The 61316-nt window shown below is 36.2% G+C and overlaps 1 protein-coding gene, 1 long non-coding RNA gene and 3 other non-coding genes across 7 annotated transcripts; 2 read left to right on the forward strand and 3 right to left on the reverse strand.

Annotated features, from left to right (window-relative positions):
* The first annotated feature begins 19631 nt into the window (after window positions 1–19631).
* On the forward strand, window positions 19632–30623 carry LOC127160671 (gastrula zinc finger protein XlCGF57.1-like). Of its 3 annotated transcripts, XM_051103326.1 has the most exons (3): window positions 19632–19660; window positions 20315–20449; window positions 28692–30622. In XM_051103326.1, the coding sequence occupies exons 2-3, from the start codon at window positions 20365–20367 to the stop codon at window positions 30188–30190; spliced, it is 1584 nt and encodes a 527-aa protein (XP_050959283.1). In that variant the 5' UTR covers window positions 19632–19660; window positions 20315–20364; the 3' UTR covers window positions 30191–30622. The 3 variants fall into 3 exon arrangements, with proteins under 3 accessions (XP_050959283.1, XP_050959284.1, XP_050959286.1); XM_051103327.1 differs by lacking the exons at window positions 19632–19660; window positions 20315–20449 and adding an exon at window positions 24679–24859 and having other exon boundaries at window positions 28692–30623; XM_051103329.1 differs by lacking the exons at window positions 19632–19660; window positions 20315–20449 and adding an exon at window positions 24838–25251 and having other exon boundaries at window positions 28692–30623.
* Window positions 30624–33457: 2834 nt separating this feature from the next.
* On the forward strand, window positions 33458–38786 carry LOC127160672 (uncharacterized). Its single transcript, XR_007826816.1, has 4 exons — window positions 33458–33734; window positions 34910–35127; window positions 36371–37429; window positions 38416–38786. It is a non-coding gene; the product is annotated as an uncharacterized LOC127160672 (long non-coding RNA).
* A 12572-nt stretch (window positions 38787–51358) lies between these two features.
* LOC127160674 (5S ribosomal RNA) lies at window positions 51359–51477 on the reverse strand. Its single transcript, XR_007826818.1, has one exon. It is a non-coding gene; the product is annotated as a 5S ribosomal RNA (ribosomal RNA).
* Window positions 51478–58332: 6855 nt separating this feature from the next.
* LOC127160675 (5S ribosomal RNA) lies at window positions 58333–58451 on the reverse strand. Its single transcript, XR_007826819.1, has one exon. It is a non-coding gene; the product is annotated as a 5S ribosomal RNA (ribosomal RNA).
* A 1343-nt stretch (window positions 58452–59794) lies between these two features.
* Window positions 59795–59913, reverse strand: LOC127160673 (5S ribosomal RNA). The gene has a single exon (XR_007826817.1). It is a non-coding gene; the product is annotated as a 5S ribosomal RNA (ribosomal RNA).
* Window positions 59914–61316: the final 1403 nt, after the last annotated feature.

The following is a 61316-nucleotide window of genomic DNA, read 5'->3' on the forward strand; positions in this document are numbered from 1 at the left end:
ATGCACTATTTCCTATTCTGTATTGTTAAAAGCGCTATATAAATAAAGGTGACTTGACTTGACTTGACATTTGTTTTGGCCTGCAGGGGAGTGAACTTTCCTAGCAGGCCGATTTTCTCCAGAATAGTGCTAAAACAAGAGAATTTAATTAAAATATATTGCACATTAAAATGCCCAACAGTAGCTTATATAAAGTATTTATAATATAACAACCTTCAATATATTCAGAAGTAAAATGCAACATACAGTACAGAGTAGTGCAGCAGTAATATTACTCCAAGACCAAGATATATAAGGCTATTTTCCGCAGGATACATACCTTTACTTTTTACTCTTCATTCCTTAAGTACTTTATAGTATGAAAGATAATACTTTTAATTAAGGTTTTAGATGTATGCAGTTTTGCCTCAATGTGCTATTAGTAGTTACTGAAAGTCCAAGTGCTTGACAGTAGAAATATGCACTTAAACACTCTGGAGACCATCGAGATGATGTATCACTGGCAGATGCCATGCCAGGCCCTCTATTGTGGCAGTCCATCCAGGTCCAGCAGCTTCACCAGGGTCTCCCCTGCTCAGCTGAATTAAATATTACATAATGTTTTTTTTTTTTTTCGTTTTATGTATTGTTAATTAAATGTTTATTGTTTTTCTGATGTTGAATTGAAGTTATTTTGTAGTTGTAAAAACGAAAAATAGGTACTTTTAGTATAGCACATTTCATTTTCAAATGTTTTTTAGAGCCCAAAATATGTATAGAACAATTTTTGTCATTTCCAAATTATAACTTGCTTTGCAAAAATAAACAATTTCCAAAACGACTTTTATTGACAGGTTTCAACTTATAATACACCAATAAAACAATGCACAGACAATACTTTGCTTTATTTACAAATAACTTAAATTACAAAAGTAATGTACAGAACAACCTCATTTATTTCATTTTTAAGTTTCCCAGCAGCCCCATTTTCTCCAGAACTGACCTAGAAAAATAATAATAATTATAACTATAATAATAATCTATAAATAAATAAATAAATAAATAAAATAACAAATAAAATACAATAAAAAAACAAACAAAAATACAAGCGAAAGACTTGCCAAGATTTACTTAAACAGCTTACTTATGTACTTTCTAGTCTTATTGTTGTGGGCTTTAATAGGGTGAGGGCTAATTGTTGTGTACACAAGAGGTCCTAGTGGAAATATTACAAATGAATAATAGCTTACCTCCAAGGCACACTGACAGAGTTTTGTCCCCAGTAAAGGAATTATCATATTCAGCCCTCAATTTAATAAATCCCAGAACTTTTTCCTCAGACCACCTAAAAAATTAATCTGTGCAGTGGAATTGTTAAAGTTCACATTTTTAAAGAACTCTGACTTTTAACATTTGTTTCGCTAGTTATCAAACAAATTAAAACACAATACTTACATTTATAAGTGTATTCGTAGGTCACCAAAGTCCCGTCATCACTGGTGCGGTGTGAATTCTGGGATAGGGTAGGATGCGAAGGATACTTCTGTTGTATCCTTCATTTGCCGGCAAAATGGAGGCTGCATTTTAAGTCGCTTTCGAATTACAGTAGCCTTCATCGTGCTGCAGTGGTGCAGTCAGCCTTAAAATGCATTTTTGTGGGCAAAGCTTAGGTGGAGGCAGAACAGGTCCCCTGACCACTTTAATAAAGCTAGCTATAAAGTTTAGTTAGCTTGTTTTCTAACAATGACTTGAGGAAATCCAATTTTATCTGAAGATGTAAGATCACTCACTGGACCCTCCAGGACAGCAATTTTTTTTTTTAAAAGTTAACTTTGTGGATGGACGATCTGACAGGATTGCATCTGCTGAAAAGAGAAACAGAAATTGGGGGCGTACAGGAATTAAAATACAAAGATTTAACAGATGAGTTCATACAATCTGAAGTTCTGCCTAGCCAGCGCCAAGCCCAGAAGATGATCATAAACCAGGCTTAGGTTGTAATATTTTTTAAAATAAAATATTCCAGACATTAGGGCTGCACAATTCTTGCTTAAATTTTTCTCCATGGGAATTTAGATCAGGAATCACTGAAACAACCAAAACATTTATTGCAGTCAAGTTAATTAAATAAATAAATAAATACATTCTGTCTATATAGGGCTTTCCGTTATAATAAAGTGCTGGACCTAAAAGTGACAAAAAAAATATATAAAAATAACTAATAAACAGCACCCATGCTTTTTTTTGGCACTCCAATTTACCAAGAACCTGAAAGGGTCTTGGCTAAGAATACTAACCTATTAACATTTTGAGAATTCAGAGAGGAACGCAGGCATGTTACAATGTTCCCTTCTGTGCTGAAAACCCTTTCTGATGGGAAACTTGTGGCAGTGATACAGAGGTATTTTCTGCCAGCACAGACAGTCTTGGATATTGCCCCTTGTCTTCCTTCCACTTGACTGCTTGACTGAAGAGATGGTGACATACTGCTCTCCTGAGAAAGCATCAGTGTAGTCTGACAGCGGGGTTAGCATCTTGTTGATCACTGAGGACTTCGACATTCTGCCAGGTTGTTGTCAGGTGTCTGGCCTGGCCTCCTCCATAGTTTGGCTTGACCATAGGTCTGCCGTTGACGTGAAGCTCTGTGCATGTTGCAGTTCTTTCTCCACTGTCATTCAACTCTGGGCATATAGACCTGCCAATACATCGAAGGAGAAGACCTGCAAGATGGCAGAGAATTGCCCTTGTTCATAGTCTTTATCATTGCCATAAACCCCCTTTTTCAACAGTGTTGACTGGAGCCATGTCTTTAGCTAAATGATGAGTGATGGCATTTGTTATCTCTTGGTGCCGTAGGGAAATTACAGGGTATGGTGATGCACCATGTAACATCTGAGTTAAGGAAGTTTGTGCATTCAAGCGGCTGGTATTTTTAGGTGTGGCTCCCTTGTCTTTCATGGATAACTCGTACTGTATTTTGTGGTGATTTTTGAGGTGGATGTAGATAGGGGTGGTGTTACCTTGTGCTGCTGTGATAATGCCAAAGCACTGCTTGTAGAGTATGACTTCTTGTGCATCGTCATTTGGTGAAAACCTGAAAGTACCACATGGTACTTCTTTCAGTACCAATATTGTTACATTGTCGCTCTGACGCTCATCACCAGGATTGTCCACACTGGCGTTCATTTATTTTTCTTTTGTATGAAAATTGACGCTCTAAATCCACCAAGCAAACGGACTAATCCTTATTACACCTCACATTAAATTATTTATTCTGAACTATTAAAAAAGCCATGATAAACCATTTTGAATAATACAAAAATACTACTCCACTTTATTCAGATTTGCCAACTTTGAAGTTCAGCTTGGAGTGAGATCTTGATTTCATGTCTATTTATTTTTGGATAAAAATGCAGCTGAATGCCTTTTTTTGCACCATTTTAAACTTGGTTTAAATTCAGTATTTGCTTGCATTCATTGTGTGTACTTATACAAGTATCATTAAATAAATTAAGTAAATTATTAACTTTTTAAATTTCACATTTAAAAATATAGTAAGCAGGCATGATCTGCTATCTTCTAGATACATGTATATTTAGTGAAGAGCCATACAGGTCGTGACCGTGTGACGGTGACGCCGGTGAGATCAAAGCTTGTCGCAGCTCTGTTTCTCAATGGCTCTGGCATTAACAGAAGCGCTACATTTTACGATTTACGCCACATGGTATTTATCGTTTGAATGTAGTATTAAAACTTACAACATTTGCAAGCAGGGTTGCCAATTTGGCGTGAGATTTACATAGGCAGAATGACAGCGTGAGACAGAGCCTGAAAACATGTGTCTCGTGCCGAATGTGTGAGGGTTGGCAATCCTGCTTTACTTTCTACTTCATCTATTAAGATAAGGAAGACAAACAGAAACAAAATCAAACAGCATTAATAATGCCTTAAATGAGGAAGAGAAAGGAGAGAAATGATAAAGATTTCTGACAGAATCATTTACGCCTACAGATAGGGATGTTGCACTTTAGGCGTCTTGAGTTTGAGTCATAGCTCATGGGCCTTTCGCTCTCACTCACACACACAAGTGAACTGGCAAGACTGCAAATTTAGAGAATATGTGAAATAAAATTAACTCATAAATCAAAATACCCAAAAGAGACTTTAATTCCCTCTATTACACTGACATACACGCACACATTAATGCTTGCTTGGGTTTAGAGTCCGCTCCCAGTTTAAGCAATATGTGCCAAGCAAACCAGAAAAATATGGTCTCAAAATCTGGGCAGCCTGTGATGCAGCAGCTACAGCTGGAATATGCAGGTGTACTCCAGAAAACCTGCAGGAGCACAGCATGAGCAAAACCTGGGGAAACATTTGGTGTTCGAAATGTTATTGATCTTGAGGGGCACATTGTCACGTGTGATGATTATTTTATTTACCACTTACCACTTGTCAGCATTGATAGCCTTGTGGTTAGTTACGCCAACATATAGTACAACTGTGCTCACGGCGACCCGAGTTCAATTCCTGTCTCGAGGTCCACCCCACTCTCTCCACCCAATACTTTCCTGTCTGCTCTCTACTGTCCTATCTAAAAAAAAAGCCATAAAAGCCCCAAAAAATATAATAAAGAGAAAAATAATAATGACAGGAAAAACAAGCTGGAGCTCCCAAGTGCATTGGTGAGTTCATGAAACAGGGCTAATTTTGCATCTCTCTTTGTGTTCACTGAGACACACCATTGTGTCCTGCTGTCCTAAAAAGAATAAGAATGGGATTCTTATGAGCACCGCACACAAGGATGCAGTAATCAGTGAATGTGAGGACAAAAAAAAAATTTATACTACAGTACCACCAAAGGTGGAGTGGACCGTCTAGACAAGGTATGTGCTATCTTCTATTTGTTTACTGCAAATAATTAGATAGCTCTCTTCTTCAACATCACTGAAATTTTGTAGTTCCCTCCTGGGCACTGGGGAAAAGGCATTTTTCCTGAGGACCTGGGGAAAGTGCTGGTGGACCTTTACATAAAAGAAGACAGAAAATTCCTCATGCACCAGCCTCTCTGAGCTTCATGAGAAAAGTGCAGGTTCCAGGGATGAGGAAGCTGATCTCTTCACAGCTTGTTTTCCCCACATCTCATCCCTGTCACTCAGAAAAAAAGAAAACGTTTTGTTAAAACCAGCAGCTTTTGCAAAAGTGCAAACTTACCATGTGCAAAGGACACTGTGTTACTATCTGTTGCATTTGCATCAATGTATAAAATAATAACAGTTTATACATGTATAGTAAATTATATTTACTATTGTTGTTTACATTTTTATTCCTCTTTTTTCAATCTACTGATTGATAATGATTGTTTGCTGTTAGGTTCATTTATTGTTTGCTGCTAGTTAATTATTTGCCATTTTGTTACCATTTATTGAATTAAATTGAATAAAATGCCAATTAATTGCAAAATATTTGTATGATGTGTTTTAAATCATATTGCACAACCTGATACTTCTCTAACATAAAATATCTGAACATGGACGGAAAGTTTTTTTTTTTTTTTTAGAATGTCTAAATATATATCTAAATGTGACACCTAAATAAAGTAAGAAATTTTGACCCAAAAGCTTTTATATATATTTATATAGGGAGATAAACTAGTGGTTACACAATGACATTACATTTATTTTCTTAATCCCCCCAGATAGCACGATTCTCACTTGAAAAAATAATTTTTTTTTAAAGGCTTTCACTCTATATCTCAAATATTGTTTTTTTTTGTTTGTTTTTTGATTTTTGTTTTTTTATTAAAATATATTAATTTCAATGGAAAAACAGCTTAGTGTCAGGATTCTGAACTTTGTGTTCCATGTTTTCCCTCCAGCCTTAGTTCCTGTTTTCCAAATATTGTTTTGTTTCCTGGTCTTGTTTAGTTGATTTGTTAATTAGTCACACACCTGTTTCAGTTCTCCCTAATTACTTTGTTAGTATTTATAGTCCAGTGTTCTACCTTTTGGTTTGTTTGCTATTGTTAAGTGTCACATCCGTTTGTCTTTCTTTCATGTATCTTGTGGATCATCTTTGCCTTCCTTGGAATCCCCTTCCTTGGAAAGCCAATGTACAATGTTGTGTCGGAAAAAAGACATTTAGTGTAACAGATTTTTATTAGATTTTTAATGAAATTTAAATTAAATTTTGCATGAAATGAATGTCACATTTGCAGTCCTGCTGATATTCAGAAAAAAATAGTACTATTGCTATTTTGATTTTGCTTAAAGGTGCAATAGGTGATTGTCACAAACATTTTTTGTTATGCTGGTTGAAAGTGTCTGCACATCCCAATAACAATCACTAAGTTAAGTGGTCTAAATCAGTGGTTCTCAAACTAAAGTATCACCTTAGAAACTATTTGGCTCTTCCAGTACCACCATAATAACCAGCATTTAAATACAGTAGAGTAGTAGACCTAAACTATTTAGCTACAGCTCTGCACAGTTCAAAAGTGAGGTAATTGTATTTCTACAACTTTACTGTTGTCAGCCATTTTAACATTGTAAATACAGTTTGAACATCAACACTGCACAGTGCTTACAAACAGGTAAATAAAATACGTAAATAATGATTAAATTAAAATGTGTTGTACCTGAAAGTTAAATAAAAATTGTACTGTACATGTAAATGTAAAAATAATACATAATAATTAAAAAAAAAATACTCATATAAAGATTAGAGTAAATTATATTGTGTTTTAACATTCATTTATATTTAATTTGGTGATTCCTCTGCATACCACTAGAGAGAGCTTGAGTCCAACTAGTGGAACTCGTACCACACTTTGAGAACCACTGTTTTAAATATATTTGAAAGCAGTTATATTGTCTGTAGAAGGCATAGGGCCATAAAATGTTTGTCCAATCAAAATGTTCAGTCCGAACATTATGATAGGCTGTCCTGCTTGCCTTCAAATATGTATTTGCATACCTCTGCGCATCCTGTTTGTGCAGACATGATGCAGACATACGTCATCAGCGTGTTCCAGTGAGAATAAAAGACGCTAATATTGTAATATTATGTGCTTTTTACTGTAATGTTTTCTTACCGGTGAATGAGACATAAGGTAATCTGACAGCGCTGCATTCAATCAGTCTCTCATCGTGTTGCAGGATAGTCTCTTATCTGCTTGTGTGTGTTCAAGTGTTTTGAAGGAACAATCCTAGGTTATATCCTGATTATCTTATCAGATTTTCCTGTGGTGTGAGGTGTGTTAAGAGTGACTGAATCTGCTCGGAAGAATGTCAGAGGCACCCGATCATGAGCCGTAAATATTCAATGTTGAATATTTATGATCAGAAATCCTGATGTGTGGGAGAACCTCGAGGACAAGCGCAAATACGATCTGGAGATAATCACGTAAAACGAAACTATTCTCTAATCAGAAAGCAAGCTGACAGAAGACGAAAACATAACAAATGCAGTCATCCCATCACTTTTTCTTCCTGCCTATCATCTGCCATGTTTATTCTCAAGTCACGAGAGATTTTGCGAGATTTCCTGTGTTCACAATTGGGACTCTGGTTGAAAACCTGTTGGTGAGTGGTGTGCTGTCTTTGTCACGTCGTGGCACACCATACACTATACTATTAAGTACAACATTAACAGCATGTAAATAAAAAATAAAGAATATATAAACATATATACAATGTGTGCGTGTATGATAAAACAAAAAAAAATTATGCCTATATATGACGTCTTAAAATAGACCCTCCACTTAAAAGTGCTCTTTTATTTCCTTCTTGCACAACCAACCAATCACAGTCTTCAAGAGGCTGTCATAGCTACCTACCTAGCTACCTGTCATAGTCAGCCCACTTCCTCACTAAGATAAAAGTTTTTGTTTCTTTCTCATTGCTCACCGACAGAGGCCGCTCCCATGATAGTTGATTGACATGAGGTCTTACCTCAGACCTGCCTTACATCAGCTGTAACAGTCGACCTCCATTGTTTCGATGCCGGCTGAAGATGCAGTGGATTACGTTTGTTTGTGAAGGGAATGCACCTCCTGATCTACATCATCATGATCCAGCTTCACTTACAGCAGAAGTGAGTAAAAGGGTTTTTTATGAATCTTTGTGATCGCCTTTCCTGATAACCTGTTAGTTAGCAAGTTTAGTGGCTACAAGTGGCTAAAGTAAACAGGCTCGTCACTCCACAGAGTGAAGAGAGGGGCGGGGTGAGCAGAGCTCATTAACATTTAAAGCAACCTCGACCAGAACAGGATGATTTTTGCAGAGCTAATTTTGGCAAGATAAAAAAGGTGTTTTTTACACTACCATTGAGAGTTTTTAACAAAAGTATATTATAGACTTTTCATTAAGACCATAAAGAATCATATCAACTTGTGGAAAACTGGCATCCGATGACCCCTTTGAGTTATGACTCCTATGTAGAAATTTTTAAGATAAATTTGGAGCTTTTTGAGAGAACTCTTTAAGAATATGGGCCCAGATCCAACCCTGATTAAACACACCTGTCAGTAATTATCAAGTGCCCCTGGAGATCTTAATTGGCTGATTTAGTCGTGTTTGATCATGGTTGGAGCAGAATTTTGCAGAAAGGCATTCCACATGTCTCTAGTGTGAAAAATAGTTTCACATATCAACCTGACATGTTCTTTACAAACTTATTCTGGAAAGAAATTAAGTGTTATGTTTTTTATTTGTTTGTGATGTTTTGTGATGTCATGTCAAAAAATACGCACTCTTAATTAAAAATCTAAAATGGAATTTTCACTAATTGAGAAACAGTTGCAACTTAATTTTTTTGTATTTTATTTTTAATAAATTTGCAAAGATTCCAAAGAAACTACTTTCTTGTTGTCATTATGGGATATTTTTGTAGAATTTTGAGAAAATAATGAATTTAATACATTTTGGAATAAGGCTTTAACAACAAAATGTGGGAAAAGTGAAGTGCTTTCCAGAATCTGCACTTTTTTCTGACCATGGTGGATTTTCTGCTTTCTTCTCCAGGTCACCTAAGTGAATCACTGTGCTTGACTAAGACTTCCTAGAGCCTCTACAACACAGCAGAACTTTCACAGTTGGGCTGTAAACACTGTGTATGACCTTTTAAAGTGTAAATATTTCAAATCATCAGACACTCAGGGAATGTTGATTGTCAGAGAGGCAAGGAGTTTTCTGAGGATGATTACAGATGGCTTTTTTTTTGGCCTTGTCAAATGTGCCAAATGTGACCCTGGACCACAAAACCAGTCATATACATCATATGAAAGCTGAATAAATAAGCATTCCATTGGTGTATGGTTTGTTAGTATAGGACAATATTTGGCTGAGATACAACTATTGATAATCTGGAATCTGACGGTGCAAAAAAAAAAATATATATCAATATTGAAAAAAACGCCTTTAAAGTTGTCCAAGTTGACTTCTTAGCAGTGCATATCACTAATCAAAGTTTTGATTATTTATGGTAGGAAATTTACAAAATGTCTTATTGGAACATGATCTTTACTTAATATCCTAATGATTTTTGGCATAAAAGACAAATCAATAATTTTGACCCATACAATATATTTTTGGCTATTGCTAAAAGTATACCAGTGCTACTTAAGACCGGTTTTGTGGTCCAGGCTTACAAATGTAGACATGCTATTCAACCAGCCAAAGAAGAGGAACATCAACCCTGACAACATTAAAACACTTTCCAGGATTTCACAAACAACATGTTAGCAATCAGGTAAATAACCTTATTTACTATTACAGGAATAGGCAACGTCGGTCCTGGAGTGCCGCTGTCTTGCAGAGTTTAGCTCCAACCCTAATCAAACACACCTGAACAAGCTGATCAAGGTCTTCAGGATTACTAGGGCTACAGGCAGGCGAGTTTTTTTTTGTTTTGTTTTTTTTTTGTTTTTTTAAGGGTTGAGCTAAACTCTGTAGAACATCGGCACTCTATGCCGCCTGCAGCACTTTAATATCTGTTCCTTCCTTACTTCGCTTAGTGTTTTCATTTGTCCATTTGACAAACATATGAGCACTTATGAAATCACTGGCAATGCTATTGAGGCTCCCACATGTGGCAATTACCATTCGATGGGCAGAGAGAATGTCCATCCTTTCTGTCTGGAGGTAAGACTAAAAATCCAAAGCAGTTTTTTTCATCCATTATGTAGGCCTTTGGTTTTTCTTCTTTCTTTAAAAATATGTAATGTAGATCACTTCAATAGTAAGTGTAATAAAAGAGTTTAAATGTATTATCACTGGAATTATCAGTGTTATTTTCTGGGAAATATTTAGGATTGATCCTTTTAGCAATTTTATACAGAAAAGATTGACATCAAAATTTTACATACCAATTAAATTGTACAATTCTCAATTCCAATTTTGATATGACAGCAAAACCTACTAGCCTAACAAATATATAGTTCAAACAATGTTTGTTAAAAAATGATTTTATTACAAATGAAAAGATGGACTGAATGAACGCAAATTTAGTCCCTGCCAGCAGGTGGCACTTACGGACTCATGATAGAGCGGATCCCTGATGACCATTGTAAACAAAGCAGTGCTGTGCTTATGAACGCAACTTTAAATGCATTGTACTGAGACAAACGAAAAAAAAATGGCATGTAAACTTTTCTTAAAACAGTCAGTTACAGAGATATATTTTTATAAACCCTGTTTCAATATTTAGGATAATATTATCAATAATTTGCACATTGTGAACTGTGATTGTCGTGTGCTTTGTCTGTCTTTAGACTCTTATGTTGAAGTGTTTTTCTGCCCTGTTGTTTCTGTCTTCACTTCCTGAGTTTAGTCCCTGTTTCCGTAGTCTGCTTGTTTGTTTCTACTGTAGGTGTTTCTATGACAATTACCCACGCCTCCTTGTTATCTCGTTTAGCTTGTCTGTCTATGTATTTAAACAGCTTGGTTTTGCTGGTCGTTGTTTTGTGGTTCCCTGTATTGTTATCTAGATGCTCCTGCCCGTTATGTGAAGTTTATGATAGTCTTTTTGAGTTTTTGTCTTTTCTGAATTAAAGTTGTGCATGCAAGTGGATTCTCAGTCTGCCTGCTGCAGTATTTTTTCCTCTTCAGTTCGTCTTCAGCGTCTCTGGCCTCTGTTAACGGATATTTAAAGAGTTCTTAATATTTCCACACACATGACATTTTAAAAAAATGATTATATGCAGTTTGTGTGCAAGCCAGGAACAGAGATAGTTTGAAATATGTCCTGTTGATCGGTGCATCTGTGCTACACTGTATAAATTAGATTTATCATAGCTAAAGCTACAAAGTTACTGGTCAAGACATATTTTGACATACTTTTGTAGTATGTCTGTCAGAGACACGTCTCTCTGTGATCGCTTGAAATTTTAAATGAACAAGGCTTAAAAACGTATGCAACTATTATTTAGTTGCACATGTTTTTAAGTGCACTCCTAATTGTCAAGCCCTGCAGGTAAAACAATTTTAAAAAATAATTTCCTAATCTAGATTCTAGACTTTCTATGCGGCCCCCATCGCCATCTGGTGGCCCCCAGTTTGAGAACCACTGGTAGGGAACACTACTTCTGCTGTTTATTCAGCTTCATCGACCTCTTCTTCTACTGACTCAGTACTCTTGCCTATTGCTTGCTTCTCAGTTTCAGCACCATCCTCAAGTCACAAATTCTCTGTAATTTCAGGAAAGTTCATTTAACAATTTTATGTATATCTCATATTATATATATATATATATATATATATGTAGTAAAAATCACACATTCCAACAATAAAACAATTATAAAATTCATAGCATCAAAAAAAGAAATAAGTACAAAGCATCTTTACACATCATCTTTTGGTAAATTCAGAGCTGCCTTTATTACTTCTAGCTCTCCTTCCAACTTCTCCAACTTCCTGCACACTTAAACCAACTCTTTCTGTAGATATTTTTTTCAGCATCCAGCCCAGCTAATTTCTTCATGACCTTCACTCCCAGCTCTGTTAGCTCCTAATGTGCTCCTTGTCTGCTGACACCCTCATCCAACGCTGAATAGTACACAAAACAGAAGATTTCTTGTACCACCATTAAAAACTGAAGCAATTTGTTTAACACAATATAAAATACTTACCGCTACTAAGCAAAACTGGTCTTGTATTAACAAATTCTTCACCTTCCACATGGTATAATTTTTTTAAGGACTTCTAAAAGCCATTCTTTCTGAAACAACATAAGACATAATTTCAATTACAAGCATCTCACTATAATATCACTATATCAACAAATACCCTTACTTGCAAAATACAGAGTATTTTTACCTTGTACGCTGTTGCTGTGCACACTTCATTCCGATCAGGTAAAATGGACCACATCACCACCAATTCAGCTTTGACTAACTAATCAAATCACTCAAAGCCCATTACCTTAATTCTTACACACCTGAAACACACTTCTACTCAGAAAGTCACACCCCTTTTATTTTAACTAACTGCATGCAGCACAATAACTTTGTAATACTTGTATAACTGAAACAACAGTTACAAATTACATAGTCTCAAATATCACTAATCATTGTTTAACATCAGTCTTTGGGCAAGTGCAGCTTCTATCTATTTGAATGGGGAAACATCAAATTCTCCAAAATTGTTCACCAAGCATACGATTAAATTTCATATTTGAAAATTAATGAAATTTGACCATAAACTGCCTCATAAATATTGTTCCTTATGTTACAATAGCGTTAAAAAAAGCTTCTTTTTCAGGCGCATGCACAGCACTATGCAGACATCTCAGATTGCTGACTGTTAGCAACCGGGACTTCTAACGGCAGCTGCAGTGATGCGCTGACTTTACTAGTCAACGATTGGCTCTTTAACAAGGCGGGGCTTCGTGGCCATAATGAGCGTTGCATCTTTCCCCATTCAAAACTATACAAGTGACAAGTCTTGGTTATATTCTATAGTCTTTGTTTAACATTCAGCAACTTAATTTTTTTACTGCACTAAAACTAATGTAGCGTCTGGACCAATCAGACATACATTAATTGTTACATTTAACAAATAGTCTTTAAACACAACAAGCCAGCTATATGCTGGAGCTTTGGAGAATATATGCTGGAGAATTTCCCTTATGTCTGACATGAAAAGCAGTCCATTTTCTTCTGTGTACACACAAGTTACATTCAGTTTGTGGCATCGAGTGGTGTCTATTTTATCACTAAGCTGACATGCTCTCACGTATGAACAGGCAGCATCTGGGGTGGGGGGGACGGCGCCGGCGCAACCATCAAACATACATTTCAAAGGAATCCAGCCTCATGTTCCTGACCGCATCACTGTCTTTACTGGGTGCTTTTAGGGAATATTTGCATTGATCCACACTTGTCATTACGCTGTATACCTGCACTACACCACTGAATAGCATTGATATCCCAAAACAACATGTGGAAATAACGTTAGGTACTTAAAAAAAGAGAGAAAATAAGCACAAACTAAAAAATCGCTTGCTTACCTTTATGAAAATGTTGAGGGCAAATATGATGATTTTGCGTATCGTTGCTGATATCCAGGCCATCTGACGCTTCTTGGTTATTTCCGCTGCATGTTGTCTACTGTTTCTTTCAAGTGGGAGGCCTAAAATATCTTTCCTCGTGGTCAGTTTTTAACCTTTTCTATCGTGCAGTTGTGTAATTTCCATCGCTGACTTTAACACAACAAAAACGTACCATTTTGAAGCAAATCAAAAGGATAATTCTGCAACTACAGAACACCTCGGCTTTGATACCTTACAAATGGCGGCGATACCCAAAATGCAATTCGATTCTCGTGAGTGTGACGTCACCTGACAAAGACCGATTGCCCAGAGGAATGCACATCTGCCCATGCTACATTTGCCATAGGAGAGACACAATGCCTATAGAAATAGACTCTTTCCTGTTCATTCACAGACAAACCTTTCTTTGACCTTCCTATCACACATAGCCCAGGTCATTGTGTACAGTATTACTGCATTGTATTTTAATTTTGTCTGTTGTATTTGTATTTGTTTTTCTACTGTTTTATGCATGCGTTATGATAGCGTTATGATGAGTTGTATAACCCACCTATGTCATGTTTGGTTTCTTTGAATTCGTATTTTGATGATCTAAAAGATGGTGTAAATTAGATGTTGATACCTATGCAACATATTAGTGTTTTAAGAAACCTTAGTAGTTTTTGCATCAACACCCAATCGAATTACATATGCAAAATACCATGCTCACAGACAAAGAGTCGTAAACTTTCCCTCCGAAGGCGAAAGTTACCATTGGTTCATGGACCTCCTGGAGGCGCAGCCTCCAGAGAGTTTAAAGGCATCAAACGATTGATCGCCACTCTCTCTCTTCACTTGTCTGCAACATCTTCCGATTACTGCCCGTGTGGAGGAACCCACGGGGAGCCTGAGCCGGCACAGGGCGTGCCCGGCGGGCCCGACAGGCCCAACATACAGAGCTGTGGCTCTCAACCACAAAGAGCCAGACAGTTCCACTTAACCCTGGAATTCATCTTCATGACTCGCCTCAGTCAGTCAGTGGTTCTTGGAGAACCTAAGAAGATGAGCTAGAACTCTTCAGGACTTCCCTAAGTGTGCGCCAGGGCTTGTGGCCTGGTCTTGCCATTCCCCAAAGATCACAGGACTTCAGCTGGGTCCCTCTCAGCTCTTGGTTCTTCTTCACTTTTCACTTGGGAAGAAACTCCCAGTCACCATCGAGTCAGAACATCTTTGGACTTCATCACTTTTCAGACCCGGAAGAACGTGATTGCAATTCCAAAACCACCACTGCTCCAAACCATCAAGACTTTCACCTGAGACTGCATTTGGACACTTGTTCAACGACCAAGGCAATGCAAGTATTGTACATTTAACTAAACAAACAAAGGGTTTAGTATAAGCTGTAGACAGCACTGATGGTTTCACAGCAGGTGGTTAACTGACTCTTTTCATAGCTTCATTCTCTTTTCTCTCTAACTGCTTCTCACTGACCATTCCCCCATGTATGAGTGACTTCATGTTTGTTTGTTTAGATTAGTTATGTGTTGGTCCTTCGTTAATAAAACCCTTGTGCACAAATTACATGAGTGTAGATTCTGATTCTGCCTTGTAAATTAATGTCCCTTTACGATTCCGATTCGAGCTACATGCTCTAATGCAATGGTACTTTAAGAAAGTTATTTACTGTGGCCAAAAACATAAAATTTCTTAGAGCTGATATGAAATTATACTAAATGTTTGCTAGACGAACAGATTAGTTCATTCTGCTACAGTTACTACTGGCAGCTGATATAAATAATTGTAATTAATCATAATTAATTGTAATTATTTATATACATTTTCCCTTTTGAGCTAAATTGCTACAATATATATAGCTAACTAACACAACACAAAAAAAAATGAGATCATGATACCATGATAAAAAACAAAATTTTTGTAAACTGTAAGCACACGGTCCCGAGGTGGGGCATATTCTAGGCAAATGACTGAACAGAGTCTGACAGTACAGCTGACAGACATCCACCCCGGAGTCTGTTGCTAATCAGGGCAAGCAAGAACTTGTGAAATTACCATTGTACCATTACCAACTTTTTGTTTCTTTTTGCGTGTCAGTTTCAAGCATTTAGTCCATCTTCAGTTGATCTCTTATGACTGGGTTTGAAAATTCCACCTGATGTTTTTCTTTTTTCCATTTCAGCTTTTCAAAGAGTGGTGCTCCCCCCAGTGAGAAAAAGTTGAAGAGTTAATTTGCAAAAAACAGACAACGCAGAAATCATGTTATTTCATTGTGCATTCCAAGTAATCTCAATCAAACTGCAGCTGGATTATTTTGATTAAGTAAAAATAACAAAACAAAACAAACAAAAAAAAATACAGCTAACTAACACTATAAAACACGATAACATGATAAGATAAAACATGATAACATGATAAAATATGATAAAAAACACTACTTTTAAAAACTGTCAGTGTGCAGGGCATATTCTAGGCAAATGGCTGAACAGAGTCTGACAATACAGCTGACAGGCATCCGGGTCCGTGTAACGGTTTGCAGTTCTTTGTTCAATTTGCACCATCAAAATTAACCAGATAAAAATTGGCTTCAAACTTTCATTTTCCGTTTTTTTCAAATACCTCACAAAAGAATAATTGTCTCTCTGTTTAATTTTCTAGTCTACAAGTTTAGGTTGTGGCATCCGAATACGATTTTTGAACAAAACATGATTCGTTATTCTGATTTTCCTTTGTTTTTGTTTTTTTGTTTTGTTTTTGTGTGTGTGTGTGTGTGTTTTGCTTAAGGTTGGTCCGTACCATTACCGCCGGGGGAGGGGATGGGGGATTCGTTTACAGCCTGCAGCGGATCCAGAGCGCTGCAGCTTTATGTATAAGCAGGGCGCGATCCCTGCAGCATCCCTGCCCTGGTGGGGATAAAAACATCCTGCGAACCTGCTTCTAAGTCCCGATCTAAAACAAATTATTCGCAATACGCGCTTTAAAGTCCCGTTTAAATCAAATGATTCGCGATACGCGCTTTAAAGTCCAGTTTTGAATCAAATGATTCGCGATACGCGCTTTAAAGTCCTGTTTGAATCAAATGATTCGCGATACGCGCTTTAAAATCCCGTTTGAATCAAATGATTCACGATGCAACTCATCCATCTTCTTGCCTTCTTGTATGAAGTGTGTCTACGCCCAGTCGTTTGAATCAACGCAGATTGCTAGCTTCTTCTTTCATAAAATGTATCATGACATAAAAATGAGAAGTGAATTAATAGAACATAAGGCACTTGCATTGGCAATTACACACACAAAATATCGGATAAGAAGTAGAGATCACAGTCCTCTAATGGTTTAACAAAGGGGAACAAATGTGAGCACAGGTGTCATTTATAAGGCCTGTGAAGGTATTCTATTCGGCATGAAATTGCGTGGGTGGAGGGACTAAAAGGGCTTAGCACTTGCTCTGAGGATGCAGCACAGAAACAAAGTAAAATTTCAAATAACACCTGATTCAGTTATGAATCAGAATATTATTTGAAAACTACAGTGTGTTGGAGCAGGGGTGTAACTAAACTCTGAAAGGCTGTGGCCTGGATTAGACGGCTGTGTATACATGACTGTATATTCTGTCCCCTTACCTTAACCATACCCCTAAACATAAAAAAACCCCGTTATGTTTAAAATTTTTTTTTTTTTTTTTTTTTTTACAAATATATGAAGAAAATAAACAAGTAAACCATCATTCTGTATAACGTATAAGCTAATTTAGGTTCCCATGGAGACCCATGAGTCCCTATGAGCCAGTGCGCATTCAATATATATATATATATATATATATATATATATATATATATATATATATATATATATATATATGGTGCGATTTGTGGAAAAAGGGAGAGGGGGGATGCTTTTGAAAACTTTTTTCTCTCTCCATAGGCGGAGGTTGACCAAACTGTTAGTGTAATCTGTTAACAACGCACATTGTATACCCGTCTTTTTAGGCAAGTATCAGGTAATGAGGTAACGTGATCACAATTTAATAAAAACATTGCATTGTAAGTTAGGCCTATTAATTGTAATGATTTCATTTCAAACAACGAATAAATTGTATAGATAAAGCGAGCAAACAACACAGTATCAAGGGAGCTTTTTGAAACTCCGAATCAGTAAACCACGCGCGTCGCAAAATGATTTACTGTTTCGAAGTGCTTCAAACGGATCGCGAATCAGTTGATTCAGAACGGGACTTAGAAGCAGGTTCGCAGAATGTTTTTATCCCCACCAGGGATAAAAATAATACAGCAGAGGCAGGGATGCCTACATAAACATATACATAAAGCGGCAGTGCTCTGGATCCGCTGCAGGCTGTAAACGAATCCCCCATCCCCTCCCCCGGCGGTAATGGTACGGAACAACCGTACGCAAAACACACACACAAAAAAAAAATGGAAAATCAGAATAACGAGTCATGTTTTATGTTTTGTTCAAAAATCGTATTCGGATGCCACAACATAAACTTGTAGACTAGAAAATTAAACAGAGAGACAATTATTCATTTGTAAGATATTTGAAAAAAACGGAAAATGAAAGTTTGAAGCCAATTTTTATCTGGTCAATTTTGATGGTGCAAATTGAACAAAGAACTGCAAACCGTTACACGGACCCATCCGCCCTGGAGTCTGTTGCTATCAGAGCAAGCAAGAACTTGTGAAATTACCATTGTACTCCAGCTCGTGCTTCACTGTGAGACTATATCTACAATCCTGTTCATTGTTGAAAAAACATTTCTTTTCATTTCTTTTCACTGTCAGGATGAGGGAGTATTGTATAGGTTTTAAAGAAAATGTTCTTTATTTCTCGCGTCAATTTCAAGCGCAACGCCCATTTCAGTTTATCTCTTATGTTTGGGTTTGAAAATTCCACCCGATGTTTTTCTTTTCTTGGTCTGCCCATTTCAGCTTTTCAAAGCAAGAAATAGTTAAAGAGATAACTGAGGGTCTTATCTAGCAAAACGTTTAGTCGTTTTCTAAACAAATTGACAATTTCTATATTTTTTTAACCTCAAATGCTCATGTTGTCAATAGAGGGTATGCACGTGATGTCACCATCAGCTGGAGTGAGTGCGGCTCTGCCCACAAAGTGGCAAAAAGACTGAGTGGCAGCATTGGTGCAGCAACAGAACACACAGAACACCTCTAAAACCATAACGAGCTTTGCGATTGACTGTACAGAGAGATTTGACAAGAAACCTAAGATATATTTTTACAGACTGCTGAAAGCTACTGATATGAGAAGCAAATTAATCGCTGCAATTCAAAGAAACAAATGATCTCCAGGCAGCGAAACACGGATTTGCAGTTATCATTTCATGTTAATATGCTGAATTGTGCAGTAAAATCATATTCTACATATTGTGATATATCGTATTGACAACTCATCAACTAAATAGTAACCATCTTAAATTCTGCAGATCGGGATGTTTTTTAATAAACAATATATACATTATAAATATATAAATTTTTTAGCTGGATGATATGATATGTTGATATAAGGGATCACAGAGAGCATTTAATCTTCTTTGCATGTTCACTTTATAAACACTGGGTCAGTACTTCTGCAGCGGTGTAAGACGATTTTGAAGTTGGAGGAGAAAATGAGGAGTTTTTCGACCTACCCTAACTGTATTGACCCGGATTACACAGAGTTTGTAAGCCCATCGCAGAGAACAGACAAGATAAGCATTTGAGGTTAAAAACTATATAAATTGTCAATTTGTTGATGACCAATCGTTTTGCTAGATAAGACCTTTTATATATATATATATGTGTGTGTGTGTGTGTGTGTGTGTAATTAAATCAATGTTAAATTATTTAATGCTAAGGCTTCTGGATTCTTAACATGGTTCCTGCACTCAAACATGACATCTCACATATTATTCTTTCATTGAAATTAATTTTCATCACTTCACTGGACAACATGTATTTTAAATTCATTTAACCACAAATTAATCTACCGTTGACATATGTTTGTTATTTATGTGTGTTTTCTGCATATACATATCTGTGGCCAAAACAGGACTTTTATTTTGGTTTGGCATGTGACGTCATAAGACTGCGCTGCGCTCCGTGTCTGGAGATTCGGCTGAAGAGAGGTTGGTGTTTTGAAGAGTTTAAAGTATTTAAATCTCTTAAATCTTTTAGGTAGTGTTATAGTTTTTACAAACTATGTTAAATGAATTATTAATCATTCATTATAACGTTGCAGTGTTTCATTAAACATTTTGATTTTTTTTTTATTTGTGAGTAAAGCGTATTTGCACATTAACAAACACGGTGCTTTTCAACTGGCTCCCTAAATCGTGAATCAGTTTATAGTAAACACGAATTCTGGTTAGTAGTGATGAGAACGGAGCTTTTTGAAACTTCGAGTCAATTGAATCATTTGCTTTGCAAAACGATTCAGTGATTCGAAGCGCTCAAAACAGCGTCAATGCACCGAAAACAACAAACACAAATGTGTCAAAACAGATTTTACAAACTAACTGTAAATGTTCTCATGAAAGTGTAATGTATTAAATGTAATCTACAAGTTGTTTAATATCAAATATACATCTTAAATACTTGCATACCCTTAGGGATAGTGTGTGTTTTTATTTTTGTCTATTTGGGTAATTTAAGATAAATGTTACTTTGATTCACTCCCTTACCAGTGCACTGACTAGGGAGCAGATTGAGAAGCACACAGAGGTTTCGTTTGTATTTATTTTCCTTTTTTGTTAATTAGCTTCTCATCTTCAAACAAACAGAAACACCTCTGGTGAAGCACCTGAGATCCACAAGACACACTATTATAAAGATGGCGTTTATTAAAGAGGAAAATGAAGACATAAGGATTGCAGAAGTGTTCAGTCTAAAACAAGAAGATACTGAGGAACAAACAGGTTGGTTTTAATTTAAAGCTAAACTCACTCATTTGATCCTTATATGCAAGTGTCTACATAAATTATATTTTTGAAGAATGTCATATGACTGTCCTAATTAATGCAGTTTCCTTTGACAATTAAATAAAAAAAGTATATAGTATAACATTAAACATTTTTTGAATTAAAAACAATGTAAACCCTTCATTTATAGCATCTAATGATGCTTATTTTTCATAAGCAAAAAGGTGAGTTATCAATTTATAATGGCAATGGTAAAACAATATTATAATAATACACTCAAAACAATATTGAGAATCAAAAATGTATTCAGTTCACTTTTTTTTGTAACTCTTTTTACAACACATAATTTCAAAGTAGTTTTACAGAAAATGCATGTGTCTATATAGTAATTGAAAATGATTTGTTATCAGAAATGACTCAATTTAATGTCTATTTGGCAGAAATTTACAGTTTAAGTTATACAAATCATGCAGTTAAAAATGATTTTATTTAAGCAAAAACAATTAACATTATTGAAACAATATTTGCATTTTGAGGAAAATATAGCAGTTTTGTATGTTGGATCAGGTTTGACATCTAAAATCCTGAAGTCCACCAGTTTGGGGTCATCTCAGATCTTTGTAAGTGGCTGGATTCAATCTGTAGCTGGTGTCATCTATAGATGCCCATTCAGAGCTGGAAACAGAAAAGCAGACAGAGAATAATTAGAATAGCTGACGTTTCAATCAAAAGATGATCATGTGCATTTGTTCAGGTATAACTGAGTGAAAGGTTATGAAATGCATAATGTGAATGCTTGGCTAAAGAAATGTGTCTGAACACCATATGTTATCAGGAAGGCTGTTTCAAAGTTTGGGAGCTGGTTCTTTGTAGAAAAATAAGCAACGTATATCGTGGTTGTGGGGAGAAAACCTTGTGTCTACATATTTTGTTATTTTTACCTTTCCATAAATCATTTCTATTGGTAACCTTTTACATTTTTGTGGGTTTTGTGAATATTTAACAATGATTACATTTACATGGACATCAGTAATTTAACTATTTACTTTATTCTGAATAAGACATTATGATAAAGGTGTTTACATGAGTTCCTTTCAGAATATTCCTTTCATGTTCTAGTTTTATATGTTATAATACATAGGTCGATTAATGGCACACATCATTACGTCTCCTCCAGAATTTCATGTCTCAACATACAGTTCATCTCTGTCATGGTGCCATACACAGTTTGGGGTGTTTCATTTTTAATTTTTTGAATGCTTCGAGTGCAGTTAATTTGTAATGCTATACGTGCAAACAGATGATGGTGTGGTTGAAGCTGTGCTCTTTTGTTTGCCGTCAAACATTTGACCACTGTCGTGTGTGTATCCTGTCGCAAACTGCGGTGAAAAGTCCTGCACAAAGGTAATAGTTTGATTAAGGTGTGTTCACATCTGTACTGGATTTGGATAATGTGACTAAAATAGGAATACTCCACATCTTAATTCGATTTGTGTTTACTTCGAGTGTGACTTCAGTCGGATTAATGTAATTAAAAATCTGTTTACATGGTAGATTCTTAACCAGAGTATTGTTCTAATCGTATTCAAATCGCAATATTGTTGTCAATGTAAACATACTCATATGCTCACAAATAATACAATTATTTAAAAAAAAAAAAAAAAAGGCTTAATTGCATTAAGATGTTTACATGTCAAGAGCAAAGCTCTTCACTCCCATTTACATGCAATTTCCATTTTTCGTATTATTCCCTTTTGCAACTATAATTCACATATAATGTACTCACCCCTGTGTCGTCCAAGATGTTCATGTCTTTCTTTCTTCAGTCATAAAGAAATTATGTTTTTTGAGGAAAACATTTCAGGATTTTTCTCCATATAATGGACTGATATGGTACCCCGAATTCAAATTCAAATGCGGCTTTAAACGAGCCCAACTGAGGAAGAAGGGTGCATTCTGATTCAAGACATTTAGGGTATGTCAAAAAACTACAATCATATTTTCTCCCTCAACTTCAGAAATCATTTCAGAATCATCCTACATTGCTGCAGAAGTACCAACCCAGTCTTTGCAAATATGCAAAGAAGATCAAACACCCTTAACAAAAAAGGTAAAACAGCGATATAAGAAGTTGAGGGGAGAACATGAGATGGGAGTTTTTCAACATACCCTAACTGTCATGAACCAGAGTACACAGAGTTCAGGCAGAGTAAGACAAGACGAGCATTTGACATTAGAAAGTACATAAATTGTATTATTTTTATGAAAAAGACTAATTGTTTCACTAGATAAGACCCTTCTTTCTCAGCTGTGATCGTTTACAACTGCATTTGGGATCGTTTGAAGCCACATTTAAACTGTATTTTGGAAGTTCAAACTTGGGGCACCATATCAGTACATTATATGGAGAAAAATGCTGAAATGTTTTCCGCAAAAAACATAATTACGACTGAAAAAAGAAAGACATGAACATCTTGGATGACAAGGGGGTGAGTACATTATCTGTACATTTTTGTTCTGGAAGTGGACTTCTCCTTTAAGAAGTTTTCTTTTATTTTTATTTAGCTTGAAAACCAAATCTGTCATCAATATTTGTGTCATTTTTGCAGTGAGCTGCACACAATTTCGCACTCATGTTTACATGCCATACACCACCTATGTTAATGTGATAATGCTTGCTGTGATTATGAGCTTAATTGCATTATTTAAATCAAAATATTGCATTTACATGCATAGTTTAATTGCAATATTGCCAAAATCTCATTATAATCGCATTAAGAGGGGACATCTAAACACAGTAAATGAAAGCATTAAAATGACCTTGTCAACAAACGTTGTAACTCTTGGATCCTTAAGCTGTTGTAAAAGATGGCAACGCCACCCAGCCATCTTGAATTGAATGCTGCAAGCTTAAGGTAAGCAGTGATCTTTATTTTGAGGTTTTACGTGATTGTTTTTAAAGTTTATAAAATTATCTCTAGGTGGTTGCATACTCAGTTAAAATTATGCAGTTTACCCATTTAACAAAATTAAGATCTGATGTTAGCATTGTAATTATAGTTTCCTGTAGGTGTGCGACGTGTCAAGAAATCAACAGTCTAACGTTTTTGTAATATCAGTGTTGTATAATACAGATACACAGAGTTTTCATCTATATAGCTAGATAAACAACTTCTTACCTCAACATGACATTGTTGATATCTGTGGAGGAAATGTGTGCAATGGTCAGTGCATCGCATGAGGAGGCAAGAAATGTAGTTATATACATAGTGAAAGCACAGATGGAGAGAGCAAAAGAGAGATCAACAAAGATGCTCAGAGAAAGAATGAGGAAATAACAGGAGTGTAGCAAGAGAGGAATTTGAAAATGTGTTAATGCTTCAAGAGATGCAGAGGAATTAATGTTTCTATGTATAACGGGCAGTAATTACAGCAGTAGTACAGCAGTTGTATACAAAACATACTAATGTTTTTGTTGTATTTTTTTAAGATTCCTGTGATGGCACTGAGAGTGAAGCAGTTGGAAGGAAGAGACAGAATGAAAGCAGTTGGAACAAGTCTGTTAATAAAAGGAGAAGGATGATGGGACAACCATATGTTGGAATAAGAAGGAACGAAGAAGTTTACATGGAGCCCCGAGTGATGGGACCAAGATGTCAGTCAGCTGGATGCGTGAAGTCCTCCAAGCATCACTGCAGTACAGTTGGAGAAGCAGACAGGGAGAAGATTTTTAAATGTTTTTGGGAGAACATGAACTGGGAAGAGAAGAAAATATACGTGCGTGGTTTGGTGGATGTCATCCCGGTAAAGAGGAGAAGGGGGTGTGACAATTCAAGAAGGTTATCTACTCTTAATTATTTTTTAGTAGTTGATGGAGAGAGAAGAAGGGTGTGTAAAAGTTTCTTTTTGTCAACGCTGGGAATAGGAGAATGGTCTGCTCTTAACTGGGTGCAAGACACAGGAAATACACTGCAGAATCCGGCAGCGCACCTCAGACAAGACGATCGTGAGTTCATGAGGAGTTTTCTGCAGGATCTCCCTAAGGTGACTTTCTGCTACTGTAGCTCATCAGAATCGAAACAGTACCTGGAGCCTGTATTTCAGTCCATGACTGGCCTGTATAAAGTCTACCATCGTGCTGCTGAGGAAAAGATGCTGAGACCCTTCTCGAGGCAGGTGTTCTCAGAAGAATTTAAAGAGCAGAACCTGGGTCTTTACCATCCAAAGAAGGACAGGTGTAATACTTGCAGTTCCTTAAAGACTGAAAACTTGCCAAATAGTGAGTGGCCGGTCCATTTTATTAAAAAGGAAGAGGCCTGTGTGGAAAACTTGCAGGACAACGTGAATGTCAAGACTGAAATAAAAACCGAATGGTGAAAAAGGATTCTGCTTGGTCCGAAAAGAATGGTCAATTCTCAGTTTAGATTTTTAGATCTGTGTTATGGTCTTCATACGACATATGCCAGTGTGTACTGGTCAAACTGCTTTCTGTTTGGATTTTATGCCTTAAAGGGGTCATTGGATTGACATGACACTTACCTAAGATCAGTTGTAACAGTCCAACCTCTATGTTTTGATGCTGGAGCAGGGATGCAAGTTAGAAAAGAACTGAGCGATCGAGGTGTTGTGTTGCTGGATGTAATAATGAACGGTCATCATTTACATCATTTACTGCAGTGGATTGTTTGTTTGTGAAGGGAATGTGCCTCCTGATCTACCTATATCCATCTATGTTCGCGCAAATCATTCAGCAGCCTCGACCAGAATGGGATGATTTTTGCAGAGCTGATTTTGGCAAGGTAAAAAGGATGTTGTTTTACACTACCATTGAGAATTTTTAACCAAAGTATATTATAGACTATTCATTAAGACCCTAAAGAATCATATCAACTTGTGGAAAATGGGCATCCGATTTTGTATTATACAGAACAGTTGGCAACCCTAGTGTAAAGATACTAAAACTGGGGTGATATGATCATATTCTCAACCTGGTAAGAATGTAGAAGCTGCATTTTGGACTAACTGTAGCTTAAAAATGCAGGACAACCACCTAGCAGTGCATTACAATAGTCCAGTCTTCAGGTCATGAATGCATGAACTAGTTTTTCTGCTATATGAAAATATGTTCTGCATCTTGGAAATGTTTCTAAAGTGGAAGAAGGCTGTTTTTGTTACATGTGAAATTTTTTTTAAAAGTCAAATGTTTTTCACTGTCTTGAAATAAGTAACAGTACATCCTTCTAGATGAAAATTATTTTCTAAAAGCTGCTGTGTACAGGTTTTTGGACCAATAAATTTCTTTCTTAGCTGAATTTTATATAGGAAAATTACTGGTCATCCAATTTTTGTCATAGATATATAGTCTTTAAATTGAGCCCTTTTGAGTATATAAATTATGTTGATAACCATTTGGCCAGTTTTTTTTTTTAATTTTTATTTTTTATTATTTTAACCATCACACTATGTCAGTGTGATCTAAATATGTAAATAAAAAGTTTCTATGCACTGCTTGTTTTAAAATGTGTTACTGTTCATTTACACTGATTATTTACATGTGGAACAACATTGTTTTTGTAAATAATCCATTGTTTTTTGGCTACACACAAACTCTTGAATATTTGAATGGCTGTGAGTTTGAGATGCTTATAACACACTACAAGAAAGGCTTGGCTTAAATCAAGATGCATTTGCTAGATAAGCAAAAAGATGTAAAATATATCTGATTTTATAGATGGGTTTAACTTAATCCAGGATAAGGCCTTAGTTTAATTAAGATATTTAAGCAGCTTTTACAAAAATGCACACCACTAACATTTTCTTTTAAGGCATCTTGAGATTTTGAGAAAAATGGAACTGAATTTTCAGGTATGTCAGAGCAAGATATTTTCAGTTGAGACAGCTCAAACATGCATTTTAGTTTGGGACTGACAAAAAAAAAATAAAAAAAAAATGTATATATATATATATATATAAAAAAATTTTTTTTTTGCTTATCTAGTAAATGCATCTTGATTTAAGAATTTGTAGATATTTTGATTAGAAATAAAATAAAACAGATAAAAATATATTTTTTTTTTTTTTTTTTTTGGCAGTGCATGCATTTGAAAATGAAACAAACACACAGGGTGTGTTTACATGATTAAAAAAAGAACAACTTTTGTTCTTTTGAAAAATTTGCAGACAACATTGTCAAAGTGATTGCCGTTCACACGGATCTGTGAAAATTTGTTTTAAAATGGATGTTTTATTTATGCCAGGCCAGTAGTTGGTGATATCAGTTTGTAAAGATACACTACTGGAATAAGCATTTTCACAAATTCAGATTTTTTTTGTAGTTTACGCACAGAAAATAATAGCATTGCTTTCAAAAACTTGCACTTTAAAAACCATTTTTCAAAAGTTTGCTTTTCCAGGCCCCCAAAACCTTTTTGTTGTGTAATGGAACTGGCGAAATGCATAAAAAAAGTTCCATTTTTAGTTGGAAATTGTGTTGTGTAAATGCACCTTTAGTTCCTAAAGGTCCACAGCCCAGCACAGTTTAGCTGCAGCATCCTAATAAATAATAACATTATTATTATTATTATTATTATTATTATTATTATTATTATTATTATTATTATTATTATTTTTATTATTTACTACAGTACAATAGTGGTATTGCAATGGTAAAATATTTATTTGGTTAATTTGTATTTGTAATTTAGTGAAAACAACACCTCAAGTAGTATGTTTAATATAATACAACAGTGATGATTCTTATTGTTATGTAGTTATACGTTATCGGTTTCATTTTTGGGTTCCATGAACAATATTAGTGTAGATGCCATTAAAATAATATTAAATCGGAGATATAGAGTAGAAGAAGTAGTGAGGAGCTAGGTCTTTCAAAGCTGTGTGTAATTAACAGAATTTTAAAATGTCACTAGTCATGATAAAATTGTGCAATTTGGAAAACTTCTAGTGTACAGTAGAACCCACTAGAGCTTATTTATTGACCCTGTAACATTTCTAAGGTGGAAGAAGACTTTTCTACATATGTTAAAAAACCTCTGCATAACAGAACTAATGGGTTTTGGCAGAATTTAATTGAAGAAAATTACTAGCTGTCCCATTTAAATCATTGATACACACTGCATCAGTGGCGCATAAAAGCCCTGCCCAGATAGCACACGCACATCTGCAAGATGTCTGTTAAAGATCTCTTGATCTGGAAAGCATCTGCTTGATCAAAAACAAAATCTGACGGACATCTGTAAGATGTCTTCTTTTACATACATTCTAAATCATAAACATCTTAAAGACATCTAATAGATGTGTATATTTTGACATCTGATAGCATTCAGATGAGCAAACTGTCCCTTTCAGATGTCTTGCAGACTCTAATAGATAACGTTCAAATAGGTTTCTCCGAACTATGAACTGTGTACTATCAGGCTGATAGCACACATACATCACAATGACATCTATTTGACGTCTGCATTTACATCTGGAAGATGTATTTCCAGATATTAAAGTAAATATTAAAGACATCCATTAGATGTCTTTAAGATGTTTGATTTTAGAATGAATGGACGTAAAACTGACATCTTATAGACATCTGTCAGCTGTTTTTACACAGCAGATGTTTTCCAGATCAAGTGATCTTTAACAGACATCTTGTAGACATACGCATGCTATCTGGGAAATAATGTCCCTCAGGGGAACCATAAAGAAGAAGAAAAGTAAAGGACCTAATATTAATTCCTGTGGTACTCCATACTTTGATTAAATGTCTCTTCATTTAGACAAAGTAGTAGCAGTCAGATAGATAGGAGCTAAACCATGCTAATATTTGACTACAAGTGAAAATATACATAATTCACAGACTATCCAAGACAATGTTGTGGTCTGTGTTGTTGAAGTTTTAATAGCTCTAGAAGAGAGCGATAACTTGGTGAGGTGTTAACCTGACTGATATTAACAAAAACAGTTTCTCTGCAAAAACATCTTTGAAAGAATGTTTTGATAATATTTTAGACCAGGGATGTCAAACTCCACAGCCCTGCAGTGTGTAACTCCAAACTGCTCCATCAAACCCACCTTTAGTTTTCAAGTTATCTTGAAGACGTTGATTTCGGAGTGTTGTGGCAAAACTCTGCAGAACTGTGACTCTCCAGGATAGAGTTGAGCTATTTTTGCTTTCTGTTCTGCTGTTTCTTTTAAACAGGGATTAACTTGTATTTGTCTCTTTTTGCCCTAGCCCTGATGACCCTGAAAAAGGAGAGCGAAGTACTAGATGAAATGCAAGCCAACGATCAGTATGAGAAACAAAAATCATTTACCTTCTCACAGACTGAAAATACTTTATCAAGAAAGAAGACTGGAACTAAAAGTGATTTAATCTGCCAGCACTGTGGAAAGAGTTTCAAACAACATGGAAACTTTAAAGTCCATATGAGAGTTCACACTGGAGAGAAGCCTTATACATGTCAACAGTGTGGAAGGAGTTTCGCTCAAAAAGCAACCCTCAAAAGCCACATGACTATTCACACCAGAGAGAAGCCCTACACATGCCAACAGTGTGGGAACAGTTTCACTCAGCAAGGAAGCTACAACAGGCACATGACACTTCACACTGGAGAGAAGCCTTACATCTGCAAACAGTGTGGAAAGAGCTTCACTCAAAAAGCACACCTTAAAGTCCACATGACAAATCACACTGAAGGAAGCTCTTTCACCTGCCAGCCGTGTGGAAAAGGTTTTAACAGAAAAGAAGACCTTAAAGTCCACATGACAGTTCACACTGAAGGGAGCCCTTTTACCTGCCAACAGTGTGGAAAAGGTTTTGACAAAAAAAGAAACCTTAATTCGCACATGAAAATTCACAGTGGAGAAAAGCCTTATTTATGCCCTCAGTGTGGAAAAAGCTACAACCAAAGAGGAAACCTTAACAGGCACATGAGAACTCACACTGGAGAAAACTGTTCAACCTGCAAACTGTGTGGAAAACGTTTTATTGGAAGAGCGAACCTTAATTACCATATGCGAATTCATATGGGAGAGAAGCCGTACACGTGCCCTCAATGTGGAAAGAGTTTTACGCATAAACCGACTTTCAAAGTCCACATTAGAATTCACACCGGAGAGAAACCTTACACATGCCAACTGTGTGGAAAGAGCTTCACTCAAAAAGGACACCTTAAAGTCCACATGGCATATCACACTGCAGAAAGCTCTTTCACCTGCCAACAGTGTGGAAAAAGCTTTAACCAAAAATCAAACCTCAATTCCCACATGAAAATTCACACTGGAGAAAAGCCATACACATGCCCTCAATGTGGAATGGGTTTTGCGTATAAACAAACTCTTAAAGTCCACATGCGAATTCACACTGAAGGGAAGAGTTTCACACGCCTTCAGCTTGAGAAGTGTTTCACATATCAAGACCTGAAACGTAACTTGCAAGCTTATTCTGGAAAGAAACTACAGAGTTCTGACTGTGCTAAGAGGTTTAGAAAAAGAAGCAGTTTTAAAAATCACCTGCACGTTCACACTGGAGAAAGGAGATTTAAATGTGGTCAGTGTAATAAAACATTTCTTTTGCCATTGCATTTACGGATACACCTGAAAAGTCATACAGATGTGAGACCCTATTCTTGTTCTGTGTGTGGAAAGAGTTTCAAATGGCTCAGCAATTTAAAATGGCACCAGAAAATACGCATCTGTATAAAATCAAGGCTGCGTTCACACTGCAGCTGATTGTGGGCCAAATCTGAACATTCTTTAGTCACAAGAGTTTTTGGCTACAAACTGCTATTAAAGTGTGAGAATTAAGTTGTGCTCATTAATAGAATTCAACAGAAACTATTTACACCATGACTGACAGTTTGACGCAGATCAATTTCACACCATTTGCATTGTGCATTAACAAATGCTGACATTGTATAATCAACTCTTTGACTCTGAGTTGATTTGTTACACTACAAACTTTATCCAGAAAGGACTTTTCAATTATTTTGATTCATTTTGTTGTTTTGTAGTTGCAATGTTTTTGACTACTTGATGAAGACCGAAATGGTTGAATGTCTACTATTAAACTAGAGTTTCAGAGCCTTGTGGCAATGTGCTGTTCTTTAGTCAAAAGCTTTCTTGGATGTTTCTAGTTACGTACACAACTGCACAAAAGTTTGGGAGCAGTAAGACTTGCAATGTGTTTTAAAGACGTCTCGGTAACACTTTATTTTAAGGTGTCATAATAAAGAGTAATTACCTAATTAAGTACTTAGTAGTAGCTGTTGTGCTTACATGAAACAAAATGTACTTACCATGTAACTAATTTATGGAACAGCCTGTAGTTGCAGTTTGTAATTATGTAATGTAATAGGCTGCCACTGTTACACATATGTAACAGACCGAGTCTGTTACACAGCTACATATGTAACCAAAAGACTGCTGTGTTGCACACTTTATTCAACGTAATTAAAAATGTACACAGACATAAGCTACTTAAAATAAAGTGTATCAAGATTGTACTTAAATGTACAAGTAGCTGTGTAACAGACTTGTATGTGTAACAGTAGCTGCCTATTACATCTACATAATTACAAACTGTAATTACAGACTGTTCCATAACTTAGTTACATGGCAAGTACTTTTTTTTTTCATGTAAGTACAATGGCTACTACTAATTACACTGTAAAAAATGTTCTTACTTTAACAGTAAAATACCATATAAATGCTACAGAATAAAACCATATTCCACAAAACATGCGATAACCGTAGAATTTACAGTGACGTAATTAGTTTTACAGAGTAAGACCTTAAATTTAACAGTTAAAAACACATGAAAATACGGTTTATTGCAGTAAAATTAACAATTTTAAACTTAACAAATTAACAAATGAACTGTTTTATCCCTTACAGAAAAGACATGAATTTCACATGTTTTCTGCATGTGCAAAAATGTGTTTTTGGAACATTTTTGTGTGAAACCCATGAGATAAAATGATGTTATTATTTTGTTAAAAATTAAACCTGCTTGTGTTGATTTCAGTCAATGCTCTCTAAAAAAACGTCCTGGAGAAAAGCGTTTCAACATATTCATGCCTTGAATTTTTTGTAATGTGTACAAATTGGAAATGTATACTTAGTTGTTCTTATAAAATATTGTATTGTAGGACTATAGTAGTGTTTGAAAGAACAGTAAACATGCTTAGAGTACAAATCAGCCATTAGTCAACATGCTAATAACCAGAAAAGATTTTATGTAACTTTATGCGCTATTCTTATGTCAAAATTAGGTCATGTGTCCCTTCTAATTTTAACAATCCATCTTTCCTGAAGCTCTCTGTCCTGTGGAAATTTGTTAAGTAATGTATTTTCTGTGTTTTGATAGCTGTGTCCTGCCAGTGTCCAGTGTATTTGAGACCATTTCACTAGATGTAAACAACACTGGTCCAGAAGTGCTTCCTTTTTTTTTTTTTTTTTTTGGTTTTTTTTTTTTATTTCACATATACAAATGCATCTTAAAGGTGCTAATGTAACATTTTCATCCAGTGAAATGTTATGTTGGTTGTATTTTTTTGTGATGTTTGTGTAAAGTAAAAAAAAACAAAAAAAAACAGGAAGTGTATCGGGACCAGTATGTTTACATCTAGCCAAATGGTCTATATTGGAGAACTGAAAAATTGTTTTGCTGTAATTAACAGTGGTTTTACTTTGTTAGGGTGTGTGAAACGAAATATCTGAAATTCAATGCTCTGTTTTGCCTCTGCTCTCAGGAATTAGTTTTAAGCATTTGAAAGATAACCGTTAAGCATCATCCAATCATGATAAACATTGAGCCTTGGGCAAAGAATTTGATTGGCTGAGTTCTCATTGGCGCGAAGCGTTTGCATTTCAGCACGTCGGCAGTAGACTAGTGGAGAACGATTCTTGCATTGACGAAGGAGAACTACAAAATAGTGGGAATATAAAGTAAAATAAATGTGTCTGGGAAATTGGTAAGTTAAATTAGAACGTTTTAGGCAGAGTGTGGTTTTAAACATGAGTAGCAAGTACCCTGTTGATGGCGCATAAACGTATCTTGGCAGTGCATGTAAAACTTAGTCAGATTTGCAAGTGGGATGTGAAACAGCATTTAGGTGTTTAAAACACCAATAGAGTGCGTGTTTGTTCACAGTTATTTACAATATTTAGCTGTTATTTCTGTGGAACATGTTTTACATGTCAAACTTCACCGTAATGAACCATGATGCGTGTTCAAGTGTGGCGCTACAGATTGCCGCGATACATTTTGTTCATACAGGGCATTTAAGGCTCATTTTTACCGTAAACATAAAGATTCATATGTTCATACTACAAATGCTCTTACGGTGTTTACATGTAATATGTCTATGTGCCAGCACCAATGTCGCGATGTCAAATCACTAACAGCTCACTTAAAGGAACATATAGCCGAAGGATGTGTTGTGACATGTCCAGTGAAAGGATGCGACCATACGTTCACTATAAGGTCTTCCTTTACAGCCCACATGCCCAGGAAACACAGACAATGTTCTGTGGGCAGTATAAGAGATCTTTATAAGGAGACAATTTCTCAGTTTCTTGAAACTGAACCATTACTTACAGGCCCTACAGAGAGATTTAGTGAGACTGATGAAGGTGAAGTTCATCTTACAGAAAATTTCAATGACCTTATTCTCAGAAATATTTCTCTTTTCTTCTGCCAGCATCAACTATACAAAATCTTGTTGAAGAGATGCAAAGCATACATGAACTAGGACAGACATATACTTTGAATAAATTGAGTGCATTCCTCAAACTAATTCTATATCAAGATTCTTTTGAGGTGGTAAACCCATTAGGTTCAGCAAAAAGCAAGCACAAAGTACTAGCTATATATTTGTCTCTGGCTAATTTACCACCTCATCTAAGATCAAGTACAGACCACATGTCACTTGTAATGCTGTGTCAAGAAAAAGACTTGAAAACACTTTGGGCATGACAAAGTTCTCTCAAGGCTCATTGCAGACTTAAAAGACCTGGAAGACAATGGAATAACTGTGGCAGAGGAAAAAGTTAAAGGGACTGTTTTGTGCATTGCAGAGGACAATTTGGAGTCTCATAATATCAGTGGATTCACAGAAAATTTTAGTTTTTCTGAATATTTCTGCAGGTATTGCCGGATAACACGAACAGATTTTCAAACGGATCCAAATGCATGTGGACCTCAGCACACTCCTGAAAACTATAAAATCTGCAGTAGACATTTTACAGTCTGAGGAACAACAAAATGTTGAAGGTATAATATCTGAGTACATTTTTAATTCATTGAATTACTTCAATGTTTGTATGCCTGGCTTGCCACCTTGTTTAGGCCATGTCATTTTTGAGGGTATCCTTTCCTATGATTTAACCCTTTACCTGAAGTACTTCATCAAGCAGAAAAAGTGGTTCACTTATTCAATTCTGAATAGACGCATCAAGCAATTTAAGTACAGTGGCTCTGATGCGTTGAGTAAGCCATGTGCAGTAAACTCCAATGGAGAAAAGCTTTCTGGTCAGGCTATTCAGAACTGGAATTTTCTAAGACTTCTTCCTGTGATCATGTGTGACAAGGTGAAAGAGCCCACAGATGATGTTTGGCAGTTGACCCTTCAGCTAAAAGGCATTGTGGAGCTGATTTGTGCACAGAAAATTTAAGGTTGCATACCTTGATGTTCTTATCCAAGAATATCTTGCTTGTAGATTTTCTCTCTTTCCAGGACATAGGCTAAAGCCTAAGCATCACTACTTGCGACACTACCCTGCACTGATTTTAAAGTTTGGTCCTTTGATCAGGTTGTGGACAATGTGCTTTGAAAGTAAGCACAGTTACTTTAAAAGATGTGCTAGGAACTTAAAGAATTTCCAAAACCTGTGCTTCACTCTCTCTGAAAGGCATCAAATGTAACAATCTGTCAGAAGGGTCAATGTGTGATCTAACTTTGAGGGGAAAAAACAGCACTGCATTTTACTCAGAGCTGTATGGTGATTAAAGATGCAGTGAGGCAGTTTGGATTTACAGAGAACCATACCAAAGTCTCAGCAGAAGTAAAGTACAGGGGTACGTTATACAAAAAGGGCCAGTTCCTTGTGACAAATAATATGGACTCAATACAGTTTGGAGAACTTGAACTTATTCTCATAAGATAAAGATGAAGATAAGATGAAGTTGTTCATTTTCTGCTGAGAAAGTATGTAGCAGAGTTCATTCCTGCATACCATATGCATGAATTAAAAAATCAGACTGAAATAATGCATTGTGTGAAAATCAATGACCTTGCAGATTTCTATCCTTCAACATCATATATGATGAATGAAAAAAGGGTCATTCCATTAAAGCACAGTGTGATGTCACACCGAACATGATTGTTGATCTGTATTTTCAAAATTTTTGGTTAATTTATGTGAATTATTATTTTGGTTGTTTTTCAGAAATGGGTGATTCAGAGCTAAACACTTCAAACATCAGCAATGCCATTGATGCTGTATTACCTGAACTCCCAATCGCAACTAAAAATCTCTTGAGGACACCTTAAAATCACTTGGAGTGGAGGCCCCAGAAGATTTCAGATTTCTTCAGGAATCAGATTTGGCAGCTGTACTGAAGCCCATTCAAGCCAGGAAATGTATTTCTGTTCTAAAGGAGACCAGTAAGTCCATGCATTTGTTTCCATTACAAAAAAGGGATAGCTTAATATTAGGGATGCACGATATTATCGGACTGATATTGGAATCGGCCGATAATGGCTTTAAATGTAAATATTGGCATCGGCCCGATATGAAAAATTATGCTGATATGTTTTGCCGGTAAGGAATGTGTTAACTCACATGTGCTGAGGGTGTGCACAAATTGCCATGAGCTTAATAATATTTTTATTTTCCCAAATCCTCACCGTCTCACCCTTTAATTTCGCATGTTTATTTTCTTGTCGTTCACTGTTAATCCATGTTTTCGTATCTCTTACTGTGATAAATTGCGGGTGGGAAATAAAAGATTTTGTGGCAATAAATTAATAATTCGTTAATATGACGTATTAATTTGTTCCCTCCTTTTACAAATTAACAAATTAAATCGTAGGAATGAATTAACACGTTGTAGAAATGAATTATGTCCTGTTCGTGTCCTGCATGGTATTCTTGAGCAAAAAAAAAAAAAAAAAAAACATGCATACTTTTCTTTTTGTTTTTGCTTTGAAGATCGTGTCATCTTTGTTCTTGTTAAAAACAAACTTTCCAAACAAAAGGATCTATATATCGGTATAGGTATCGGTATCGGCCAAAATGAGATGGAAAAATATTGGCATATCGGATATCGGCAAAAATCCAATATTGTGCATCCCTATTTAATATTAAAATGAAAATTCTGTCATGTACTCACTCTCAGATTGTTCCAAACGTGTATACATTTCTTTGTTCTGCTAAACTCAAAGGAAGATATTTGGAAGAATGTCAGTAACCAAGCAGATCTCATTCCCATTTACTGCCTGTTTAGTTACTGACTTTCTTACAAATATCTTCCTTTGTGTTTAGCAGAAAAAAAAAATGTATACATGTTTGGAACAATGTGAGGGCAAGAAAGGATGACAGAATTTTCATTTTTGGGTGAACTATCCCTGTAATGGTCAGACATATTTATTACTTTTGTTACTAAAAGTAGCGATTTTGTTATTCGTTATTATTTTTGGTTATTTGTTCTGTTTAATACATTTTATTTTAACAGTGAGGCAAAATATTATTATGACCGTTAAAGTAACTGTTCAACTGTAAAAACAAGTTTGTCTGTAATTTACTTACTATCTTGTCATTCTAAATGAACACCTGGTTTTGAATAACAATAGGGCAACAAACTATTCCTAGTCCAACTAAGTATGTACCTATGACTTTTTTTTACAGCACAAATTTCTGAAACCCCAAAGCAACCAGTCTGTTCATCGCCAGGATCTTTTTTTTTTTTATCCCAGAGTTTTTCATACTTATCTCCCAGCACCTCCCCTTCTAGTGTGAACTGGGTGGACAGTTTTGAAGTCCCATGGAATAAGTTCCCTGAGGAATTAATGCAGGCACTTGAGAGACAGAAAAGGCCAAGCCCTCGGTTGCGTAGGGAAATTGTCAGGATAGTTGTTGAAAATGATGAAAGTTTGTGCTTGTCCAAGTAGGAAGAATTTAACGGAGGTCACCAAAAGGATGGTTGCCAAATATCCAAAGTCTTTGCAAGATGTGATTGAAGGGAGTGTGATTGGTCCTGGATACTACTCCTTTGTCAAACAATTTCAAGCCAGGGTTGAAAATGCAAGAAGAACCAGCACACCAAAAATAAAAAAGTGCATTCATGATACAGAGGAATGTGACACTGAGGAAGTCACTCCTGAAAAAAGAGTTGCAGTCCAAGATAGATACGGCTGCATTAATTGGGAGGTGAAATTTACCCCCCTCAGTGAAACTGCTGAGAGTCAGCTATTGAAAAACGAGAAGATGAGGAGTCTGTCACAAACAACTGACTGGAATGAAGAGGAAGTGAAGGTTGTCATGAAATCTACATACTACAGTCAATGAAAAGATATCAACAAAGGAACAGACATGAAAACCCTTACTGAGGAGTGCCCATTTTTTTTTCTGGAAAGTGTAATGGAAGTGCACTTTAAAGACCTCACAGGAATACCACTTAAAGAGACCTTCCTAAACAGCATTGACACAAAGGGAAACAGACTGTTGAACTTCATGAGGAATGTTTGTGCAACCAGGAACAAGCGTGTCTTACAGGCTGTCACAAAAATTAAAAGTTTTGAGAGGACACACAAATGGTTGCTCAGAGGATGTGAAAGACTTGATTCTTCTACTTCTCTCCTATTTTGATGAGAAAGAGGAGCTCCTTCTTCATTCAAATAGTCACAAGCCTTGCAAAGGATGTAGAGTTGGAAAACTTGCCTGTGACGCCTTGCATCATTGTGTGTGGTAAGTTTATGTTTTATTCATATACAGTAGCACCCTCAAAGCTTTAATGTTTAAATGTTTATCTATAAAGTTGAGTTTATATATTTTTACCAGTGGTGGTCGGTGCCTCCTCTTCCGGGCCTGCTGGAATACAAAATATGTGTTCGAGGTGTCGTGTGTGGCTCGTCGTGTCAAAATATTTGTTTTGCACGTTGTGAACATATGTGCATGGCTTGTCATGTCAACATAGGATAAAAGAGATGATCGCCTTTACAATACACTCGACAGACACTTGCTTAATCCTTAACTCTGATTTCACAATAATATTAAGCGAGTATCTAGCAAACACGAGAGTCTCTTTTATCATAAACCCCTTTAATGCATCTGCAGCAGACATGTATTTTGACATGATGCGTTGCATGTAGGTTCGTATGAGGTGTGGAACGCATATTTTGACATGATGAGCCACACAAATGATGGGCTACATACATGTTTTGGACACGCTTCACATTCCAGCAGGCCCGGAAGAGGAGGCACCGACCGCCACTGTATTTTACATACTCCTTGCAGTGTATGTTTTTTTTTAATTAGTACTGCCCAGATCAAACTGCACCACATAATAGATATTTTACATATATTCCACAACACAGATTAATAACTCAGTTTCAAAAATAATCCAGTTCAAAAGCTTAGACACCCTAGATGCCTTATTACTGTATGATGTTACCTAACTCATGAGTGTTTCTGTGTTTTGTGATAATTATTCACAAGTGTCTTGTTTAATCTGAGACATAAATCTTCTGAAAATTCACACAGGTCTTGCACATTATTTACTTTTTGTCATGTTCTGCATATTTGGCCTTAAAATAATGTGGACATTTGAGAGAGGTAATAGTTGTGAATGTCCTTATAATTGTCCTTAAGTATTAACCATTTGGGGTATCTATTTTAGTAAAAGGAGTTAACAATCAGTGTTGCATAGGTTTTCAAAGTTTTTTCTTTTCAAGGTGTTTTTTCATCATCAATCCTGAAAAGGGCACAAAGGTAGTGGAAAAGAAGAACAAAAAACGACTCTCAGTGAACCCAAGAGTCTTCACCTTAATCTTTGACCTTTCTGATTACAGTGGCGAGAGACATTGTAAATGGCCTGCAAAGGTGCCCTGCAACTTGTGTTGTTCCTTGTTCAGCTTTAGTAGTTATTATTGTAAATGTTCGACTTAAACTTTACCTTCTTCTCAAGCTCGGTTTAAAGTGGCAGTTAGATAGTGGAAATATTTTAAATTCTGAATCTAAATTTGAAATGCATCTGACTGATTCTTGTCTGATTTTAAGACTAATCTTAAGCCATTGTGTACTTATGATAAAACACAAGAACAGAAAAAAAACACTAATGTTATTTTGAATGCCTGCCAGTCTTTATTAAAAATATTTGGGACCACACTGATGTGTAAGTTTTTATTAGATTTTGATGGGTTTTGATGATTTGTTTTAGGTTTGTATTCATCAATTAGTATACAAGTATTCTTAATAGTTTCTTAAAGGTAAAATCTGAATGTTTAGCAGTGTAACTTCTATCTCTTCTTGCTCCCAGCTATGATAAAATGGTGCTTTCACAGAATTGCTGAATGAATTCACTTATGTTCAGTTTATTTATATTGAAAATAATTCAACAGCATTTAAATATTTAATGTTTTTTCCTTGGTTTAAATAGTTTTCTGTCTGCTTTGTGAAATAATTATAGGTTTTATATTTATTACAACATAAACCTATAAATTAGACAGTTCTGAACTGTAAAAAAGATGGTCATGAACCGTAAATATTAAAATGTAAACCCTGGAATTTGACGGGTATAAACAGTTTTTATAGTAACATAAATATGTTAATTAGACAGTTATAAATGGTAAAAAAATAAAATCTGTAAAATATACAGTATAGTGGGTGCAATCCTGTAAAACTAATAACTTTCCAACCATATTTTTGATGGTAAAGTTCTGGCAACCACAGCTGCCGTTTTTTTTACCGTAAAATTTACGTTTTATATTTTACAGTGTACTTAATTAGGTAATTACTCTGAATCATGGACACCTTAAAATAAAGTGTTACTGAAGTTTCCTATGCTCATCAAGACTGCATTTATTTGATCAAAAATACAGGAAAAAAACACTAATACTGAAAAATGTTATTGCAATATAAAATAGTGGTTTTCATTTTAATATACTTTAAAATATAAGTTAATCCTGTGATGCAAAAATGAATTTTTATCAGCTGTTAAGTGTCAACTCTTAAGTGTCACATGATCCTTCAGAAATCATTCTAATATACTCATTTATTAACAGTGCTGGAAACCAAGGATGTGTCAAAGTAATAAAAAGTGATAGCATAGATTTACATTGCTAAATTTATATTTTAAATAAAAGCTGTTCTATTTAACTTGTATTTAGAGCTGTCAGTTTAACACGTTGACTTAATTAATTAGTTATGAAGAAATAACTGGCATATCACAGGATATCACACGGGCAGCAAGAGCAATATGACAGGAGTGCTGATTTTGTCCCGATTTATCACGAGCTTAAATGTGATTTTATATAACAGTTCAGTAAATAAGAAGTTGATATTGTGCTGTATTTTAAACACAATATTATGTGTTTTTGCTCAATTTTGTAGAGAACATATTACCTTTGAAGCCATAGCAGAATTGTTGCGTCTCCGAGCAACACAGTGGTGTTTAGTTTCTAAATGAATCTGCATTTTAACGAATCGTGTGAATGACACAAGACATTTACCGCCACCTGCTGGCAGATTCAGTTTCTTATTTAGAGTATCATTTAATTAAAATTATTAGTAATAATAATAATAATAATAAAATAAGAACAATAACAATAAAAACATTAAATGCATAGTTCACCTATAAAATGTAAAATCTGTCATCATTTACTTACCCTCATGCCGTTTCAACCCTTTCCTTTGTGCAACATAAAAGAAGGTATTTTGAAGACTGTTGGTAATAAAGCTGTTTTGCTTATTAATGACTTACATCATATGAACAAACAATAGTTTACGTTAAGCCTCGCAGCCTAAATGTTTATGTGTAATAAATTCTATTTTGAAACAAATAAAATAAATTTTATTAAACAAATTATTTCTTACTGAAGCTACTTTTTGCAATGTCTGCTTGATACTTCACACAACAATGACTTTTAAAAAATTATTTTTTGGGAGTAATTACTAAATTTGTTGTGTGATTAATTTGGGATTAATTCATCAAAACATCATGTAATTAATTAGATTAAAAATTTTAATTGACTGACAGTCCTACTTGTAATTCATCAAAGAATCCCTAAAAAAAAAAAAAAAGAATGACAGGTCCCAAAAAATATGTGGCAGCACAAATGTTTCCAGCATTAATCATTTTAATTAGAGGTCGACCAATGTATCGGCACCGATAGTTGATTGGCAGAACTATCTGTTATTGGCAAAAATCCATGCCAATAGTTTTTCCGGGTTGGGTCCATTGCTGGAGCGGCTCAGAAATTCCTTATTATACAGCAAAGTCCCTATAGTCTGTGTTATACAGCACGAGAGCGGCCTCTAGTGGTGGAAATCACTGACAGCACGTGCAGTTTGTTTTGACACGTGACACTGTGAGCTGCACAGAGCGGGACACTGCAAAGGCGGATTTAAAACATTGACAACGAAACAGTGTGTACATTATACTGTAGTGCATGTTTTCATATCATTACTAAAAGATGAATTTGTTGACTAGATGCTGCATTAGTAGAGATAGGACAGCAGTATACTTTTGCCCATTTGGTGATCAAATAAAACTCTTGTAGACCGCCACTTGAATCGAATGCGACGCGTCCAGTGTGTGATACTGGATAGCTGTGAGTTCTTTTAGACGTGGTGCTGCACTTTTACCCATTGTGTGACTAACATATTTTTATATTTTGATTAGATAACCACAAATGTTCTAGAATATAAGCAGTTAAATTATGAAAGTACACAATATCCATACGTATGTATTTTCAATACTGTGGCCCTGTGTTTATCTACTGTGTAGATAATCCCAAACTAATCCCAAACTTTTTTGCGGTAGTGTATCTTTTTTTTTTTTTTTCACATACCATTTGTTTTTTTGAATAATGCAGACAGCCATCAGTTTCAGTACCTCTGCTGCCATTGGTATGTCTTCAATTTTGTGCCAGTGATTATGTAACCAAGCATTCTTTCTCTCATCCCAATCAATGTGCTTTAAAATGGACATTTCATCCATCATTAGTGCACAGAGCATCTCTTGTCCATTGGCCTGTTCTGCAAATGCTTTGATTTGAAGAGAGATTACTACTACATCACTAAATCTGAAATCTTTTCCAGTGTTGCTGTACCACCATCTTATTGTGGACAGGTGAGAAATGCCCGAGTTGAAGGTCTCTCTGATGTACTTGTGTGCCTTAGAATAGTAGGTTAGGTGTAAATGAATTGATGGCTGGGTGGTATTTTGTATGATAACATTTATCTCCCTGTTAACATTTATCTGTAGGATTTCTAGTGGCACGTGTTTTTTAAACAAAACTGAATAGGATTAAATAATATTAGAATGTTTTTTTTTTTTTTCTTTCTTTTTTGATGGTACCCTATGGATTCATTTTTGTGTTTTTTGTTGTGATCGCAGACTTCCACTGAGGGTCTTTTGACTGGCAAGGCAGTAGCTGTGCTCATTTGTTATAGCAGCCAGAAGAGAAGCATCACTTGTTTGTTCATGAGACCAAGCAAAAAACAATGAGGTTTTAAAGCGAGTGTTGTGACTAAATTGTTATGACAAACAAGCTGCAGCATTTTATAGATTGATAATTGCTCCATTACACAGCAAGCTTTTTACAATTTTGTTTTAAAATGTTCCCATATATGGTCTGCAGAGGACATATAATCTATTTAGATAAGTAATCATTTGACTACATTTCCATATGTTTAGTGAAGCTAAATATTATTTTTAACACAATACTCAGTCAGTAAAAAAATTTGGCCCAGATTTGGCGTGCATCTGGCACAGCTGGCATTCATCCGGCACTGGCATACAGCATGTGGGCCAAACATGGCCCGGGTTTGGCAGAGGTGGTACTGGTTTTAAGGCGGCACACAAAACATGGGCCAGATGTCAAATGTAGTATTTGGCCCAGATGTCAGATATAGATATGTGGGCCACATAAGTATGGCCGATCTTGACCCACATTTAAAATCCATTTAAAATATTTTTGAGTAAAATCCCAATGTGTAAATACAATAAACTAACATGTCACTACTGAAAAAGTCAGTCATTGTCTTATGTACGTTTTTCTAGATTTAATCGTCTTTGGCAGATGGTGCAAATTAGGATTGTAACCGCAATTTTGATGGTATTTGTGGTTGGAGCAAATGTCTGTAAAACTATATTAAATAACAGTTAAAATGATACATTTTTGTTTGACCAATATTTTGGAATTTCATTAGTGGCGTATGTCATGTTGAAATTGCGTAAATGCTTGAAAAGGGGGCAAGTTTCTACTTCACTTTGAATGTACTATATTTGAAATAAACTAAACAATTTATAATTAGGCATCAATAATATAAAGTATACTATCATCATCAATACAGTCCAAATGTTACATGAGGATGAATTGGTGTGAAAAATTGGTATCACAAACAAAATGACCACAATAACCAGTATTATGATGGTATTGTTTTTCAAAAGTGCTGACAGTCAAATCATTTTCAATTTTATGTTGAAAATAAACAAACAACAAATCAAATTACTTTTTGTTTGCATAAACATAATCAGTGATGTGCACATTTTAAATGACAACATGACTAACAGTTTATCTAGCATATGAAATGTTCAAAAAATAATAATTATAGATTTTTTTTGTCTGCTCCATAGATGACTGTTATCAGGTTTTTTTTTTTTTTTTTTTTTTTTTTTTTGTTTTTTATCTGTAGAATTCACATTGTTTTGATTGATTGTTTTTCTTCATCCATTTAAAATGTACAATTGCATAGGAATTAGATTAAATTTTTGGCCTGACAACAACTGCACACAGAGAGGTTTCCTGGTAACCTCCATGGAGAAAAAAAAAAAAAAAAAAAAAAAAAAAAAAAAGGCAGCATTTTATGTAGGACTGGACGATTATGACCAAAATCAGCATCTCGATTAATTAAACATTTTACCTTGATTATGATTAATGAACAATTTATTTTGGTTCTGTTTTATATATATAAATTTTATTCCTTTGCAAAACAGTAACAATGGTGTTAGTTATTTTGTTCCAATTTCTTAAATCATTTTTAAGTCGTGTAGCATTTGTAAACAATGCAAAATTTGTTTTTGCTGTTACAACTGTATTGTCACAGACATTTTTATTTTTTGTTTTTTCAGAATGCAAACAGGCAAAAAAAAGCTTTTTCTGGTATTTCATTTTCATTATTGTCTATTAAAACATTTTAATAATCTGTGTTTTTTTGTTGTTGTTTTGTTTGTTTTTTTAGGAGGAAGAACAAAAGGCTTCAGTAAAGTCACGGTATGGAAAAGGTATGGAAGTACAATGATAGGGGCAATTCCAGAAGAAGGGCACTAAGACTAGTCAGTGAATTGTTTGACAATGAGCAGCATAGTGAGGGGAAGTGGAGGACAATTTGGAGTTAAGTGTTTGATGAATCAGACATGATGATTGGGAGGCCAAATCAGACATGGAAATTAGTGGAGATAGAAGAACCACACCCTAACCCTACCCCTTACCCTATAGTAAACATAACTCCACCCATTAGTTCACACAGAGGTGGAGCTGAACATCCAGAGAGGGGGAGCTGGAGACCATTCGGCTCTGCAGTGAGCAGTACTTGTGGAAATTAGTGATGAAGAAAGTGACCACCAGAATATTGAGGAGGATGTTGAGGATAAAGAAATACATGGAGAGACTGCAGCTTCTGTTGAGGACCAGTCTGATTTTGGAGAACCTTGTAGTCAGAGAGATAGTGATTTGCAGAGTTCACTAGCAGATTGGCCAATTGAATTCGGAATTTCACTAATTGCTTTGTCAGCACTTCTTACCATTCTCAAAGTCCATCATTCCTCTCTGCCTAAGGATGGAAGAACGTTGCTGAAAACAAAAACAAGCTACAGCATTACCAATATAGCTGGTGGTGTGTTCCACTATTGTGGAATTCTGAATTCAGTTTGGAAAATCCTTGATAAATTTTGGCATACTGTGGCAGACAAACAAGTCTTCAAACTACAGTTGAATTTTGATGGACTCCCACTCTTCAAGAGTACTGCTACACAGTTTTGGCCGATTCTTGGTTTGCTGCAAGGTCACACTAAGGCACCTGTGTTGATTGGACTCTTTTGTGGTACTTCAAAGCCAAATTCTTTGGCTGATTATCTTCATGATCTGGTTCAGGAGCTGAAAATGTTGAGAGATGGGTTTCTGTTCAAGCAGAAAACATTCTTTTTGCATGTTGCTTCTGTTATGTGCGATACTCTTGCCCAAGCCTTCATCAGAGGTGTGAAGTCACACACTGGATATCGTGGATGTGACAAGTGTCACCAAACAGATGTCTGGAAATCAAATCGAATGACATTTCCTGAGGTGAATGCAAAGCGCAGAACTGATGAGAGTTTTAGGCAAGGAACTGATGAAGAACACCACATCCTGCACTCACCTCTTGCAGACACTGGCATTGATATGGTCACTTGTTTCCCACACGATTACATGCATCTGGTTTGTCTGGGTGTAATGCGGCGTCTCTTAGACTTGTGGATGAGCACCATTGGTCCCTTGCACTGTGGCTTATCATCCATTCAAGCTTCCATGGTGTCAGATAGACTTCTTGCACTGAGAAGTTACATTCCAAATGAGTTTGCTTGAAGGCAGTGGCAGATCGATGTAGGTGGAAAGCAACAGAGCTACGCCAGTTCTTGTTATATACTGGTCCAGTTGTGCTGATTGATGTTCCACAGCCTCAAATCTATGACAACTTCATGCTTTTGTCTGTAGCTGTGTACATTTTGGCAAGTCCAAAATTTTGTAAGGAGATGAATGACCTTGCAAATATTCTGTTGCTTTCATTTGTTAAACACTTTAGCCAGCTTTATGGTGAAGAGTTTTTGGTTTACAATATTCATGGCCTGGATCGAAATTTGTTGCCACTCAAAGATCTCGGTTCTCTTCAGAACATGGAGGACAATCTGCGGAGTACTCCTGACCTCCATAAACAATTGGTATGACACTTGGTGTATTCCTCCATTCAGATAAACACAATTGGAGTTATATATATAAAAATTCCCTGTCTCTTCAAAGCTTTATAATTGTGGTGAGTAGTGGTCAACATGGAGTTTGGTTGGTTGAAGCCCAAAAAAGTGCATCCATCCATCCATCACTGTTGTAATCGTATGTAAAACTGTGATTAATTGTTGTATAGGGCTCACAGCGGATGCATTGTTCTGCATGTTTATAAATTTTATAGGTTTAATGGTGTATAAAATATAAAATAAAAGATTGTTACAGTAAAAAGTGCAGATCTGGATTTTGTTGGATTCGTAGCCAATTTAGTATGTGTATATATATATATATATATATATATATATATATATATATATATATATATAGTCAGTATAAAAACTATAGAAGTGTCAATGTGAGCACACAAGAAGTTTCTTAAGTGTTTTTTTTTTTTTTTTTTTTTTTTTTGAGAAAGTTGTTTGACCAGTTTAATCTGTAATAATCTTTGTATTTAGTGATTGAAGTTAAATATTAAACCAATGCTTAAAACTAATTACTAAATGATTTCAGGTAAACACACTGGCTCTTAAGGGTGGGATGGATGTTCAGGAGTGTGTTTGGAGAATCATGCATGGACTGTTTACGAACTCCTTGGCGAGGAAAGTTAATATGAGAGGAGTGAATGGAAAGATTGGCTTCCTACGCCTACAGATACGAGATGTTGTGATTGGTAAGTTGCCATTTATGCCCAATATATACTGTTATTCATACTTCTCATATTCAAAGTTATTTTAATTGAATTTTCAAGTTCTTAGTTGACTAGAAGAAGGCAAAAACAGGAAATGGGAAGAAGAGGGATGAAGAAAAGGGCAAATTTTTTTTCTCTCTTTACTTAAAGGAGAAGTTCACTTCCAGAGCAAAAATGTACAGATAATGTACGCACCCCCTTATCATCCAAGATGTTCATGTCTTTCTTTCTTTAGTCGATAAGAAATTATGTTTCTTGAAAACATTTCAGGAATGTTCTCCATATAGTGGACTTAAATGGTGCCCCAAAGTTTAAACTTCCAAAGTGGAAGTTCCATTTTAACCTCAAATGCTCATCTTGTCTCGTCTCTATGACGCGTAGTGTGTGTAATCTGGGTCAATACAGTTAGGGTATGTCAAGAAAACTAGACAAGAGCGTTTGAGGTTAAAAAGTATATAAATTGTTCATTTGTTTTGAAAATGACCGATCGTTTTGTTAGATAAGATGCTTCTTATATGGCTGGGATCGTTTAGAGCCATTTGAAGCTCTTTTAAATGTAAAGCTCTATACATTTAAACTGCATTTTGGAAGTTCAAACTTGGGGGCACCATTAAAGTCCATTATATGGAGATAATTCCTGATTTTTTTTTTTTTTTTTCCCTCCAGAAACATAATTTCTTATCGACTGAAGAAAGAAAGACATGAACATCTTGGATGACAAGGGGGTGAGTAAATTATCTGTACATTTTTGTTCTGGAAGTGAACTTTTCCTTTAAATGCTTAAAGCAGGAATGGAAAATAAATCTGGAACCAGTGTGGTTGAGCATAAATGCACTCTATAAGAGAAAAATGATGAGGGGCTGGGGGAAGGAACAAACAATTAAAACGGGAAGACAGGTAGACGGGAAAAGACAAACTAGAATGTTTGTCCAAAGGTCCTGGGTTCAGTTTTTGCTGTAATATTGTATTTTATCCAATAGCCACATTACCTGTTGATGCAAAAGTTAATTAAACATCATGTGTGCTTGCGTTTTTCAGCGGCTGTGAGGCGTAACCGTCTGACATCTGAGGCCACAGAAAAAGAAATTGATGCCACCATTAAAAGATGGATATATCTGGCCCCAGACAGAGACGGTGGCCGAAAAGAGAGGATGAAGAACAAAGTGCATGAGGAGAGTACGACTGGTTAGGAATGGATGTTCAAAAGCTCTGTCCAGAGTGCAACTTGTTCCTTGACAGAATCATGAATGTTTCAGAGTCATTTGAAGCGTGCTACTTGTTCCTGACCATAAACGTAGACGCTAAAGTGTTATGTGAAGTAAAACTTGTTGATGACTAGAAATACGGATGTTCAAGTGTTATGCAAAGTGTAAAACTTGTTAATGACCATAAACATGGATGTTCAAGTGTTATACATTGAGTACATCTTGTTCCTGACCATAAACATGGATGTTCAAGTGTTATACATTGAGTACATCTTGTTCCTGACCATAAACATGGATGTTCAAGTGTTAGGCAAAGCATGAAACTTGATGAACAGATACATGGATGATCAAGTGTTACATTCAAAGTGAAACGTCATGAACAAAAACATGGCACTGAACTTCTACTTGTTTTATTTTTGTTTTTATTTTTATTGCAAAACTGACAGGGGAGTGCCATTTTAGAGAGTTGTTTGTACAACTGTCAATGCTTTGATGTTAAACATGCTTAAATAAATACTTGTTCAGAATACTGTCGTTGTTGTGACTATTCATCTGGGAGGGGTGTGTATCAAGTGGCTTGGTTATGGTTTTGTTGAGGCTGACATGTGGAACCCATCTGGTCCAGCGTGTAAGACCAGAATAGGGCCAGCTATGGTCATACGGGTGGCTGAGATATGGATCTGTCATGGCCCATATTTTGGCTGCTAGGTTTATTTCACCTGTGAATCAGGCTCAGGTGTGGCTCAGTTTTGGGCTTTCTGATTAAAGACTGGTGTTGATATGGTTTACTTATGGTTGTGTTTTGGTTCCACTGTTACATTTTGATCTGGCCCAACACGGGGCCAGTTATGGGTAATTAACTTGGCTGAGACTTGGGCCAGTTATGGCCCATGTGTGGCCCTTGTCTGGAAACCAGACCTGGTCCACACTAGGACCGTAATTCATTGCAGTATGTGAGCCAAGCAAAAGCAGGTTTTGTGGGCCGGAGCTGGGCCAGATAAAATTTGCTATGTGGGAAGTTTTATTATTTGTCCTGTCCTTTCAAAGCATGTTAAGTGATTAGAGCAGAGACAAGAGTAGAACATGGCCTGAAGTTTTGGCTTCTGAGATTGTTTTTTTATTTATTTATTTTTGTACTTTTTTTTTCAGCATGACTTGGTTACAGTAGTTTAAAAAAAAACTTCAAAGGGCAGATAAAGACATTTTAAGCAGTCAAATTTAAATATAAACACTAAATCATATGGAATCTGACTTTAGTGACGTTTTTTTAAAGATCAGTGGTTTATTCAAATAATGATTGATTAGCTGGCAGGTAAGTAACAGTTTTAACAGAAATGTTGACTCAGTCTGAAACTGTTCGATGGTGTAGTAATGCAATAATAATTTTAATTTTTATAGCATCTTTCCATAGTTCAAGGATGCTTTACAATATACAAACAATAAAGAAAACATAACAGCAACACAGTAGATTAGAGCAAAAATATTAACGAGACAGAAGAAGAGGCATTACATAAACAAGATGGCACACAACAACAGATTCAAGCCCAAAAATAGAATATAGAACATTATTTAAGAATAATATTTGGAATACAAATACATTTTGACATTGCATTTTGAATTCAGAAGTATTGGTAATGCAAAAGACTGACCAGGGGACAGAATTCCAGAGTTAAGGTTCGTCAACACTAAATGCTAGATTACCAAAACGATAGGGAACCAAACTATGTAAAGATTTATGAGTAAGCAGTATTGTTTTGCACTTTATATGATAGGACACTGGTAACCAGTGGAGCTCAAACAGATGAGGGGTGAATGTGGACAGAATGCTTGGTGTGGGTGAGTTTTCTAACAGCAGAGTTTTGTTTACATTGCAATCGGCCAATGGAACTAAACATAAGGAACCAGCCCAACCTCATACACCTGCCTCCGGTTTAAAACCCCCTGCAATAAGCACAGACATATCCACCGTGGCCACAGTAAGTAATGTCCAGTCAAAAACCTAACACGACTTGTGCAGTGATGCCCAAGTGGCAGCCGCATGAAAATCTTGGAAATCTCCTGTCCTTATCTAAATCAGAGATTTGAACAAAACAGCTTGAACAAAAGCGCACTCTTGTCAAGTATGTACACTGTATTCGAATGCAACACCGCCTGGCACAAAATTTGATGCACAAGGGATGCACCAACAGTGCAAATCTCACCAAAACTAATCATTTTGACAGAATTCTGTGCTTTCGTCCATTGAAGCACTACTGGTGCACTGTCTGATGCGACTCAGTATATGCATACAGCCGAACGCGCAACCTTTCAAACTATACTTCACTGCACCGTTTAGGCGATGTAACCTCAGGGTATAAAGAATAAAGAAGGAAAAAGTTAATCTTCCAAAAAGAAGCAGCAATATCTTCTCAGGTAAAAGTTATTACAACTGTGTCTAGAGACAAGCTGGCTATCACACTGCTATGACCTTATCAGCCCGTTTGTATCTATTATTTGATTCGCTCTTGTCGCTTATGACAGAACAGCTAATCACGATGATCTTGTGTTTAGAAAAGATTATTTTATTTGCTTACATCAGAAACAGTGAACCTCTTTAAAAACTTGCTGTTGTTTTGGCTGTTTCTGCTGCGCAGATCGATCATTGTATGCCATTTAAGTACCGTGAGAGTGATTTGAAATCATAAGTAGCTGTCTGCTCTGCTCTCTATAGCTCTCAAAGTACTTTGATGTCATACAGTGATCGGTCTGCTCAGCCCAGTGGGCAATTGATATTATACTGACGTCAAATTGACATCAAACATTGACGTCAAAAAACATGTCAAAAATGTAAATCAAATTGACGTCAAAAACTTGACATCAAAAATTAATGTCAATGACTTCCACACATTTATGTCCTATTCTAGACAACCAAAATAATGACACAACAGTAATAAATATAAGAACTATTTTATTTATCGAGATACAATTCCAAAATACAAATGTGAACTGGATTTTATCTTGTGAAGGGACTACAGTATGTAAATGTAACAATGTAAATCAAAAGCATAAAAAAGGCCAATTAACAACATACTGTAGATAGACGATGTAGATACACTACCAGTCAAATGGTTTTGAATAGTAAGATTTTTAATGTTTTTTTAAATAATTTTTTCCTTCTGCTCACTAAGCCTGCATTTATTTGATCCAAGTACAGCAAACACAGTAACATTTTGAAATATTTGTACTATTTAAAATAGCTGTTTTCTCTTTGAATATATTTTAAAATGGAATTTATTTCTGATTTCAAAGCTGAATTTTTAGCATCATTACTCCAGTCTTAAGTGTCACATTATCCTTCAGAAATCATTCTAATGTTATGATTTACTGCTCAAAAACATTTTTTCAGGAGAGTGGCCCAACGGAGGCCTCTCCTCAGTGCAAGACACATGAAAGCCCTCATGGAGTTTGCTAAAAAACACCTGAAGGACTCCAAGATGGTGAGAAATAAGATTCTCTGGTCTGATGAGACCAAGATAAAACATTTTGGTCTTAATTCTAAGCGGTATGTGTGGAGAAAACCAGGCACTGCTCATCACCTGTCCAATACATTCCCAACAGTGAAGCATAGTGGTGGCAGCATCATGCTGTGGGGGTGTTTTTCAGCTGCAGGGACAGGACGACTGTTTGCAATCAAGGGAAAGATGAATGCGGCCAAGTACAGGGATATCCTGGATAAAAAACTTCTCCAGAGTGAAGAAAAGCCAAAAGCTTACAGCACCTGGTATTCCCAAGCGCTCTCCCATGCAAGTACTAACCAGGCCCAACCCTGCTTAGCTTCCGAGATCAGACGAGATCGGGCGCGCTCAGGGTGGTATGGCCGTAAGCGAGGTTTGCTGCAAAGTGTGGGCTATTTAAAGGTGAGCCCCCTGAAGGCCAGCATATTATATCAGTAGTGAAGAAAAGCCAAAAGCTTACAGCACCTGGTATTCCCAGGCGGTCTTCCATCAAAGTACTAACCAGGCCTGACCCTGCTTAGCTTCCGAGATCAGACGCACTTTTTTTTTTTTTTTTATTTATTTATTTTTTTTTTTTATTATTATTATTATTGAAGAAATTTCATAATACAATTTTCAAGCATGTGTATCACATTAGAGGTCTTAAAACATAAATGATTAAACACACATTAAGAATACTTCACATTGTCAGTAATAAAATAAGAAAAACACCTTAGAAGCAAAACTGATCAGATATATCAATGAAATTTCAACCAATAAAAAACATTAACAATACAATACAATACAGCTTTCCAGACAGATTGTTATTCACTCTCGGTTAGAAGCATCACAGCTCGTCATCCCGGGTTGGGAGATAAACAATTGTAACGGTGGTGGCCGCCAAAGCATAAAAAAACAACAACAACAACAACAACAACAACAACAACAACAACAACAACAACAACAAAAAAAAAAAGAATGAATTTTTAAAGTGAGTTTGTTCGGGCGCCAGCCAGAATTTACCCTGACAATTTTAAAATAACCCAGGACAGCAAAAAAGAAGAAGGAAAAAAAAAAAAAAAAAAAAAGAAAAAGAAACCACCTGTTACAATATTGAGACACAGAAATGGGGAAACTCCGTTCACATTCCACCAAGTATTTATTCTACAATGCAAAAAAAAAAAAAAAAGTCTTGTTTGAAAAGAAACAAAAAATAACAATGGTAATAATAAAAATAAAACAAAAACAAAAACAGTTCAACAGTTCAAATTTGAAATCCCCGTAGAATTTGCGTCACTATTTCAAGTTTCCGATTTGGCAGATTCGCATCCAATCATTCATAAAATGTCCATAGAGAAAAGAAAAAAAGGAGAAAAAGAAACATGGAATAAACATTAATTGCGCAATTCAAAGTCAATAATATTAAACAAATCAAAAGATCAAAAAGCAAAATAATTAATCAATCATGAAACACAAACACGTCGAATGTGCGGGAGTGAATGTAATGCGAGTGTGAGCGTGAGTGAATGAGTGCGTGTAATGGCGGCGTACAGGTACTGACCCGGTTTGCAGGAATGTAGGACGCTGGAGAGTGTAATGGCTGTCGTCAGACACCAGGACAGGAGGAATAAGCAGCCTTTACTTGTCTTGAAAACATCTTTGTTAAAATCCGACGATCTTGACGTGCAACGCACCAGTCATCGCTCACGGAAGCAACAGTTGGATAAGCGGCCATCTTTCCGTTTCACCCGGTAAATCCCCATCACTCTCGCACTACAAACCTTACTGATGACGCAATCTCCTCTCGGTTACGTCTTCCTTCACTTTTATATTACGTCCTTCCGCCGTTAATTGAAACACTCCACCCCAAAACACTCAAAGTGAAAGTGAAAGTAAAAAGAAAACAAACTAAACGATGTAGTGAGGCCAAGGTGTTTTTTCCTTATTATTATATTTATTATATATTTTTTTAATTTGTAATTTTTTTTTAATTATATATATTTTTTAAAATTGCCACACAGTATTTAACATCAAAAACTTTCTCCAAACACCTTTAAAAATTGCACATCTATTCCAGTCTCCTCTAAAATTACACATACTTCATTTGTAAAAACGTTGTAAAAAAACCCATTTGGTCTTCTTGCTTAAAATAATAAAACAGGCATTAAACATATTTTTTGACTTTTCTTTTAAAAACCTACCATAAATCCATTATCCATTTTTCCTTCTTTGCCACCACTCTTCTTTCCCATATAGCACTCTTGATTAACATTATCAAAAGGTTGATGACCATTTTGTTCTTGTTCTTCCTTTGTATTCCCAACATTAAAATCCTGCCCCAGTCCATCTCCTCTCCATCCTCCCCTTTCAACCTTAAAATCATATTCTTACATTTCTCGTTAAGATCATCCAGTTTTGTACAATGTAAAAACAGATGTAAAAAACTCTCCTCTTCCCCGTTACACACTTTACATACAGCACTTGATTCCATACCAATTTTGTTTAAAATAACATCAGTAAAAATCACTTTATGCCTAATTAGAAACTCAAAATTTTCAAGCTTTGTCTGTATCATTTTCCCTTTCATGTTTCCCCAAATATCACATTCCTTCACACCCTTATACTTATCCATCCAATAATTGTTGACCACCGTTTTTTTAAAGACACCCTCTCTAAAAACATTGTAAAAACCTTTCACCTGACATTTATTAAAATCATATTGTTTCCCCCCCAATCGTACATATATTTCATTTTGTTGTGCTCCCTCCTCCTTATTTTCAATTGTCTCTATCCATTCTTTCGGTATCGCTCTCTTGATCATTTCATATTTATTTGTTACTTCCTGTCTGCTGTACTCCTCCTTTACTTCCTCCATTGCGTCTATAACTACTTGTACGGGTAAAAATCCTTCTTTAACTTCATATAAAATGTCTCTCACTTTTAAAATTCCCGCCTCCCACCATTTCTTAAAAAACAACTCCCTCCCCTGATTTAAAAAAAGAGGCTGATTTAAAATGTTTTCCCTACCCCTCAGAATAAAATGCACACTTGATAAAAACTTCCCCCATGCTCCCAGCAGTACCCTATAAAAATCCGGCATCCTCTCAGTCATCCATAATTTAGTCTTCATCAATAAAATATTCCATCGCAGATTAAATTTACTGCCTTTATTTAAAAAGTACACCATTGTTCTCTTCCATCCTGCTGTGTGTGATTTGTCTAAAAACTTTTTTACCAATTTAACCCTTAGCGCGTTCTTTCTTTGTTCGATGTCAATTAACCCCATTCCTCCCTTCTCTCCCTCCCCTATTAAAGTGTTGTGTGCTATTCTTGGGGGCTTCCCATCCCATAAAAACTCAGAAAAACATTTCTTCAGCCTCTTTTCCGCCCATAATGGCATAGGGTTTACATATAAAATGTACCATAATTTTGACACCATTAAAACATTAATAATTAAGACTTTCCCCTTCAAAGTCAGCGTTCTTAATTTCCAAAAATTCTCCTTTCAATCCCCCCTATCACTTCCTCCCACATAGTTTCCCCTGCCTTTCTCTCATCCCCCCCCATATGTACCCCTAAAATCTTTATGTCCCTTGTTTCCTTGAAGTTAAAATGCTCTGTTAAAACCTGTGCCCCTCCAAACCTCATATACACCGTCTTCTCTTCATTCACTTTTGCCCCTGATCCTCTACAATAAATCTGTACAATCTCCATAGCTTTTTTAACACTTTCCACATCTTTTAACATTAATGTTGTATCGTCTGCATATTGAAAAATTTTGCTCTCTTCTCCCTCCAACCGTATCCTTTTTATATCCTTTCCCTGCTCCATTGCCAGCCCTAACGGCTCTGCTACTATAGTAGAGCTGACAATGGGCATCCTTGTCTTATGGATCTTGTTAATTTAAAAGCTCGTGTTAAAAACCCGTTGCACTTTATCTTTGTCATAGCTCCCTTGTATAGAATTTTCACCCATTTTATAAAATTCTCACCAAACCCAAATCCCTTTAAGATATCACATAAAAACTGGTGCTCAACTCTGTCAAACGCTTTTTCAAAATCCAAGCTCATAATAAAACCATTCATATTTTCCTCATTAATATATCTTATTGCATCTTTTATACTTATAGTTGTGTCTGCTATATCCCTTCCCTTCACTCCATATACTTGGTTAGTCTTTATTATTTTCGGCATAACTTCTTTTAATCTGTTTGCTAAAATCTTTGATAATATTTTTAAATCTGTATTCAACATTGATTGGTCTGAAATTTTTTAGGTCTGTTTTATCTCCCTTTTTCTTATAAATTAATCTCATTAACCCCATCCCCATTCTAGTGCTTAATTCCCCTTTACTAAAAACATCATCATAAACCTTCTTTAAAATATCGATTAAAACCTCTTTAAAAGCTATATAAAATTCACTCCCTAAGCCATCGATCCCTGGACTTTTTTTCCTATTTAGCTCACCAATCGCTCTTTCTATTTCTTCTTTCCTTATCTCCATTTCACATTCCTTTTTATCCTCCTCCCCTACCTTCGCTTTTAACTGTCTCAATAATTCCTGCTTTTCCTCCTCTCACACCCCCTCAGCACTAAACAATCCCTCATAGTATTCTTTCACTACATATAAAATTCCCTCATTGTCCTCTACCACCACCCCATCTTTCCTTCTTATCTCCTTAATCATCCCCGCCTTCGCTCTACTTCTTTCTAAATTAAAGAAAAATTTAGTGCATTTTTCACCCTCCACTGTGTATTTCGCCTTGCTTCTTAGCCTCGCCCCCTCATATTTCCCCTCCTCCATCTCCTTCAACCTGCCTTCTAATTCTTTTATTTTTTGTATATCTTTATCACATTTATTTAGTTCTTCTTCTAATTTTCCTTTGATTTCTCTCTCATTATACCTCTTGCTTTTTTGTATTAATTTACAGTATTTTATCGTAAATTTTTTTATTAAAAACTTCACATTCTCCCACCGTATTCTGATATCTTCTGCATGCATCCCATTTCCTTTTTCTTTTTCAATAACCTCCTTAATACTTAGAACGTAATCTTCATTTTTTAAAATCTCTGTGTTTAAGACCCATACCCCTGGCCCTCTTTTCAGTAACCCCTCATCTATTTTAATAAAAACTAGCTTATGGTCACTCAGACTTGTTTTTTCATACTTAATATCCCAGATAAACTCAATATTCCTTGTACATAAAATATAAAATAAAATCAATTCTTGATCTACAAATAAAGTTCCCCACCAACTGTCTTCTTGAGAATTCTTTCTTTTTCTCATTTCTTTCTCTCCACACATCAATGCAATTATTTTCCTCCATTAACAGTTTCAGCTCCTTTCTACCCATATCCGACTTAAAAACCATTCCCTTCCCCATATCCAATTTACTAAAGACTGTATTAAAATCCCCCAATAAGATTACCTCTTTATGCTTCTTTAAAAAAACCCTCAATACATTAAAAAAACTCCTTCTTTTCTTTCTCTTCTGTTGGTGCATGTACATTAATTATTATCACTGTCTTCTCATCATACTTCATTTCAATAGCCATACACTTCCCCTCACCGTCCTTATATATTATTTTACCAAAGATCCCTCTATTTTCTTTCATTAGAAAAGCAACCCCTCTCCCCATTCTCCCATGACCGTTACTATATAGAATCTCCCCTCCCCATCTTTCCCTTATCTTATTCATAAAATCATCTCTCCAATTCGTTTCTTGTAGTAAAATCAGGTCTTCCCCTTTACACATTTCCACCACCTTTTCAAATTTTCTAACATCCAAAAGTCCCCTCGCATTAAAAGTGACAGTCTTTAAAAGCATTAGACATATAAAAACATTTAAAGTACCCATAAAATTAGTTCATGTCCTCCAACCCTGTCAAGACTTCAAATTTGTTCTTGCTTTCAATCTCGGTTTCCTTCAACGCCTTCTTTCTTGCAGTCTCTATGTTTGGTAAAAACTTTAGAGATCTCCTTCGCTTCGGTACCTTTGTCTGTGCTTCTTCTTTTTTTCCCTCTTGTTCCTTTTCCTCTCCCAGTTCTTTGCTCCTCTGCTCCTCTTCCTCCCCATTGTCCCAACCCTCTGGTAGACCTTCCAAATTCACCATCTGCGAGCATAAATTAGTTTTCTGCTGTGCCTCGCTCAAATCCTCATCTCTTTGTTCCTTCCTCTCCGCGATATTTAAAATACTTTGCAAACTGTCTGTTAAAACCATTTGTGTCCATTCTTCACCCTCATTACGTGTTTCCATTCTTTGTTCATTACATTTATCCCTCTGTTACGTCCCTGTTTCTTCTCGTATGTTAAGTTCCTCTTCCCGTTGTTCGCTGTCTCCCCCATGCATCTGCCCGCTCACCTGCCGTTCTCCTCCGCTCTCCATCCAACATTCACATTTATCCAATGCCAGTTCGCAATCCGGGCACATCACAGCATTGCAGTTTCTTGCAAAATGGCCCCTCTCCCCACATTTAAAGCACGTAAAGGCAGGGCAATCTTTAACCACATGATCCGGGCTCATGCACAGTCGACAGGTTTTAACCTGGTGACTGTGCATCACCCGGAAATATTGTGGATCCTCCGCCGTTTCAATTTTTGTGCTGTACGGGAGAGAGGGCACCTCCCTCGGAAACCGTGTTTTGACGAATCTCGTCCCATCTCCAATGTCACTTCATATTCCTTATTCTGTTTAGGTCTTACCGCCAATATTTTGCCTTCCCCAATCCGATCCGAAATTGCCTTGATAATATCCATCGCTCTTAAATCCGTCACTCCTTCCACATCAATTGTAACCGTCACTTCTCTCAAATATTCCCTCTCTTTCCTTGCCTCTTTATCCATTCGAAATCTTTCTCGTTGCCGTTGTCCTTGTCCATTGTCGTTTCCTTGCCGCGTTTCGTCCGCCATATCCAGTTCCTTTGCCGTTTTATCCGTCCGTAAAAAAAAAAAAAACTCACACCCAAACACTTCCCCCAAACAGCAATCGCTGCTGGGAGGAATAAACTACACAAAATAAATGAAAAACTATACAAAAAACACTAATACTTAACAAATAAAACGAAAATAAACACAGAATGAGGGAGAGCCTTTCTCTCCAAACTGCAGCCACACACTTCCTGTTTCTCTCTAGCGCCTCAGGTGGGGGTATGGCCGCAAGCGAGGTTTGCTGCAAAGTGTGGGCTATTTAAAGGTGAGCCCCCCTGAAGGCCAGCATATTATATCAGTAGTGAAGAAAAGCCAAAAGCTTACAGCACCTGGTATTCCCAGGCGCTCTCCCATCCAAGTACTAACCAGGCCCGACCCTGCTTAGCTTCCGAGATCAGACGAGATCGAGCGCGCTCAGGGTGGTATGGCCATAAGCGAGGTTTCATTATATTCCACTATGTCCAAATCAGCTTGCAAATTTTTAGTCAAGTCCGTCTGTTTCCACGCTTCCCCATCCTCCTGTGATTGCGCTTTCTGCTCATTATCGTCCTTGTGATGTTCAGTGTCTTTATTCCCTGCTTCTTCCTCATCTCTTATTGTCGTTGTGTTCTCCTCTCGCTGCTCATTGTCTCGTTCATGCATCTGCCCGTCCACCCGCTGCTCATCCTCCTCCTCACTCCCAATTCCACACTCACATTTATTTAAAACCAAATTGCAATCCGGGCACGTCACTGCATTACACTCTCTCGCGAAGTGCCCCCTCCCCTCACATTTAAAGCACTTGAAATCGGGTCTTTAACCACATGGTCCGGGCTCATGCACAGCCGACAGGTCTTCACCTGATGGTTGTGCATCACCCGGAAATACTGCGGACCTTCTGCCGTTTCAAATTTTGTGCTATACGGGAGGGATGCAACTTCTTTTGGGAACCGCGTTCTCACAAACCTCGTCCCGTCCTCAATGCTGGTGCCCGGATAAACCCTTCTTTTAATTTTCGAAATTGGGAAAACTCCCCATCCTTCCAGTTTATTTAAAATTTCCTCGTCAACAATGTAAACGGGCAGATGCATGAAGGAGACAACGTAATCTCTGTTTTGCAGTCTTTTTACCTCACAGTTCTTGCCATTTATCATCAACCCATCAATTAAAAGTTCTGTGTCATCCTCGTGTTCAAGTGTTATTTCATATTCCTTCATTTGTTTGGGTCTTACTGCTAAAATCCTTCCGTCGCCGATCCGCTCCACCACTGCCTTAATAATATCCACAGCCCTTGCATCCTTTACCTGTCCCACGTCCACAGTCACAGTTGCTTCTTTTAAATATACTCTGTTTCCACTCTCCTTCCTCGCTTCCTTTTGCTTATCTTTCCCATCTCGTTGTCGTTGAGCCAGTCCATTATCATTCCCACACCGTGTGCCGTCCGCCATTTCCGTGTCAGTCATCCTTGAGCCGTCCGTTATAACAAAAACAAAACAAAAAACAAAAAAATCTCCCCCCAAAACAGCACAAGCTGCTGGGAGGAAAGACAAAAATACTCAAACAAACAAACACTGAAGAAACAAAGACGTATTCCAACAAAATCACGGACAAAAAACAAAACAAAAATTTAGGTGAGCCTTTCTCACCCACTGCAGCCAAACACTTCCTGCACACCAGTAACTCACTAGCGCCCTCAGGGTGGTATGGCCGTTAGTGAGAGCTGTTGTAAAGAGTTGCCTATTTAAAGGTCAGCGCCCCTGAAGGCCAGCGTATTATATCAGTAGTGAAGAAAAGCAAAAAAGCTTACAGCACCTGATATTCCCAGGCGGTCTCCCATCCAAGTACTAACCAGGCCCGACCCTGCTTAGCTTCCGAGATCAGACGAGATCGGGCGCGCTCAGGGTGGTATGGCCGTAAGCGAGGTTTGTTGCAAAGTGTGGGCTATTTAAAGGTCATCGAGTGTATCAGATCAGTAGTGAAGAAAAGCCAAAAGCTTACAGCACCTGGTATTCCCAGGCGGTCTCCCATCCAAGTACTAACCAGGCCCGACCCTGCTTAGCTTCCGAGATCAGACGAGACCGGGCGCGCTTTTTTTTTTTTTTTTTTTTTTTTTTATTAAGAAATCTCAATCAATAAAATACAATAGAAAAAAGAAAAAAAAGTTACAAAAAGAAGTACAATTCTCTTCTACAGTCACCTTTACATCCAAAACCTTTACCATACATTATACATACAGTCATTAAAGCTTACAGCACCTGGAATTCCCAGGCGGTCTCCCATTTTTACAAGAATTTAACATTGTTGCTGGGAAAACATTTATAAAAATCACATGACACAAGCATCTTTTTAACACAATCATAACAACAAATAGTAGCCCAAAAGCTAAACCAACAAAAGTTCATCTTCCCCTGGCATGTAAAAGTGCTTTTTTTTTAAGATACATATGACATCTTTTGTGAAAATTTTATAAAAATCCCCCATCTTATTTTCTGATTTAAAATAACTGTACAGCATTTAGACATGATCTTCTACCATCCATTTAAAAAGAAACCATAGGTTTAAAACAAAATCTCTGTTTTTGGCTATATTCCTTCTTTTCCATATTGCTTTTTTTGCCACAATTAAAAACAAATTAATGAGTTTCTTGTTTAGTTTATTCTCTGCCATTCCCAACATAAACATTCTACTCCAATTAAAATCCTCCTCGTTACCTCTTAAATCTTTGATTAGTTTCTTAAATTCATTAAAAAATGGGCTCAACTTTTCACAGAATAAAAACAAATGTAAAATTCCCTCATCTTCTGTTTTACAAACTTTGCATTGAGCATTTGTTTCTTTCTGCATAGCACACAATCTCATTTCCGTAAAAAACACATTTTGTCTAATAAAATAATCAAAATATTTTAGATTTACATCCAACCATTTCCATGCCGTATGGCTCCAGATATCTTTTTCTTCAATTTCGTTAAAATGCCTTATCCAGAATTGATTGGCAACAGGTTTTTTAAAAATTCTTTTCATAAAAAAACCATAGAACATTTTAACAGTACCCAAATTAAAATTCACCAACTTGTCTTTACATTTTAAAAACACATTCATTTTGTTTTCCTTTTCTTCCCTCTTGTTAAGATCATCCAGCCATTCTCCTGGGATTGCTTTTTTCGCCTCTTCGTATTGTCTTTTTAAAACCATTACATTAAAATCCTCCTTCCCCTCCTCCATCGCATCTATAATCACTTGAAGCGGCAAAAATCCCTCTTTATATTCCCATAAAACATCCCTTACCTTCACAATCCCCACTTGCAACCACTTCTTAAAATAG

This window comes from Labeo rohita, unplaced genomic scaffold, assembly GCF_022985175.1.
Source record: "Labeo rohita strain BAU-BD-2019 unplaced genomic scaffold, IGBB_LRoh.1.0 scaffold_423, whole genome shotgun sequence".
Classification (NCBI taxonomy): Eukaryota; Metazoa; Chordata; class Actinopteri; order Cypriniformes; family Cyprinidae; genus Labeo; species Labeo rohita.

Bases quoted from the DNA above. Each gene is read 5' to 3' on its own strand.
- LOC127160671 (XM_051103326.1), top strand. From the start codon at position 20,365: ATGGCGTTTATTAAAGAGGAAAATGAAGACATAAGGATTGCAGAAGTG. The intron at 20,450-28,691 runs GTTGGTTTTAAT...TTTTTGCCCTAG, and splicing joins AGATACTGAGGAACAAACAG to CCCTGATGACCCTGAAAAAG.